Source organism: Dermacentor andersoni, chromosome 5 (genome assembly GCF_023375885.2).
Source record: "Dermacentor andersoni chromosome 5, qqDerAnde1_hic_scaffold, whole genome shotgun sequence".
In the NCBI taxonomy this organism is placed as follows: domain Eukaryota; kingdom Metazoa; phylum Arthropoda; class Arachnida; order Ixodida; family Ixodidae; genus Dermacentor; species Dermacentor andersoni.
Window position 1 is genome coordinate 158,552,721 of NC_092818.1, and position 71,447 is coordinate 158,624,167.

The window sequence follows — 71,447 nt, forward strand, 5'->3', positions numbered from 1 at the left end:
CCTAATTTAGCACACTCCTAACTGGCATGACACCCTTTGCAGTCAATTGCCAACTGGAAGTACTTGCTAGTACTGCTTGTCTCGAGTCCAAGCACGGCCCACTCCAGCACATTTTTTTTATTCTGCTTATGATGACCAAAGTTGGAGAGAGACATCTGAATTTTTACTAAAGAGCTAATCAGGAATTTTTTCTCCTGAGAAAATGTGCTTCAGCATTGAATTACTCATGCCCAACATGAAATTTATCTTGGTCCAAAGTAAAAGTGTGGCTAGTCCATATCCCATTTTTGAATATGGATAGTTAGCACTAAAACACAGGAACAGAGAAATGGAAGCAGAAAAGTGCTAGCTGTGATAACCATGCATGTAACAAGCATTAATGGGCAACTGTCAACACATTGAAATGGTCCTGGAAAACTAGAAATATGTTTTCAGAAGGAGCCAACCCAGTTTTTTAATTAGCACAGAAACAGGAAGTTACAGTGTGTTTAGATTTACAGCAACAAAGGCATGTATTCATTCATTCACATATTAATATGTTCCTAAAGCAACAATGCTTGCAGTTTTGCATGCAGGTTCTTCTTTCAGACCGCATTCATGCACTAGATTTGAATTCATATTAAAAAAAAAAAAGAAATGGCAGCAAACAAAGCTCAGCACAGAGATTATGCAAACAGTGTTATAAAAGGCAAGAAGAGAAGAATTTGGTTAGTGTCACAAAAAGTTTATTCATCCCAGAAGTTACATCAACAGGGCACACTGTGTCCATTCTTTGTGCAAAAAGAGAAAGACTTGGTGCTTGTACACAGTTCGTCAGAGGGTTCAACAGGGTTGGGAACATCTTTGCGGTTAAAATAGAATTGCTATCCATTGTATCACAGAAAAAGAAGTGCTTTACATGTTCTGTACGTACAGGTCTGTGGTAGTTGGTGGATAAGAGGCAAGAACAGCGTCTGCACTACTTCTACATTGAAATCTTACTATGCATCCATAGACACCAGAGTCAGACATGCCACAAATACCTCGAAAGACTACGGCAATCCATAGAGATGGAGTGACGGCTGGCAAGGTTTCCTGCTAGGTTTTCGCAGGAAAACAGCATTGGTTCCACAATGAGTGTGCTCCTTGCTCTATTAATATCAGCAGCCCTTTACAGCTGTACAGGTCATCTTGAAAAATTCTGCTTGAGCTTACCTCAAGCCTTAGATACCGCATAATGTGAAATAGAGCCCACAAATACCTAAATGCAAGCAATGCTGGAACGAGCATCTCCAAAAAGACAGCTGCCTAAATGCCTGCTTTTCTGAAGTGCACAAGGCAGATACCAACTCGCAAGAGCTTGGGAGGCTGAGTGGAATGGTAGGAGGTATTGACTCTGAAATAACACATTCGGGGTAAGTTAGCCTATAGATTGGCCAATCAGTACTCGGGCTGAGAAAGACTGCCTACATGATCTCAACATCAGATGAGTCAAACTGCAGAAGTTTCACTCCTGTACCCACAAAGCCAAATGTATGATTTTGATATTTTGGGGTGAGATTTAACTTGCGGGTACTTCAGACTAATTACTATTAATAAAGTTTGTACTTAAATGTTTTGTAGCTTTTTCTCTTTTTTTTTAATGAACGTACCCTCCATGGCCAGAAATAGTGGTAAACAACTTCTAGCTTTCCTTTATCTGGAATGGTACTTGGGTTTTCTAAGGTTAAAGTCCAACTGCAGTGAAATTTTAGATTGCACAAAAATCCTAGTTTCAGATAGTTTAGGTACAGAGCAGCCGTTGTGCAAGACTATCTTTAAAATACGAGTTGACATGTCACGAAAAGCTAGTGAAAAGCTAGCAGCCTTTGGTTTGCAGATGACATTGTCCTGTTCAGCAACACTGGGGACAAATTACAACAAATGATTGAGGTCCTTAACAGAGAAAGTGTAAGAGTGGGGTTGAAGACTAATATGCAGAAGACAAATATAATGTCCAATAGCCTGGCAAGGGAACAATAGTTCAAGATCGCCAGTCAGCCTCTAGAGTCCTTGAATAAATGTTTATTAATGTCAATTACTCACAGGGGTAAGAAGGAAAATTCATCACCATATAATTCATTAATTCTACCCGTACTAACATACCGGGCAGAAACTTGGAGGTTGACAAAGAAGCTCGAGAACATGTTGAGGACCGTGTAAAGAGCAGTGGAAGGAAAATGCTAGCATAACGCTAAAAGATGAGAAGAGAGCGGTGTGGATCAGAGAGCAAACGGCGATAGCCGATATGATGATGATTGAAGTTTATTGGTGCAAGGGCATCTAAGGCCAAAGAGCACCAGGACATGTGTTTTGATTTAGCGAAATTGTGAGTTTAGACTATGACCTAAAATAAAAGCTTTATAGTGGCTGATATTCGAATTCGATGTTTGAAGAGGAAAAAATGGAGCTGGGCAGGCCATGTAATGCGTAGGATGGATTACTAGTGGACCATTAGAGTTGCAGAATGGGTGCCAGGAGAAGGGAAGCGCACTCGAGGACGGCAGAAACCTAGGTGGGGTGATGAAATCGGGAAATTCACAGGCATAAGCTAGAATCAGTTGGCGCAGCACAGGGGTAATTGGAGATCGTAGGGAGAGGCCTTTGTCCTGCAGTGAACATAAAATAGGCTGATGATGATGAAATGCTAGTGAAAATTGACATCTTTAAAACCAAAACTAGAAAAGGAAAATGAAAACCTGCCATTACCAGAAATGATGCAGAACTGAAAACATTGAGAATCTGCAGTTCCTCTGCATGACCTCGGAGATTAGGTGGCACCCACAGTGTGCTGAAGGTCTAGGATCTGTGTCATATCCGCAAACAAAGTGTGTACGTCGTCTGTTTAAGTACTATTTAAAGGTTATTAAAAAAATTGGATAATTACCAGCTTTGCAACTCTGCCAAGATTGCTCCAACTCCTCTTTTATAACCAATTTAGCCAAAGTGAAATTTCATTGCAGTTAGCCTTTAAGTAACCTGCTTACTTCTCTTGAATGTGTCACTTCTGCAGCATGTGCCCTTTATTCTCAGCAGCTAGACAAAAACTGACATAACATGTAGCCTAACACAAGTAGCTCTTAATACCACTGGATTAACAGACATGCATCAGGTTAGTGCTGTCACTAGCACAGGTGAGGAATTAACACTATCACCTCACAAGTGCTGATCGCATTTAAGCATACTTTATAAGATAAACTGAAGCTTCAGCATACAAAAACTCATGGCAGCAGTATCTTACCAAGGAAAATGCTGAAGGAAGTTGACCATATAGTTTTTTTTTAACTGCACTAGTTAAAGGCCTTGTTTGCATACCCTGGTTGACCACTGCAGTTACTGCTGCTACACACATTTGTAAAACAAAATCTCTTGCTGCAGAGGTACGTACAAGACCACCTGGTGTCGTAATAAATTCCCCGATTTGTTCTATACCAAGACATCTATGGAAAAAAAAAAAAGTCTTTTGTATGTCTCAACTTTTTGACAGGTGGAAGGAACTAAGCCATGCACACCTCACATTGTAAGCATCTTTCATAAAACAAACACTGCTATTTGTGTTTATGCACAAAGCAGTATTGCTGTATGGAGTTTTTCCAGCTAGGAACCAATCAATACAGGTCAGGCATATAAGCGGTACAGTAAAAATTAATGAGTAAATTGTGCATAATGGATAGGTTACCTCAGCTTTGAGCAAACTGTTTAGGCCCCGCAGTTTGGCGAGGGAATAGTTTATACAGCAAGACTTCAAGCTTTCACTATTCAACTGTATGTAACAGATAGACTATTCTGCCATTGTGGTAATCCAGCCGAAGTTCGCTCCACTAGCACAGGTGTCCTAACAGAATATTGTCATGTGCAGCACGTTCTACGTTAGTTTTTCAGACATTTCCCAGAACATAGAAATTCAAATCAAGTGATTGCTAATGAATTTACCACATGCCTACCTTTACATCTGCTGTTTGGTATAACCTAACCTGTTTCTTCACACAAGCTATGCAACTTGTGGCAGGCTGAATCCCCATTTGCACGCACCAAACAATACTTACACCCATGGCACATATGCAATTTTAATGTCATTAAGTGTCCAGGACCTTAATTTCTTAACGCCATTACATCTAAAGTTGCTAATACGTGCACTTTTAACGAGATCAAAATAAGTGAATTATGGAGTTTTACGTGCCAAAACCACTTTCCGATTATGAGGCACGCCGTAGTGGAGGACTCCGGAAATTTGGACCACCTGGGGTTCTTTAAGGTGCACCTAAATCTAAGTACGCGGGTGTTTTCGCATTTCGCCCCCATCGAAATGCGGCCGCCGTGGCCGGGATTCGATCCCGCAACCTCGCGCTCAGCAGCCTAACACTATAGCCACTGAGCAACCACGGCGGGTAATCAAAATAAGTGATGACAATAGCAGTAGTGAATACAATAAAATTCTTTGACAATTCTAATATCTCACAAAAAATATGTAGTCTCGGGCATGAACTGCACCAGAGATTCACAGCGGCTTTCGTGACTGGGACCATTAGAGCAGTCATCAGAACAGAAAACAAGAAGGTTTGAAGGTTCGACATGCCGTGAGCACTTTCTTTGCTGCAGTAAACATAACCCCAGACATAAGAAGTCATACCATAAACTTGCAGGCCTGACTGACGACTAGGCCTCCCTTTACTCAGTGGGCCCGAAGTGGGATTTCAGATTAAATGAAGTTGTCTCTTTCAGTCTTGGGAGCGCCACCAAGGCTGGTGCGAGCTCCCACAAGGGCTCATTTCATGCAGTTTTGTGTGCTTCTGTCCACCCGCTAGGAAGTGCCATAAAAAAAAATCATTCAAAAAGTTACCAAACATTTGTTCACCTTTGGCGAACAAGCATGAAAAAGAAGTTGCATCACTAGTACTACTCTGGACACAGCACTCTTCACAACTACTGGAAAAGATTTCTTTGGTCTACCACAGTAGAATCTGTGAAATCAGTGACCATCTCACCAAAGAAAAAAAAACATTCACCTCAATGTTCAGCATAGTCGAAGGAATCTCCTGTTTCTGCTGTGTAGACACTAAATGTTGACTCACAATGGTTCAAATTGCCAACTTCAAGGTTATGGCTTGTTCATAGTGTTTTTAATGCACCTTAATATTATATCAGTAATTTAAATGGAGCTTCGAGTTTCTTTCCAAAGCAATACATCGACCAACATAACATTGCATCTTTTGTCCCCTCCCCGCACGCAAGACATAAAACCCTAGATAAATACTTTTTATTTTCCTCCGTAATATCGTAGTTAAATTTAAAAGTTATAATTCTGTACTTTTAAGTGCCAAAACCACGACCTGATTATGAGGAACTCTGTAGCAGGTGCTCCAGATTCATTTTGACCACCTGCAGTTGCTTAACATTAACCTAAATCTAAGTACACAAGCATTTTTGCATTTTGCCCTCACCGCTGCAGCTGAAATCAAACACACGACCTCAATCTCAGCAACACAACACCGCAGTTACTAAGCTACCACACAAAAGAAAAAAAAAAAAAAAGCCCGACCTATCTTGGGTAAGAAGATGGAGGGGAACCAAGAGTCCTTATCTTTTTTTAGTTGCAACCACATAAAGCCATCAGATAATAATGCCACGGAAAGCATAAAGGAAGTTCACTATTCATATTAATTCAGAAATGTAGAAATACTAAGAAAAAGAAAATTGAAAAGGGCGAAAAGACAGCCTGCTACAAACCTTAGATGAAAAATAAGTCACAGAGCCAAAGCCACATCTTCCACATCAAACATGCAGTGGCCCCATTATATTCTTGTGTGCTAACAAAGCCCTACAGAGAGCTAGCAGCCTGTGACTGCCCAATAACAATGATGTTTCAGACAATTTTTACTTGATTCACGAGTGTTTACAAAATATGTTAGTGGTTCTGGAGAACAAAACGCCGAATTGCACCTTTCCTGCATATGCATTCACACAATAGAAATTCTAACCTGTACCACGCTCTGTAGAACTCGAAATCATTAAAAAAAAAATACACAAATGTGAGAAGTCTGAATTAACACAAATCGTTTGCAGTTCGAGTTGACATCTGTTGCAGCATTGTCGTGACATGTAGTGAGGAGAAAGCAGATTCAGTGGCAGTAATAGTTTAAGACAGTGCGGCCTTCAACATGACCTTGAGACACCACAGCCTTGTTCACTTCAAGCTAGGCAGACCTGCATTTCAAATGACTGCTAAAATACAAGGGCCATATTCTGGTTCCTATCTCCATAGAAATTGTTCCTGAGGAGCACACTTTAGTCAACTGAAGCAGCAGATGCACGTGAGCCAGTTAAATTCAGTGACAAGGATAGGTGCAGAGGCCGACAGCAACAAATTTCCAAGCCAGCCTTTTAGATGGTGTATATGGGTGAGGCCTAGGGCCCAGACTTCAGTATGACATTCCCCAAGAATTCACCACAGCTGTGCAGGAGCTGTCTATATAAAGTGATAACAGAATAGTTCTGGTTGCTTGTGAGCCTTTCAAGGTTGTAAAACTATCATAAGATGCCTTATCCAGCACTGAAGTGTTTCACAGGCTTAATGCAAAGTGGCAACTTACACAACCACTCAGCTTGAAGATTATGCAGCCAAAACCCACAACATTATGCTGTGCACAAACATTCCATCATAATTGTATCAATCCTGCCATTCCCACTGTTTCAACTAATTAAGGCCTGCCGCTTGGTTGGGCATGGAACCAGACAGCAGCTCCAGCAACAGACAAGAGAACAACAGGGGAAAAAAAGCAGTATTCCTGTGGTTGTGCACTCACCCATTTGTACCTTCCTGACGTATCAAGATTGGTCATTGCAAATCATGCCGAACACTCTTGTACCTAGCTCTTGAAGTCCCCTAAGGGTACCCCATCACTAAACCACCACACACGAACACTCAACATCAGTGCAAAACATGCTAGTGGAAGACTATGATTTGCATACAGTTTCAGCTTCAGGCTCCTTTAGTCCTCTTTAGCTGTCACTCTATTTGTGGTAGCTGTCAAGCATAAACAGCTCCACACAACCCAAACAGGGGAGTTTATGACTTGCAGGCTATGCTTGTAATCCTTGTAAGGCTGCCAGTAATTCCAACACATGCACTGCGTACACTGAGAATGATGCAACACCCGCAAATGTCAAGTTAATCCCACAGCACCACTCAAACCTGTTGGTACAGCAACTGCAACTTGCAGCCACATTTACCATCATGCATGAATGTCTCTACGATACAGAGCACCGAGTACGTGCTGTGCCTAGCAAACATGAGCACTGCACATGTCCCAAACGAAGTGTACAGTGGAACCTGCATCATGAAATTACCAAACAAAAAAAAACATGAAATGGGCCTCCGCTTTGAGAGCCCAGCATCGAAGTCAGTGACACAGCCAGCAGACATAGATAAGTCAACAGCGTAATGCACATAAACAATCAACCACTCTCTATCTTAACATACACTGAAGTGTGCATAATTCAGCAGTCACTGAAGAGTATGAAAAACGGACCAGCATGAGGACAGTGTGGACTCTTCGTAAAACGCATGCAGGCCAGTGAACATGCAACTGGAGATCCTGTCAGGTTATTTGGTCAAGTTCACGTCGCACTATCATCACTTCAAAGCTTGAGAAGAAGAGAGCGAGTATTGTTGCAGAATTTGAGCACTGAGGCAAAGGCGCACTACACAGGCTGGACTAAGCAATGGTCACACGCAGCATGCCATACCCGCTTTTGATATAAAGGTCTACTACTACACCAGAATGAAACATGAACGTCTGATATTAAGCTATAGGATACATTAGCTTTTCTGCATTAGAGTAAATCACTGGCGCAATTCATTCACATAGGTGACAAGTTTTCAGCCTAGAGTGCACCAAGTGGCTGCTTACACCATGATCACAGATCCCAATCAAAATTAAGTGTAACAGTTGTTTTACAGACTTTTTTCCTATTCGTGTTTCACGCCAGCATGACAGTACATACATACTAATGTCTACAAGTCAGCTGGAACAGAAAGGATTGGAGGAGCCAGTTATCCCAATGCAATTGACAGGCGACCAATCCCAACAGAGTATGAACCACAGAAGTACACTGTATCCACCTACTTGCACCTGAGTGAAAGACGCAGAACTATAACTAGTTCTACTATTGAATGGACAGTAAAGAACCTCTGCTTCAAAAACCACAAGCAGAAGTTTGTATATACACCATGCCTCGGATTGGAAATAGGCAATCCTGCCATGGGTAGTCCAGCCTTTCACTTATTTCACCACAATCCATACGCAATCATACCAATTAGTACTCCTGGAGGGTGTTCTGTAAGCGCCCAACTAGTGAACTGTCCATTTTGGCCGCTGCTGATTGGCTGGAGCAGTACAAGCGAGAAGGAAGCAGGACGGGGGCAGCTGCCCCATTCTCGCTTGTACCCCAGCCTAGCAAATCAGCACTTCAGCAGCAGCTGAAATGGAAAGTCCACTAGGACAGAATACAATCCCACCCACCCCCTGTACTATGCACTAACTCGCTAGATCCTGAAATGTTATTTCAATACAATGTCACCATCAGCTAGGAACAATTAAGAAAACTAGATCAAATGGAATTACATCAGGATGTGTGTATTTGGGCAAGTCGGTTTGACATGTGGGAAGGCCAGGCTATCTCGTGTCACATGACATTCATCTTCCCTGCAAAGCACACTTGATGGTGGGACACAATGTTGTAGTTACACAACAAGAGATGGCACAATCGCTCCAATGCTAGCACCACCTGATGACAGATAGCTCAGTCGTGAGAGGAAGTCACTTCCTTCTCTTTTGCTGCAGGATGATGGGGCACGCGAACACACTATTTTGTGCAGCATCATCACTTTTCACCATATACCCCTCACAAAATGGCACTGAAAACGTAACATCTTGTTTCCTTCTCTTTTGCACATTTTTTTGTACTTTTCTCCTGTACAGTATGCAAGTCATATGCGAGTGTGAAATGAGCTGGAAGTCAATATATCTGAATGCGTTCATTTCTCATGCTGCTAGTCAGTCTTGAAAGTAATAACATTACAAGACTGCCTCAAAATATGTATGTAGCACAATTAAAGCCACCATGGCAAGCCATCATGCAGTGTAAACATGTGCTTTCCATGCAGGATGTTTCATAGACAGTCACTGAAGAAGGCTCTGTTTTTTTACATCAATAAACCATCTGCACACATGCTCTGCCCTTTTTAATGTTGCATTGCTCACCACATTATGCAATACTAGCCCACCAACCCGAATACATAGCCACTTGTTCAAACAAAATATTCCTTTATATGTTGGAGTTATGCAAACCAGATTATAAGCATCATCACCACATTGATATATCACCACAAGAATTGATGTTCGAAATTATGCAGTTTAGTGTCCCAAAGCAACACTGAGTTTGTAAGAGATGCCAAAGTGGGGAGTTCTGGATTAATTTGGTCACCTTGAGTTCTTCAATGTGCACCTAAAGCACAGTATGTGGTCGTTTCTGCATTCTACCTCCAATAAAATAGTGAGGAATCGAACCTGTGAGCGTGCATGCTTAGCAGCAGAACATAGCCAATGAGCCACCACTAAGGGCGAGAGCTGATATAGACACCAATTGTGTTACTAAGGAAGACAAGTATAAGTGCCATTTACAAATTTAGCGCAGATGTGGAATTTGGTAATGGGCTGTCGCTGCTGGGTGCAGTACCTGCCTGCTTCACATAGAATGACAGAAGCGTGCATCATCTGCAGCGATGCTGTGTCAACAAAAATGAAGAGTAGTGGATAAAAGCAGATTTTTGTTAGGGGAGAACCATGGCCCCTATCTGATGCCACAACGCCAAACCACTCTATGCTTTGCGGTCTTCCATTGTTTCTACATTGGCATGACGGATATGCATAGACACAATAACTGTCTTGCTCAAAGTGGACACCTGAACTGTTGTGTGGTAGGAGGGAGGCCATTGGCACTCAGGCTATCTCTCTCCCAAGCACTGTCTGTGCCCAAGGCTGCTGAGCTTCAGCCATCCACCTTTTTCATCTTCATGTGCTGACCTCTGCCGCACGCCGCTAGAAACGTTTTGGAAGGGTGATAGGGCTTTCACCAATTGATTTGTGTGCATGTGCCCACGTTGAGTATGCGTCAGTTGTGCATTTCGTGGATTGTGAATCATTATTAATGGCTTCTCTGGGACAGAACTAAGTTCCTGGATGCCATAAAGCACTCAGTGACTACTGGGTGAGCAGGCCTGAGTGTGCTGTTGTGCAAACAGTGCAGCCGATAAAGGCACGCCGAGTTCCCTTTGCCGACACGGCTGCCTTGGAGTTTGTTGTCGCTGAATTCTGCACTTGGAGCTCTTTTTTTTATATTCTTTTTAAAGATTATTTAGGCATTTCACATATTCAAGAAGTCTTCGAGTGCAGCCTTCCGCGCTGGATTTATCAAAGCTGTGCACTTGTTTACATGGATATATACAGACACAGATCTTTCTTAGCATCAAATATTGTGAAAAAGGTGCATAGCTGATATAAAATAATGTCGAAACGTAGCAAAACATACATATAAGCGCATACATGTATGTGTTGTTCCACACTGAGACGAGTCAACATGAGTGGCCGCACCACTTAAACGATGGCAACTGTGATCCAGACAACATATTACGGGCTGTTAATTTATTTCTGATTCTCGCTTTATTTAACTCTATCATACTTAGTTTGTGCTTGCCATAAAACATTATTAGAGAAAACTGTGCTTGAATAAATTAAGTGCTCTGTTCTTTCATGAAAATGCGGATGCCATCACTGATACCATTGGTATAACTGAGCAACACGCTTGTTTATGCTGCTTTATACCGAATGCACCGTCTTGTTTCCTGTTTGGCACAGAGGTAAGCAGTACATCTCTGAAATTGACAAATGTGTCAGCATAACAACACATACAGACCCACCGAATGCAACCAGCAGCCTACCGTACGGTACAGTGACGTACAGATGTTGGCACAGCGCTGTGTCGCCGCTTGCCGCTTATTGTGTGCTTGCCATGTGAAGTAAAGTGTAGTTGATTTCAAATTGCTAAGGACAGTACTGAACTATAAAAGAAGTTTCCTTCATCCTAACTGCTTACATTTCAGTTCAGGTCCGCCGATAGCGGGTGCACTAACATGACAGTGCCAGGCTTAACCTTTCCTGAACAGCATCGACATTGGCTGAAACTTCATGTGCACGGCTTGAGAGAGTTCAAGCTCGTGCACTTCAACTTCGTAGGCATGTTCTGACTTACTTTGAGCGCGCTTAATTATATGTACAAGCGAAGGCGCTGTCCCGTTGTCAGTTCGATGGCCTATAGCGCAGGGCACGGTTGAACGATGGTCGGCATACTGATTTTGTTGGTGCCGTCTACAAGAAAGCCTGTCGCAGTGTGACAACTCACGCTCGTCGGTTGCGCCATTGTTGGCCTGGTATGATAAAATGCTTTCAGCGGCGTATTGTACTGAATAGTCGGTCATACGTTGATGTGAGCGTCTTGTGAGTGTCGCATCGACCCAGTGTTACCGCACCTTAATACGTGAAGCCAGGCACGCGCTTCCACGACCAGCAAGTGAGGACCGACGCTGCAAAAATACTTCATCAGCAACGTTGAGCAAAACGTGAACAAGGTGAATGCAGGAGCCAACGTTTCGACAAGTGGACTTGTCTTCTTCAAGGCGACATATGCTTTCCTCGCCTATGTCGCCTTGAAGAAGACAAGTCCACTTGTCGAAACGTTGGCTCCTGCATTCACCTTGTTCACGTTTTGCTCATCGTCTTGAATTTCCATCTCCCGCATTCCCCGTCTTTTCTCTTCATCAGCAACGTGATGTTTTTAAGTGTCGTCCAAGTGTAACATTCAGGTTTTTGTTAAATTTGCTAGCCATCAATGAAAGGCGGCAACTACCTGGCTCACGACGCAGTCCGAACCACTGAAACGAAGCCCTGGCCACTTTCTGTTTTAAAGTTGAGTTGCAGTCTTACTCTACGCACGTTTTCGGTACCGTAACGATGTTGAGCTACCAGTGAAGTTTCAACGCGGTAGATGGCACAAGTGTTTGCAGCAACGCACTTTCGAGCGGGTTTTGGGGGGGGGGGCGACTTCCCAGCATGCAACGATGCACGCGGCCCTTCCAAAACGTTTCGCGACTAATCCGCTAGTGCAGGACGCATGCGCTGTCACGCTACGAGAACGGCGGATTTGACGAGAACCTGCGTAACCAGCCCATGGCGTCCAATAGCCTTTGCAGTGGGTATTTGATTCTCATGGAAACAGATGGCACCACCATATCGCCTATTCTAATAATATAGGTTTCTTGTTTCAGTCTGAGTTGCCTTTGTTACATCTATGCCAACAGAACAGGTCACCCGATGTTTAATACTATAAGTTACTTTCATAAGGCTACTTGTCTCACACTGCAGATGCTAGGTGACACACATCAAAATCTGTAACACTGTCTCAAAATGCTTCCACATCATGCACTTTACGAAAATAAATAAATAAATAGAAACTACAGCATAGTTATTCAGGCCATATCATTTTACATTAAAAAGGTGTGGTCAACATCTTTCTCACCACAGTGCCATGGCACACATGTGTTGTATACTATGTGTAAGACATGCATAATACGCTCCCTTTTATTGTTTACAGATATTTTTTTCCCCCGGACATTTTTGCCTCACTAATTGTACTACTTACAATGCTGTACTGTCAGGTGTAAGGTGCATGGGACCTGTTCTTTAACTAGCTATTCTTTAACTTCTAGTTCTGCCTGCTATTTCGAGAACAAGGAAAAAAAAAAAGCCCGACAAACAACTTTTGGACTAATAAGTGCCTAACCAGTGTGTATTCAGCCCCATTCCTCGGCCTCATCGTTCACTTTCACTGCTTTTCCTGCATGTTTATGTACCACACAATATCAGAGCCAGTGATGAAGTGCGCATATCTTCTGGCCCCGTCGCAGGCCAAGTGTCATGACATCAGATTGGTCACATTAGAAAAGTCTCAACAGCACCAAACAATGGTGTTGTCCGTTACTTTGAATGGGCTCTTGTACAGAGGACCTCTTAGACATCACAGCTTAAAAGCCAACCGCAACGAAATATCAGACCATGTAAGGAGCCTAGTTTGAGATAGCGTAGATATATAGCAGCCCCCATGCAAAGATTTGCATTTGGAATACTATTGGACACACTACGAAAAGTTTACAGGAACAGACATTTTTGGTACCAAAACTCACGAAAACACCACGATTACTGCTTACTGGAAGTGAGAGAATCTGGAGTGTTGAAAACCAGCGCAACACCCTGGTGTGACCTCCAAGACTTGGGTGGTGCCTGCGGCACACTGTAAATCTTGGAGGCCATTTACTGGAACCTGTCGAGTACTAAGCATTGGGTACTGGCATTGTCTGCACAGGTTATGCTGTTAACAAAATTAGACAATCACCAGCCCTGCAAATTTGCCAATATTGCATCAGTAGTACATACTACTTATATATAGCGATATTAGCCGAAATGAAATTTCATTGCAGTTCGCCCTCAAGGAATGACCACAAAAAGTTGCAGTGCCACACTAAATAAAACATAGCACACATATGGGGGACACTGCATGTTAAAAAGTATGAAACCACCTGTAGGCAAAAACAAAGAAAAACTACAGCACTACGTCACTGTTGCAACCACAACGCAGCTCTGCTGCCCTACAGATACAAAACTAGCTTGTTTTAACAAAATGACGTCACATGAATGGGGACAAAGTGGACAACGGAAAGAAGGCCCTGAGATACACTAACTCTGCCAGACTTTGATGCCTTCCTCACCAATTGGACAAATATCAATGCATCAGACTACAGCCTAAAAAACTATTTCCAAGAGCTACTCGCGGCACTGGCATTGGCAGTGTTAGGTAAACACTTTGTTGAAAGCAATGTGTACTGCACGCATACTACACACAACTTTCGCTAAGCTTCATCACCCATGAGACTGCCTGGTCACACCATAGTAAAACAAGACCTCACATAGTTAAATTAAGAAATGCAGATGGTGTTCCTTAACCACACTGCCTTAATTGTAGGCCTGTACCTTGTCTCTAATGGTCATTTCTTGGATCTTGTGCTGCCTGCATGAGACAAGATAGGCAGTGCAGACCTATTAAGGACCGAATTTTGCACTGCACACTTTCTTTTAACATTGAAAAATCTTGTATTCAGCATGGAAACAAAGAAGGCTAAGAAACATTGCATTCAGCATTTGTCTACAACAGCCCATTGAGCATCACAAAAAAAAAAAAATTTGCTTCCGAATTTTTTTTAAAAGCTAAATCTGCCTTCTGTTTTTTAAAGATATGCATCAATTGTTAAAGCCATACAATATTTGCAGTTGCCAGTGCCGAAACAGGTCTATCTTTGCACCACTACCTCTTCCGGTACCCGTGGAAGCATGAAAGGGCTCATTCCCACTGGTAGCTGCAGATGTGAAGCTCTGCTATAGAACCACAAAACCCACTCTTAACAGCAGACACAACACTGCTACCTTATTTTTTAAATTATTGTGCATGAAAACGACAATTGCACAGGAGAATGAGGATGTTGTTGGCTGCAGGCAGATCTACAGACTTGCAAGACATGCCAGCAATTGCTCTGCCCCGGCACCTTCTTTCAGGGAAGTTCATTCACGTTCAGAAGTGCAATGCAGAACGGGTCAACAAGACGAGGCAAACAGCGAGACGAAACAGGACACAAGCCTGAAGCCATCTTGTGCACGATGCTGCGCCAAGCTGCCCTCTCTTCTCGAATTAAGTCACTCTGAAGAATTTAAATATGCAATAAGAAAATGTGAACCAGAGAGGATGCTTTTTCGACAAGAACATGTGGCCCTCAAAGGATTAAAAACTTCAAGAGGAGGTGGACAACTTCATCACGATTGTCCAGTTTCCTCGTGGAAACAAAGATTGCGTTCGGTAATGAGCCAGGGACACTCCAACAAATGGTGTTCCACATCACTATTGCACAACTAATTGCACAAGTTTCCAAAAGGTTTCAGTGAAAGCACAGATGTTTCCTCTTGCCACATGCCAGCTTTACAATGATTGCTTTATTGACAATTCCATAGTTTAACTCTCACTTCTACTTTCAAATGACAATGACTCTCAACTTAGTATAGTGTGTTTCTCGGCCAGTTGGTAAGGGCCATATTATTGACGATATGACACCAGCACAAAAGAGACAAGGGAAAGGACAGCAGTGAAAGAATAGCTTTTGGAAGCATACCTTACTAAAAAATATGGCTCCAGACAATGTTTCAGTGTTCCACCTGTCATTCTTAGTGATAAAGAATACAAGTATCTAAAGCAACACCTGAACTTTTAAGTCAAATGCGGTTGCAGTGGTCTGATGCATGCATAAAGTGTTAGCTTGCGGCTTCCTTTGAATAAACGAACAGTTGCAAGCTCAGCACTTTTCCTGTCACTTTCTCAAAATAAATTGGGATTTAACGTCCCAAATATGCATTGCAGGTAAAGAAGGATGCCATAGTGGAGGGCTCCAGATTACTTTTGGTCATCTGGGGTTCTTTAACATGCACATACATCTAAACATATTAGCGATTTTCTTCTCCCTGTTTAATTTCACCCCCACGGGAACACAACCGCACGCAGCTGGGGACTGAACCCACGACCTTGTGCTCAGCAGCAGAACGCCATAGCCACTGAGCCAATGCGGCGTGTCCTGTCGCCATTTTTTTACTGCTGCCCTCATCTTTCTTATGCTGGTTTCGCAAGTTGAACAAGTGATTCTTGGCAGCACAGCAATTACTTCAATCACCCAACATCGATTAAGCAACACAATGTCTGCAGGTGCTCCACACATATCTGCAACTGCCACTGGAAGGTGGAAGTAGATACCTTAGAGAGAAGAGGAGGGCTTAACAGCATCGTCTAGCACACCCAAAGCCAGAGCTTCACCTTCCTCGTTTGGGCAACAGAAATATTAATACAGGGGCTGCAAGAATTGCCAAAGCTGGCCCCAGCGTCGCAACACTCCCAGCCTTACCTACAGTTTTCCAGAGGCACATTGTAAAACACAAAGATACAACGAGTGGCAACGGCGAGTGAAACTTGTCATTAGCCAGGGCTGCTGCTGATGACTGGAGGGTCACCTGATTCCAGAGTGGCGGCAACGTTCTTGTTGAAGTAAGTGTGCAGGGCCTCCCACTGGGCATAGTGCAGCAGTATGTGGGGCCGTTTCTGACGCAGAAGATCCACAGTCTTTTGTGGCGTCCACTGGTACCTCTGAGAGGACAAAAGTAATTTTACAAATAACATTTATGGCATAATACTACAACTTCTTCAACTTTCGTTTATCGTGATGGCACTGGAATTTTTGCAATAGCTCCCCTTCTCCCCACCCCCCACATTAGTGCACTAATGTCGAATGTACCAAAATGCAGAACATAAGCTTCTTAGCTTTCACTGGGTGAGCAGACAAATGACTGGAAACCATGCAAACATCACTCTCACTTTCCTTGTTTGTTTTACGTCCCAGATCTATAGATGGACTGCAAGGGATGTCATAATTGAGAGCACCAGATTGATTTTGATTCCTTGGAATTCATTAATGTACTTGAATAGATGGGCATTTTTCTATCCCACCCCTATTGTAATGTGCCTGCTGCAGTTTGGAATAAAATCTGCAACCTTATGCATAGCAGCAGAGCATCGTTACGCCTGGGCCACCAAGGCCAGTGTCACATGGAAAATAATGAAGACTGGTGTGTTTATGCAATATAAAACATCCATATCATATAGTCATATATGACTGATTAATAAGTAGAATGGCAATAAGGTGAATAGAACCTCTTTCTTTAATTGCCTCATTAGACACATAATGGGTCCCAATTTCCACTATGCCATGCACATTCCTGCATTCCATCCACTGCCTGTGGTGCCTGCAAATCACAGTATTAAAGTGAAATATTGAAACAAGAGCTCTATTGAAGGAAACAGCAAAATAGTGTGTTTAACAAGCAACAAGAAAAAAGGAAGAAACAAGTAGAAAGAGAGTTGCAAGGACAGCTGACAAGAATGACAGATGAGAAAGGCTGGGAATAGTGCGAGAAAATCACCAATGCTTGTTGGAGGAAAACAGCATGCATAATATGCACATTTCCTCATGGCTGTCAAGAAGGAAGTGACGAGTACCACGGCTGCTTTTCCTGAACACATAGTCGTACAGGGAACGGCAAAACTACTGACAACTAGCTCTTGCACATTCAGTGAAAAGGCATCTCTTCAGTAACAGCACAGCTTAAGGGGTCATAAACAATTAAATGCAAATCATTCTATACTGCAAACAAAAAAGGAAATCCAATGAACGCATCAGTATGTACGAGAGTACTACATTCGCATGGCATACAGAGCACGTCAGAAATCCAGCACAAAAAGTACACAACTTCTATGCAAAGGCAAGCTGTTACCCTTTCTACAGAATGTACGACCATAGTCTAGTAATTTGATTTAATGTTACACCATGCACTAGAAGCACTACTTTCTCATCATCAATTGAAGTCAGAGCAGCACACCAAACCCAGATGATCTGTTCACCCAATGAAGTTTTTCTTTCTCCCTTCCTTTTTCTTTTTTTCCAAATTACCTTCGCCACAGGAATTGTCTTATCAAAGCAAAGTTTCATGAAGAGTGTAATATCTGGTAACAATCATTTATATGATGTTTCTGTCATTAACCCTCTTCGTACAGCAGGAAATGAGAAAAGATATACCAAATTTCCCAGACGTTTCCAGAAACATGGCTTCATAATGACTATGCTTCTCATCAGCTATATTGGTACTAATTTATGTGCCAACTACACTCATCAATGGTAGGGAAAGGGTTAGATTGCACAGGCTAGGGCAAATACCACAGCAAGTGCAATCGGCTTGGGCGGCCAAGATTTCTTTATCAAGAACAAACCTAAGCATACATGCAATATGCACCAGCGACACGAAACTACAACAGCTTGAACTTAAGCTATCGGAATTAAGTCAACGAAACGTTTAATATATGGGCATCTTGCTTAGACAGGCTAAGCAAATAAAGGCATATTGTAAATGTGCTCCAGTTTTTGACACAAGTGATAGTAAGAGTCTCCCACAAAGAGATTCATTGATTTTTGGCCAAAGCACAACTATGTTGGTTATGCAACACTGGTTAACATGCACTGAGAACCTGAAAATCTTGCAATAAACCTGTACTTTAACAGCTATTTACTATCAAAATAGATTTCATGAATGCTGCAGAAAGCCGTACAGCCGCACTGCTTGTGACAAAATGTTAAATGTGTTTCCTACTATGTCTTAAAATAGGCTTATGAAGGATGTGTGGCCCAAGGTTATAATTAACGCAATAGGAGGAAATTTCTGTAATTTTAACCTTGCACCGCACATCTTTCTTAAATGATGCACCAACTAGCGCAACATAGTACTCTGTTAAAATAGGCAATTAGATACAGAGTAAATAGAATGGCCACTTGTATTTCAACAGAGTATGAAAGTTTTTTACAACCTGTATAGAGGTAGCTATATAGTGATGGTTAATCTGCAATACACATGTTGCACAACTTTCAGACCGACAGTTTCATGGAAATCAAATGAGGAAATTTTATAATTCTTTTTTCAGTGCTGGCATTGACAATGGACATAAGCTAGTTATTGCCCTGACACCAATGCACTGAGCACAGGTGTGTCATCAGAGAAACTGCACTCCATGTACTCGGCATGGTCTATCAAAGGGTGCGACTTGGTACTAGTTATTTCACCTTCCTGGTGGGCCAGGTGTGCAGCAGAAAAAAGTATTCACACAAGGTAGGACAGAACATACAGTTCAAAGCCTAATGAGTGCTGGAAGCAAATCATTTTGACAGAATTGCCTGCCTCATTGAACTAATGAACAATGTGCAACGTTAATGTCTCCAGGCAAAAATTAGAATTTATCAACCTGAGATTGCACATCTAAGCCAGCATTTTCCTTAGGATTTAAACAATGGATGGCAGCAGAATGCAGCCCATGTTTGTTTTCTGCAGTTTTCACTCCACACAGAGACTATAGTGGTGGGCAACCTTTCATTGATATGAAGGGAAACGTACAACGAAGGAACTTTTGGAGGCGAGTTACTGCGCCAAGTATTTCGGCAGCGTTTACAGCACTTTTGGTCCCTTGGAATGGATAATGAATCAGCGTAGCTTCCTGTTGCAATGATGTTGCATTTGCCTGAACATTGAAGAGCAAAATAGAAAATGAAGTCAAATTTTACACTTCGTGGTCTACTTTGTCTTATTTTGCTTTCATAAATAAAGTGAATGTTTTCCTTTCTCCAGCCTAAACTAACATGGATGAGGATGTGGGTCTTTTAGAGCCGCACCCTTACATGTGTGTGCTTTGCCTCCGTAGCTATCCCTTCATCGGCACAGAAAGTTGTCTGTGAGTATACCAGGTCATTCCACTCTATAAGCACTCTCAAGGTGAGTAAAATAAGTGCGCAACAAACCTGCATCAGGTAGCAGCCAACAAGTGTCGCACTGCGTGTCCTGCCAGCCTTGCAATGAACGTAGACGGAGTGGCCCGTGCCTTCAAAACTTTGGATGAACTGCACACCGCGTTGGAGCTTTTCTTGACAGGGTGTCTCAAAGATGTCCGTAGTGCTCAACTGGAGGAACTTGACGCCACATTTCTCCCACTCCTGAAGCAGCAGTTGGAAAGGTCGTACGTGCAATTCACTAAAGCGTCACGTCGCCTTGTATGTCATTTAATCGCTCCAAGGTATCATTCGGCAATACTGATTACATTCTAAGGTACAAAAGACTACGGTGTTTTCCTACACCTAAACTGTGGTCAGGTGTATTACCATAAACAGAACTTATGAGCTGGGAAACTCAGTCCATTAGAAAGAATTTTAAATGTTCTCAAAAACAAATTGAATCATTGCTTATTTCGATCACCAGTTTCATTTATGTAAGTTCCATGGCAGTATAATGAAAAAGGTTATGCATTCAACATTTGTGCTTTGAACTTAGAGTTGCCTCTAATCTAAACTGTTTTAAAATGCATCACCAGAGCATGTTCTACATCAGACACCATAGCTAAAAGCAACAACTTATGACACTACTAAGGTCAGACCTTGCACACATACACAAATACCCCAAAATGTAGATGGGAGAATGGCTGTACCCGTAGCTCGAGTAGTAGAGCATTCATGCCCATAGTGGAAGGTGTGGGTTCAGCTACCAGTGGTGGCAAGTTGTGTTTTCATCAACTTTCATTTCCATTTACCTTATCATTTCAATTAAAACAACATGTAATTTCCTCAGCGCTTTCGCTGGCTTAATTATCTGTTAGCTTCATGTGGTTGTGCCTAACAAATGATCGAGCCCCTCAGCTTCACTTCTAGTTCACCATAAGAGTGTTAGCTGACGCAAACACAGTCTTATGCACTCAAGATAAGCACAAATGGAGGTATTCAATGATGCAACATAATTCAAACTAAAGACAAAAGATGAAGAATAAAGGACAGGGCAAGCTTTCCCATATCAGGTTCATCTGATGCATAATAACATTAAGCTATATCAGAACAAATACATGCAAGTGCTAAATGAATGAAATAAGATATGCGAGTAAACAAATGGTACTTGGATCATTTATTGAGTAGTAGTAAATAAAGCATGCTTTAGTTTGGATATTTTCTCTTTGCTTTTCATCATCTATCTCCACTATTTGGGTATGGATCTCCTGCTTATATAAGGTGTTCCTGGTTGGCGGTATACTGTGTAGCAAATGTCGCACTACCTTATCCCAGTAAGACTAAACATGCTATCTATTTGGATGCTTATTTAGATGAAGCACGCACATCAAACATGGTAACAACTAACGCGATAAAGTATGCCAAATTCGTAGTTTGCACAATATGCAACGTGCAGACGTTTTCTTTTCCAGAACGGGTGACTGCTCTTGCCTATAGTTCCCATCTCTGCTTTCGCTCTCTCCCTCTCTGAACAATAAAAATAAGCGACATAAGTCGTTTAGAGCTGTCGCCACCACTCCCACTTCAGCGCTGCGCCTGAAGCGACCGCCAATAGAACGTCGCACTCACTTCCTTGCTCGTGACCCAATATCGTAGCTCGAAGTCTTCGTTCATTGACACGACCCCTCGCACGTTTTCTTCTTCGAGTAACTGTACGAGAAAGAAAGAACATACATGCCTAAGATTATGCTGAGTAATTAGACTGCCAACCATAGTAAAGTTTCGCGTTAGCAGGCAACACGACAGTATGGAATTGCCGGCCGAACCAGAACTTTGAACTTTCCGAAACAAGCGCACGCGGGCGCGCCAATTCACTCAGCTCTGCGGTATTAACTTAAGAAGTAATTAAATTAATCAAGTGGCTTTAATACGCAACAGTTGCGGAGAAAGTCTAGGTTTCGCAAAGCAGACACGATAAGGTGGGAATGACAACCCGTACCTTTGGCGTGATGCTCCGGAAAGGCAGTGCTCCGAGGATAACGGTATCGTCAATGCGGTCGTACCACCGCCTCGTTGACACACGCTCCATGACGACATTATATATTAACGAGGGATAAAAAGTAACCCTCGAAAACATTCCGTGAAATTTCATACAAGTACCAAACGGTGCACTGGCTAGTACCCAGCGCACAGAAGCAAAATCTTTCCGTGTAGTCTGCTTTAGGGCTTCGTCCGCGCGAAAGGAATGGTGGGAAACTCGCCACGTGACCACACTGCCGCGCCGATGCGGATTGCTTGTTTCTTTTAAGCATGCTTTTAAGATTCGCTTCTTCCACTAGCACTATTATTTGGCTTCGTGCCGTTCACTTTTACTCTCTACTTTTACTTAACTGAGCTGCGTACTTTGTGGAATTTTCACCAATGACACTGACTTCGAGTGATGAAGCAACGGATGAAGTGTTTACGGTTTGCGAAGTAGCCGCGTCGTTTACTGTTTATTTCATAAAGTGCTTTTATGCGAAATATTCATTAATAATGTTAATTACTTAATCAAAGTACCGATTTCATGTTAGGCTCTAACAAGGGTACACACGCGCACATTTCTTCATTTGTTGCACTGCTTATTTGATACTCTACAGCCCATGTCTACAGCCTTTCAAACTTTTATTTTTCCTTTTTTTTAACTGCTGAGGAAATATGCGTGCGTCTGTGTTTATTATTTTATTTTATTTTGGAGAAGGGGGTAGCGATATAAGCGGTCGAAACCATAGTTTCATACAATTATAACATCGAAACCGTCTTGCATATAATGGTATGCATTGAGAAATTTTAAACCGACAGAGGGCGCAACCTGCGCTTTCAGATTTTAGGCTGCTGCAAATCATGGCGCTCAGGGTGCTCGTCGGCTGCAAGCGTGTGATTGATTATGCGGTTAAAGTATGTATCCGTGTTTATGTATACACTGTTTCCGTTAGCATCCATGCGCTAAAGCTCCCGCTAGTGTTGAGTCGGCCACTGTTATTACTAGGCGTTCTTGTGCGTTATTCAGACTGTTTGTATAATGCCTGCGTTTTGCAAGCGCACGTAATGAAGTTTCAGAATGATTACTAATCATTCTAGACATGCTTGGCTAAGCGCCGATGAAATAAAACTTACTTACGCATGTACCTGTACTTACCACGTGTGCTTGCCTGTATAGATGTGGACCACACGGTCCTGACGATAAGACCCACGAAGCAGCCTATACGTACGGCATACATAATCGCCAACCGATATGCCTCGCGGCTTGTAGCTGTAATGTCCTTCAGATTTGACTTTTTCCGGTTGCAGATTTGACAGCGTCTTTATGGTAACATTGGCCCTAGCATAATAGTGACACCCGTTCCGCGATATAACGCATGTAGTGTCATTTGAATAGGTCCTGTTAATCTTTCTAAAACTCGAGAGCGACAGCAATGCAGCAGACAAAAAGAATATTTGCATCTTTGTGAACACAAATGCAGTTGTCATATTTGTAAAGGATACTTTCTGTTTTTCCGCGCCTAGACCTTAGCAAATTACAGCTGGCTACGAATAAAAAACGGAGATATTTGCCGACAAAAAAGAGCTTCATAAAGACCGTGTATAGGTAGCATATTAGAATTGGTAAACACGTACGTATACAGTATCCGCAGTACGCATGAAGGTTGTTCGGTATATCCACAATATCGATATATCTGAATACACGCGTGACAAATTTTTGTCAAGTATGAATCCAGAATTCATCTTACTCGGATTCGTCATAAAATAAAAGCAAACGAAAATGCCCCGTCGACTGCTGATGGCAGACATTGCTATTGCTGCAGTACGAATATTGTTTAAAGAAAGCTTAGATTCATCCTAGTGGTTTCACACCAAGCAACTATTAATGGCAAAAGGCGGGTGGTAACACTTGTGAATGTAATAAAGAAATCAAAGTTGAATGTTCCAGAAAAACACTTCTGTCAGAATGATGTTGAAACCCGGAAATATATTAAGAAATATTTTAAGTTGAGTGTTTTAGAAACTACCTTGTGTCAAAAACGATATAATGAAACAGCCCTCCACACTTTAATCGTGTTGTTAGACAACATGTTGTAGTTACAAATTACCTTTAAATGGACATGATCTTCCTTAAGTTGCAGTAATTGAAATCTGCCAAGTAGCTCACACAATTGCTGGTGAAGTTTTTTTTTTAAGGTTCTATAGAGGGCAATTATTTCCGTTCGCCAGTGTTAATTGCAGTGGGCATGCATTTCCTGTATTCCTTCAACTTTGATTTATGGCAGGTGTTTGGTCTAAAATTTCAACCCAATTAATAGAACCATTTAGAGCCAAGAAAAGTTTTTTGCATTTACTTAGGAAAAAACAGTGCTATTTGAACTAACATTTGCCTGTAATATCACGGCGGTGACACCTTGCTTGAGTGGGCATTCAAGCATGCTGAGCTCACTTGGGCACAATCATTAAGTTCAGCTACAGTGAGAGTATACACTTTACCAGAGAGAAAGAGAACAACTTTATTTAAAACAAACCCCAGTCCGGCTCCACCACCTGTCTTGCTAGCTTAAAGTGCAGCATGCATGGGTGACTTTTGACCTGACCCCTGAGACACACACGTTCCATATAAATTGGAACACACAGTCTGTGGTTCCATTCCTTGCTGTAGAGCAAGCGAAGTGGAGATGTCGGTGGTGACATTTCCCTGGTTTTGCTCATGTGACCTCAACAGAATAATTTTGATCAATAAAATTAATTGCAGTTAAAGCATTAAACAATCAATCACCCAGCCATAATTTAAAATGAAGCTAAGTACCATTCAGTGAGTGACACAACAAAACATCGTGGGCATATAAATAAGTGACTGGGACACCGCAGTGTGGATAGAAGAGCAGACATGGGTAGCTAACATTCCGGTTGAGATTTAAGAGGAAGAATTGGAGTTGGGGAGGTCATAAAATGAATGGAAGCGGTTACCAGTGTGGTCCATCAGAGTGGCAGAGGAAGGGAAATGCACTCGATTGTGGCAGATGATTGGATAAAGCAATATGATAGGACATTTGCAGGCATAGTGTGGAGTCAGCCGACGCAGAGTAGCAGCAATGGGCAATCTCTGGTAAAGGCCTTCTTTCGAAAGTAAGGTTAAATTGGCTGATAGCAGTGGTGACTCTTTTCTGCATCTTTGTACAGATACGTGTCAAGCCTGACAAAACAGGAGTTGTGACTGATGGTGTTAAGCACAGCCTAAACCCTTTCGATGAGATTGCTGTGGAGGAGGCAGTACGATTGAAGGAGAAGAAAGTAGCCAGCGAGATAATCGCTGTGTCATGTGGGCCTGCTGCATGTCAGGTATGTTTCCTCTTTTTCTTCCTTGTAATCTAGTTGGATTTGGTTCTGTAGCTACCATGACATAGAACTCCGTTCACATACTAATGCCACAATGTTCAAGTGACAGAGCAGAAATACAGTTAGCATGTTGTTTCATTCTTAGTTTTGTTGTGTTCTGTTACTCTCACACCAAAATTAAACGCAGGTGGCAAGGAACAAAATGGAACTCCTTTGAAGCTTAAGTACTTAAAATTGCTATGTGTGATAATGTTTTAAGGAGGCGCTAAATGTCCTCTGGCCTCCAAAACTAAGCATCTGTGAAATTAATTACACCGCTGCCCTACATGCTGGTGAATGCGAGAAGGTAGGTACATCTTGCAGATGGATTGTTTCCTTTTGTGTAGGCTTCATTTCAGCATAACAGATTTCCATATTTTTCTGTGCACTTGCCAAGCATCATGGATGTGCCACTAGTCTTCCTTTGTTCTATTTGGGCTGCATGTAACACATTGCACACTAATAGCCTGACACTACAAAAATAGGGTCTATTTAATAATCTGTTTATGGTACCTTTCATCCAAAGCAACCATGCTGGGTTTTTTTCTCGTAACCCCCCCCCCCCTTCCTGTTCTTCTTTTTTTCTTCCCCTTTCCAAGCATGTATCAGATCTTCCAAAGATGCAGTTTACTAATAGCCAGTTTTAGTTTAGCGTTATGTCTGTTTACGTAGATGCATGCAGAACAGCTACAGCCACAGTATGTGCACGTCCTCAATTAGACTTTTAGTAGAGTTCCACTCAGCTAATGAATGGCTAGTGCCAAATGCTGCAGCACCATTGGTATATAGAAATCGAAGCATGTTCATAGCACCAGCAGTGTATTTAGCTATGTCTGGCAGTATCAGGCCAGGTGGCTGATCTCAATAATTGCAGAACATCATGGATTGTAACGCGAAGTGACATGGACAGAGACTTTCTATCCTCTTGCAGAACATCACCAGTACTGTACTTGGTCCTTGAAAATAGCCAAGACTGATTTAAAAATTATTTCACGAATTGAAAAATTATTTCACCGTTCATGTTTTGCTGCTGCAATGAAGGGCAGCTAATAAGGCTCAATTTAGATCAAAGCAGGTGGCTTCAGAGCCACGTTGTTGTTATGCTAGTCATGCTAAGCCCACAGCACTAATCCAAAAGTTATTGTGCATAAGTAACCATCAAAGCTCTTCATAGCGTTCTGCGCACGTTCATTTTCGACCTTATTGTAGCGTACACAACAGTTTTGCATATGCTTGAAGGCACAGAAACGTAGATAGTTACTGACAGCCTTGATTAGATGGTACGTTCATCTCAGTCGTGACTACCAGAAAGTTTACATCTTTTATTTTTCTAAATTCTTCTTGTCCATCATTAAGAGTATGTCTTGTCGACATTGTTTGCCAGGAAACATTGAGGACAGCATTGGCCATGGGTGCAGACAAGGCCATCCATGTGGAAGTAGAAGGCAAAGAGTACGAGACACTGCAGCCTCTACACGTTTCCAAAATCTTGGCCAAGCTGGCTGCTGACAACAAGGTGGATGTCATTATTGTGGGGAAGCAGGTGAGCATTGCCATCCTTGGTGCTGCTGGCGCTGTCTGCTCCACGAACTTTTGCAGAGGGCCAGGTAATAGCAGCTATAGGGAGAAACGACTCTGCAAGGCCACTTCAAGTGTCCCTTGTAAAAAATCTTTCACAAGGCTACACAGCGAATTTTGGTTATATGTACGTGTCCACTGGGAAGTGTTCTATTGCAAGTTTTTCAAATTGGTTCATTAATAGCAGAGATAAAAATGTTTGAAGCGTTGCGAATCTGCGATTTTAGGAGGCGAACGTCACTGCCAACGTAGACACTCTCCACTCTATATATATATATATATATATATAATTTTTGTTTTCCCTCTTGCTTTCTTGCAGCGCGGCGCACTTCTGGCGATGGTTTCGTATGCAAGCTGTTTCGTTTCTCTCGCTTTACGCAGTGCACGGTTTTGTGCACCACAACGCCTGACTAGCTCTATAAGTCAGTGCCACGTGAGCACTGAGGAGGCTGACGCAAGGGGTTCAAAGAGCAGAACTACGCACTGAAAACCGATAGAAAATGTCAGATAATTTCATTCCCTGTGCGCACGACTGCACGACGTGGGAACAAGCAGATGACACGGAAGTACATCCCTTTTTCTAAGACATGGAGTAAAACAGACTTGCAGACATTCAGTTTGTAGGTTTTATTATTTCTCTAAATTTTAAATCGTCTAGCGGAGCAACAGATCAGACAAATAACTCCTGTAACCTTGGAATAGTTTTTGAAGTCATGTGTCATGGCGAGTGAAGTTTCAGCAATGTGAATTACGTAGGCACACTTATGCTTCTGATCTCAACTCTCTGGCTGGGAGCAAGGCTCTCTTGAGAAGAAGGGCACGTGGCATTTGGTTTGGAATTTCAGTTATTTTAGCAGCGCTCTGTGGTGTAATACTTTGCAGACACAATTGTCAGTGCGCATTGTGTACACTGTGCTTGTCGGCTTAAGATGGCCAATTCTGGTGAGGGGCGCTTTAATCAAGTGTCTCTTGTCTCAGCCAAAAGCACTGAACCAATGCCGAGAGGCACCAGTTCCAGAAGTAATGCATGAAGTCCTCCCTTGCCTTTTGCGCTTGTACATGCATACATGTGTGTATGTGCATCCTTATCTTTTCATCCTAAGGCTACATGCAGATTTGATCAACTTGATTTATTCAAAACAGTTTTCTTTTGTTGGGTGTAGACTATGTGGTCTTTCTGCGGAACTGACGTTTTTCTCTCTTATTCTATAAGGAAGTATTTTGCATATGATCCAACATTCAAAGCCAGTTTTCTCTGAACATACAAGATTAATCTTAGTTCGAAAGCTTTTCTGCTCAACTGCCACTGCTCTTTTTGTTTTAAGGCTTCATATTAAAACAGTTACAGCAATTACTGTGTCCCACTGTAGTGACTTGGCCGCAGATGTCTGTAATAGATAGTACTGCATGTACTCAGAGAGCTGTGGGATTAGAGAAGTGACAGTATGCAAGAGGCAGCAGATGAACTGGAGCCCAGCATATTGGTCAGCTTAATTAACATTAAGCAGTGACAGTTGAAGCTAGTGTAGTCGGACGCCAATTGGCCATTATGTCAAATTTTCAAGTTTCTTTGTCATTCTTACAGTTGAAATATGAACAGTTTTACAGTGTTTTCTTGAAAAAAGAACATTTAGTACATGTTGCTGTTTTTTTTTTTTTTTTTTTTTCGCAGGCTATTGATGATGACAGCAATCAGACAGCCCAGATGACAGCTGGAATTTTAGACTGGCCACAGGTGAGGTTGTTTGCCGCAAGGTAGACATGGTAAAGTAGTTAGGTGCAGAGGAAATGCAGCTTTTAAGGACAAATATCACAATCAGCAGTGGTTGCTTAGTGGCTATGGTGTTGGGTTGCCAAGCACAAGGTCGCAGAATCGAATCCCAGCCACAGCGACCGTATTTCGATTGGGGAGAAATGCAAAAACATCTGTGTACTTAGATATTGGTACATGTCAGAGGGACACTAAAGGCAAATATTAAGTCAAGCTAAAGTGATAGATTAGTGTGCGAGAATCTCTAAAGTGTCAATATTATCGCAAACAGAGCTTTAGTAACCGAGAAATTGAGGTAAATGCAGGACACGATTAGAGACTCCCCCGGGACATTCAAGTAGTTGCCAGACCACAGAGTCACTCCTCATTTATATTCTGTAATTAGTACTTGGCTACCAGCTATAAAAACATCATTGTATTGCATTATAGGGGAAAAGAAAATGCTAATTATCCAGTTCTCTTTCATTTTTAGAAAAAAGAACTGATTGACATTGCTCTTGACAACGATGCGGGCGGTCAAGAAGTTTCGTTTTCGCAGCCCGCACTTTCATGTTTCAGTAGTTTCATTATTATGTAGTGCCGCACTGGTTTTGCTGGCTCACGAAACTTGCGTAAACTGCAAGTAGCAGGGAAGTCCATTTCTGTGTGATGTCGCGGGATGCCCAAATAGTTCACGCCACTTGACCAAAAGCAGCTGCAGCAATGAATCCACCACTCTGCCGAGGCTCGGTTTCTTCATGTCCAAGCGTTGGCGTTTTGGGCAAAACATCGTACCACCGTCTGTCGGGTACCATTTTACTCACTGACAGTAGCAAAGGGTGGTAATGGCGTATGCAACGACCCCACTCACCGAGATTTTAATTGCGATAGAGATATTCGGACCCTTCAGATGCAATTTTCTCATAATCTAAGTATTGGCATGAAACAAGCGCTGTGATGTTTCTGAAATGGTATTTAAACAATCCACATCGAGTTAGTATTTACCTTTAGTGTCCCTTTAAAGAACCCCAGGTGGTCCAAATTATTCCGAAGCCCCCACCCACACCACCACCAACTACAGCATGCCTCATAATCGAATCATCGTTTTGGCACAAAAACCCTATGATTTTTAACAAATGTCACAATCTGTGATCTACTAGCATCCAGTGTTACCATTATCAAGAGGGCTGCATTGTTCACATTACATTTGACCAGACACTGTCTAGTTTCAGGCTAGTGCAATCACCAAACAGTATCCACTGATGCCACTGTTAATATGCTGAAATATGCTGCACATTTGAGACTGTGTGTGATGCGCTTTTCCGGTTAAAAAAGGGTGAATAGTGAATGTCATCTGGAAATCCACTCATCCAACGCTGTTAATAACGAGCTGCTTAATGGGCGACAGATTGGTACAGCACACAGTGTGCTATCATTGTGGCCATTACATGCATTTCAATAACATATAAAATTTCACACTGCAATGCCCTCTGCTAATTTTAGTTTTGCTTGACAGGGCTAGTTACATGACACATACTCAGCACTGCGAACTGCATTCACTTCATAGAAAAGCAAGTTTGTGTTTGTTTTGTTGCATAGAGGGTGTGAATTACAACTGCAACACACTCCGTCTTGTATGCCAAGAACTTTTATATAATTGATGTTTTATTTCGGTTAGGACTTTTCTATTCTTCATCTGACAACACAACAGGAGACTCTCTTTAAGGTAGAACTTTGTTAAGGCCAAATTCTCTGATGGGCTTAACAGGCTTCATCATTAACATAACAGACAATCATAACAGACAATCTTCATTTAGTCTTCCATAAATTTGTACTTCCGTGAAATCAAATTTACTAAACACACAAATTCCAAAAAGTCCCCTCAGGATTGTTTTGAAGGGGTATGCTGCGAGTAGACAGATGCAATGTGTCACGGTCTGTGGAGTGACATTTTCAGTAGTCCTGCTGCTAGCTTGTCACCACCGAATAAAGAAAAGTTGCCTATACGGCAGAACTTCGTCAATGCATTCCCAGTACGCAGTTTCCCTGCTCATACGCTCAGTGTATAGAACTTCAGTTCTAATTATACATTTTAATTAATACTAATGTTATTTTCTTGATTTTCTCATGAATATATCGACAAGGTCCTATTGTACGTGTGTGAGTTAAGGGCGATTGCTTTTTTACTTGTGGTGCTCTGTGTTGCTTCCTGACCTACATCACTTCTTCCCTCATGGGTGCATCTAGGCTACTTTCGCTTCAAAGATTGAGAAAGATGGAGACAGCCTGAAGGTGACGCGAGAGATTGACGGTGGCCTCGAGCACATCAAGGTGAAGCTGCCCGCGGTCATCAGCGCGGATCTCAGACTGAACGAGCCCCGATATGCCACCCTCCCCAACATCATGGTTAGTGTTACTGAGCATACCTTGCTTGCTAATTTTCCGTTTGCTGGGAGTGTGCTGGTGGCTGGCTTGAAACACAGTTTTAGCACAATGGAAATCCAGCTTGGGTCATTTAATTCCCTGTAGGTTGCTTGTATGTTATGGTGTTCATTACTGTGCTCTTGCTCGCAGTTGTAGAATGCAGAACAAATTAAAATTTCCTAATTGTCCAAGTTTGCAGCAAATAAAAGATTTCCGTTTCACTCTGCGACTTTTACTTCAGCCGGTTGTGTGCCATGTTAGCATTTTCAAATTTTCCTATTTTTCCAGGTCTTCCCCGACTGTATTTATGAAATTCCTTGGCCGTCTATGACACTAGCGGTTTGGGTGCAATAAAAAAAACGGTTGTTTATAGCTTGCCACATTACTGCAAGCCCATAATTTTGAACTATACTTCCAGTAAAGCCTCAGTCATTTGGAATGCACTATCAGATTCAACTGAACCATGTACCAGTATGCCCAGGCTCACACTCTCAAAACCAGCCAACGCTATAATTTGCAGATTCTGTAGGTTTAGTTGAAACCATAGCTTCACTCTGCAATACCACTATTTTCGTAATCATTACTGTAGGTACCAATTTCCCCCCATTCTAGGGAACTGAGGTGAAAATGCAATTTTTTCCCACGAATTGTTCGGAACTTGCCAATTCCCTGAAGATTCCAGGTTTTTCCTGATGGTAGACGCCCCGCGAATCAGTTTGCAAGACTACACAGCCACATAATGCAATGAGAGGCTTACGCAGTGTCACCATTTGTCAACACAAGCCTTAAAACATTTGTATTCATTTTTAAAAAAAATACGCATTTTTAAAAGGGCAGTGCAGACAAAATAGTGAAAGCAAGAAAAAAAACGCAGCCTATTGTCTCCTGCGATATATAATACACACATACAATCCCCCCCCCCCCTACATTTTGGTAGCAGCCCCCAAAATTAGAATCCTGGATAAACGCCTTGGTAGAGTGGAGGGTGTCAAAATATCCACTAGCTAAAGTAGTGCACCATCTTCTTCTATGCCAAGTTTCGATAGTTTCTGACTGACTGCTGCAGAAAGCCAAGAAGAAGCCTTTGGAGAAGAAGACACCCAAGGACCTGGGTGTGGACGTAGGTGCTCGTATTGATATTGTGAGCGTAGAGGACCCACCAACCAGGGAAGCCGGTACCAAGGTCGAGACTGTGGATGAGCTACTAGAGAAGCTGAAGGCCTTGGGGCGTATCTAGAGGTAGGCCTCTCTGTTAAGGTTGAACTAGTATACAGGCTCTCACTCAATTAGCCTTGCACTGATCTAGGCAAAACAATGCACAATGAAACGTTACATTGCACTGCTATGCACTTGGAATTAGGAGTGATAAACAGTTTCAAATGAATACTGTGGACGTTGGAGGTGCAATATGATGTCTTCAAAATGTTGCAGCTGTGAAATGCTTGTCCAAGTATTCAGTGTTTCATGAAGATCTGTAGTCTGTAGTATACTGCTGGCATAACCTTTTCATTCACACTTTTGTAATAAAAATGCAATGGTTGGTGCTATGCTCCTTTACAGATGTCTGGCTCAACTTTGCGCAGCTGCAGAAGTCCAAGATTTTGGTGGAAGCAAAGTAGTCAACAAATTGTACACCTGTCCTGAAGTAATGCTTAAAATAAAAGATATTTTTACATTCCCTGCTGCTGCGTTGGTGTTCCTGCAAAGATGCCTAGGCCGAAGTTTATATTTTGTTGCTATCTACAATGGTGAGTCCAGTAAGACTAGTAAATTGGTAACAAAAAGAGCGAAAGATGGCACCAGTAGCCTGTAAGTTGACAAACGTGTTCATAACAGTGTGCTGGATTTTCACTATGAGGTTTATAGGTTGCAGCATTTTGCATAGGCAGATAAGGTCCCTAGATGAGATTAAAAAGTTTTTTTTGTTGTTGTTTTTTTAGACCTTAGATGCAGACACATGAGAACAGTGTAGAGATGGCTGCCCCACTAAACAACTTGCACCAGGGAGGAATAGGGTTCTGCTATTCGGACTAGGCATAATGAAGGTGTGAAACCTTTCAGAATTCACCACAGAACGATGGTCCTGTATGGCAATGGATGTGTGTCACAGCAGCACGTCTACGGAGTCACAAGTTTGCAAATGGTGGGAGGTCAGTAGCAGATGCTCATCCAGGTCAGTCACTCTGCGTTGCGACTTTAGATGCGACTTTAGAAAAAATTGCAGCTGTTAAATATGTTGAGACGGACAAGCAACGCTGGATGACATCGCAACTGTAAACATGGGTCGTGCTTTAGCATACCACATTGTGCATGGTATGCTTGCATTTCAATGTCCACAAGATAGGTGCCCTGGCAGCTGAAGAGATACCCTGTGCATTGCACAAGTAGTTACGCACGCTCCCAAATGAATTTTTAATGGGAATTCAGGCACTTTGTAAGCGTTGGCAAACTTGCATTGAGCGCGTGGGAGATATATATTGAAAAGTAATGCAGTTTTCTGCCATATATGCACAAAGAGTAATTTTTTTTTAAATCAAATTTTCATTTGACTCACCCTCGTACATCAAATTCTGTTCCGATTTGTTGCACAGATATCACTACTGTAAGAACTGCATATAATTATTTTTCAATTATTAGCATAGTTTTTAAAGCACCATAGGAAATGTGGATTCAAATCAAAATTTCAGCCAGCTCGAAGTTTTGGTTTCCTTATTGCTGCATGACTAACTTCATCTTCATTGCCCTCTAGCTAATATACAAGAGGTGCCATCTAGAGACAGCATGAGCTAGCAAGTGAGTGTAGTGCTTTCAAGAAGTGCAGCACAGATGGCTATCTCTGGAAAAAGTTATCAAAGAACTGTCCAAAGACAGCGCAACCCAGCACGATGATGACTGTAGCGCAAAGTCTAACGTAAATGTTTTCGCTGAGTTGGCCACACTCTTATCATTCTCAATGAAACTTTTTTCTGCTATTCACTATACCCATATCTCTTCTCTTATTATATGCAAGGTTTTATGGTACTGTTGAGTCAATGCACAACAGTAAAAACCTTTCTTGAAAGTTGCGACAGGTATGTTGACATCACTACTAACAATTTTGCCTGTTAAGGTTGCAAAATTCCTTATAACAAAATATGTGCACACTGCAGCTATAATATTCTCCTTGACAATACTTTAACATTAACTGCAGCGAAATTTCTCTTTGAATAAATTTCTTAATAGATTAGTAGCATATACGACCGAAGCAATTTTCGCAAAGCCACAGGGCTGGCAATTAATTGCAAAGCTTTCTCGTTAGCAGCCTTTAAAAAGCACCTACGCAGACGACATGTGTCACTGCTGGTTGTTGCTATGACAAGTCCCAGCAAAGCGCCTCCGGACTCTGCCTTATCTCCGAGCTCATGCCAAGCCAGCCACTCTAGGTCATGCATCACTTTTGGCAAACATTAATGGCGCCATTTGTTTTCAGTTTTGGCATCAAGGACTGCTACTCTTGCTAGTTGCAAGTTTTGCATGGTCTACACCATCTACCTACACTATGTTAAACTAGGCTTTCTGCATGGTCCAAAATTTCGTTGCAGTTGGCCTTTAATAATACATAGCACCACAAGCTTCGGAGACCACATTCATTGCAAGCATTGCTTTGGTTAAGTACTAGTTATATACACCAATAGCCTGAGCATTATATTTGCATAATTATTGCCCTAATCTTTATTTACATATGTTCAGTCACACCTTGGTCAGCGGCTGTTGCCCGAACACGTGAAATTAGCACTTTCCGTGTTAAGATGGAGAAACCTCAGTTTTAGTAAGTTTTCATTGATGCAACTTTGTTTTTAACGTTCGACTGCACAAAAGGCAACTTGAGACTGATTTAAGTGGCACTAAGTCAGGTTTCCTGTTTGGCAATGTTCAAGGGAAAGAAGTAGGTTCAATAGTATAGGCACTGGTTCCTTTTTTCTTATTTGTGTGCGATACATCATGTGCAGCAGTTCTGTTGAGTCAATATAAATGTGCACTGAGGGACCGTACAATGACAGGTACACATCCATGAGAACAAAGTTTGGAAACGCCTGGTTATGTGTGTGGCTAACGTGCATGTTTAATCTAGCAAAGCACTGCATGTAAATTAAATGACCTAATATCACTGCCACTTAAGTACAGTAGAACCTCATTGATACGATTGATCCTATTTCATGACTTCCTAGCACCGACATTCGCAAAAGAAAACAAAAACTGCCCAATACAGTTGCACTTCCTTTTTTACCAGTTTATGCATTCTCAGAAAATGCAATCTTTCAACTCTGACATTCAGTGTATCGCCAAACCAATCGCATTATACATTTTCCGACTGCTTGATCTCATGTGAACAAGATAGGGCGCGAGGCACACACTTCAGAGTTGTAAGCACCCGTCATGGCAGCTCCCCGCAGTACTCGCTCAACCGTGTTACATGAAATTCCTCTTCTGGTACGAGGAAAGCTCTCAGCTCGTCACATGTCGCCATTCACAGCCATCGTCGCCAGCGCTATTGTGATAACCATCTTCAACTATTTGTTCCAGAGTATGTGCATTTGGCATGGTGCTGTTGGAAGCATACTGCACATTAATAGGTGGCCCAAATGCGGCCCAAATGCGCCGCTGGTCCCTGCTGCTGAAGTGTGAAGTGGGCATCGTGTTTCGCTCTGGCAGCACCATATCTTGCCCACCAGCTCAGTTTTGTTTCAGTTTCCCATTGCAGCCTTAAACATTATGCAATAAGATAAGCATGTCTCGGGCCACTCGAGCCTTAGCAGCGTGGCATGTGTAGGCATTTCGTGCTGCAACGATTCAAGCAAGGGCTCACATTATGTAGATGCCAGCTACAGCTCAGTATGCCAAATTTTTCAGTACCTTTGGATTGTAAGTTTGCGCAGTTAGTACTTTTCTTTTTTTTTCAAGGTTCCAATGCACAATTTTTGCAGTGCAGCTACTGCAATGTGACAGTCAGTGCTTTTAAACTCAATCTATTTCATTAGAAGAAAGGTGGTGCAAGACAGGGCCAAATAAAAGGCATTCTGCATAAACTTGCAATTATACAAAATGACAGTTTCTTGTACCTAAATGCAAAACTACATGAACTCACAGCATCACAACTGTGGGTCAAACTTCTTTAAGTATAGTAGATTTCTGTTAATTCGGCTCCAGTGAATTCTACCCAAAGAATGTGCCAGCCGGCACCCAATACATCTCTATGGGCCCAAACTTTTGTTATTTCGACCAAGAATTAAAAGGCGCCACTGTGGTGGAGCATAGTACGCGGTCATCAATTATACCGTAGCCGCTGCGTTGGCTACGGCTGCCAGCGGATCTGCTTGCGAGAGCGCCAGTTCGAGGCGGCGAGGTAATCAAAATGGCGGCAGTGGTGGCTTTGATAAATGTTTCAGACCTACGATCACGGCAAAAGTCCGGAAAATCGGGCGGCAAAGGGTTCTTGCGTTCAAAATTTCATACGTTCTGATGCAATGACTCGATCAGGTACGTGGTGTTGACGAGAAGCCGTCCGAATTATCGGGCACCCGGAAAATTGGTCGTTGACTGTGCACAGGCAACGCCTCCAGCCGACGATACGGTGTCAAAGACGATTCATTACGATTCCTCTGTTACTCCAGCCGGCATTACCGCGACTTTCGTTCCCTTTCAATAAAATTACAGCTAATTTTCCCTGATAGAAGCACAAATTCAGAGTTTTTCGTATTTCAAGGCTATCCAAAATCCCTGAGAATTCCCGGTTGGTAGACACTCTGGTACTGTGACTAGAGATGGCGCAGGTGCATTTGTAAATTAAGCACATGCTAATATCCCTAACAATGAAATGTACCCTGCCCCGTGCTTGGTATGCTTCACTGCATAACATAGTTGTATTGCAGCGATTGATTGATTGATTGAACACTTTATTATTCCACCGAGCTGGAGTGCCCACCTCTTAATCTACACTTGGGTATGGGGGGAGGACGAAGCAGTCCCCGCACGTTGAGGACGGCGAGTCTTCACGGCCTCAACGGCCAGGCGGATTGCTCGACACTGGCAGTCTTCAGCCTCGCTCTGGAGCAAGGCCTCCCAGGCTTCTCTACTGTCAATGTTTTCCTTGGCCCCTGGGGAGCCAGCACACTCCCATATTATATGGTCTAGCGTACCTTTTTGCTTACAAATTTTGCAGAGGGCATCGTTATAGTCCCTTGTCTGTGTTAAGTAGATCCAATGTGGTGATGCATAATTGTTTCCCTGGAGGCGTCGCCAAATGCAAGCGTCCTCCAGAGAGGGAGACCGATGTGGAGGCGGAAAGATTCTTCTTTCGGCTTTGTAATGATCGACAATTTCCCTGTACGTGATCATGCTATCTTTTATCCCTGGAACTGGCTGCTCTAGAGTTGCCCGGTGGTAGAGTGCTCGGGCGAGCTCGTGAGCGGCTTCGTTGCCTGGGACTTCTTCATGGGCCGGCATCCAAATAAAAGTTATGTCCCTCCTGGGAGGGTTTTGAGTAGAATGTGGAGGGCTTCTTCCGAGATTCTCCCTTTGTTAAAATTTCGGATAGCTAATTTGTTATCGCATAATATTACTCCCGCTTTTGTACCCGCACAAGCAAGCGCTACTGCAACCTCCTCGGCTGTACAGGCGTCCCTCGTGCACGTGGAGCACGCTATCTTAACGCACCCGTCGCCATCAACCACCGTCGATACCGCAGCCCCGTCTCTGCCGCAAGCAGCGTCCACGTACGCTACGTTATGCGCCGGTGTGTTTTTAAGTTTATTTACTAGAGCCTTAGCCCTGCGAGCTCTCCTCTCTTTGTTGTAGATAGGATGCATATTTTTAGGTAGGGGGGCAATTCGGAAGCGTTTGCGCACGTGCAATGTAATGTCTTTCTTGTCAGTCGGGGCATCCCTGTTGCATTGAATTCCTACCCATTCCATGATTTTTCTCCCTGTTTTAGACTGGCCTAATCTTTCCAACTGAGACACTCGTACTGCCTCAGTGAGTTCAACTAGCGGGTTGTGAACCCCCATTTTGAGGAGGAGGTCTGTCGAGGTCGAGTCTGGGAGCCCTAGGGCTCTCTTAACGCTCTTCCTAATGATCGCATCTATTTTCTCCTTTTCTTCTCGTTTAAACACAAGACACGGTGTGGCATACGCTATACGGCTGGTAATGAAGGCTTGCATGAGTCTGAGGAGGCTGTGGAGGCTGAGGAGGCTTGCATGAGTCTGAGGAGGAGGCCCCTGCCTTTGAGTGAAATTCTCCTAAAGATCCCTGTGACCTGCGCCGTATATCCTTCTAGCTTTTTGATTGTTGTGAGGTTGCATCCATTTCTCTGGATGTACATGCCCAGATTTCTTATTTCCTCCACCTTGGGAACCTCATTTACGTTTACCAAAACATTGATGGGTCTGCTGCTCCCAGCGTGTCGCCTTTGATGTTTTGGCTCAATGATTAACAGCTCCGATTTCTGTGGCGAGCACGCCAAGCCTCTGCTGGCCGCATACTCTTCCACCATATTCGCCGCTATCTGTAGTTTAAGTTCGATGGCTGCGTCACTCACACTGTTAACCCAGATGTTGATATCATCCGCGTACATGCTAAATTTAATCGATTTAATCTTATTGAGTTCCGCCGGGAGACCACTCATCGCTATGTTGAATAGGAAGGGTGATAGAAATTTTATATTCGCCTCCCTCTGTGACAGACTTTCTGTCACAGAGGGAGGCGAATATAACATTTCTGGATGTAAAATCCCCTCCCACCACACTTGGGAGCAAGGGAATCCCTCAAGGGTCGGTGGTATTGCAGTGAAGCTAACTTGCGACTAAATGGCATGTTCTGTAGGTTTTTCTTTTTTTTTTAATTCAACCTGCTGCATAACTCAACCAATTTCGTCAGCTTGGTCAGGATCGCATAAACAGGGCTAGACTGTACGATACAAAATCATGGATAGTCTGCACATGACTTAGCAAAGCAAATTTGGAGCAGTCTGCTAGTGATAAAAAGGCACTTTTATTGTCTGTAGCATGCCTAACTTCTAGTGACATGTCAAAGCCAAGGCTCATTAGCATAGCACTATAAAAGGCTCCTTAACATAGCGCTATTTACACTACAAATGTACACACTATCAGGTAAGAACGTAGGAATTGTTGGGCAGGCATGATTGGCACACGAGATTCTGTTGGTCAGTATCATGAACATGGCTTTAGACTAAGACTTAGGTCAAGGAATGCTGTTAGTGGCCACTGCTATAGGCCAGCTGACAGGGCCCTTGGCAATGTGTTCGGACAGGTGGTTCCTGATGATCACGAAGTGCTTCTTGAACTCCAAGCCGTCACCCTGAAAGACATGCATGCACCTTTGTTAATTCAGTGCACTAGATATGCTGCTGCATGTATAGTTCCACGCATTGAATGTGATAAAGCTTGATACGAGTTTCAAAGAAATACCATTGCTGCTCGATACAGGCAACCAATCAAGATGTCCATGTTAAATATAAACATGCTCAACTGTCTACTTTTCGGCATACTGCCGTCAAAAGAACATTTTGAAGGCATCTGATTCAATTCATATATCAACTGCCGGACCAGTTTATAAAGATCAAGATATTAATTAGGTAAAAATTATTCTAACAGCAAGAAAACACATGCTTACCTTCCTAATCATATAGCTTACCTTCGAAAAACTTAACAGCATGGAAGAACATGGGAGCAAGAACCCCACAGCTAGCAGTGCAAATTTTAGCACAATCAAGTAAAAAAATTCGCCAATCACATGTACAAGTGGAAGTGCAGAATTATTAAAAACGTACTGAAATTATGGACAGTCGAAAACAGTTTACACCAAGAGGCGACACATTTTCACTGTCTTGTAGTGAATTACATTTTCTCTTTCAGTGTACACAAAATCGAAGGAACGAAATAACTTAGGATGGAAGTATTAAAGTTGTGAACAGCGTAAGGTTTCTGTACTCTTAACAGCTATTATACACACCCTATGCACACAAAGATGAGAGGTCAGCAACAGAGAAAGGGAAGTCTCAACATATGACAGTGCCTTCAAACAGCGCACACTGCTGTACTTACACGAGACAGCCTGAAGTCCACAAGGATCTTTGCACTCATCTCAATCAGGCTTGCTTTAAACACTAGCTGTGCTTTGCGTTTATCTAGCGTTGTAACAGTGATCTGAAACACAAAAGAACAAAAAGCATCAAATCTTGCCACAGGCAATCTCACAGCTAGATAGCTACAGTGGCACTTTAATTACACATCCCCCCGGTCATGTGACAATCCGCATTCTAAAATGAATTTGTTTGGTTCCAGCAAAAACTCCCTAGGAAATGTATTAAAAACCTATTATACGACACAATTTTACGCCGACCCCACCTTGTATGACGACTCTCTGGTACCGTCTGACAAAAAGTAACAGTCACTTTAGCATGCGCCAAGTGTGAAGGCCTACGCACGCAAGAGACCATTAAATTACTTGACATTCTCACACTAAAGGGCGTGGGTTCGAGTGAGTTAATTAAAGCTACCTTAATTAACTGTGCCTTTTTATTGGCACTGTTAGCGGCATCAATGTGGCAGCAATGTGGAAGAAGACGACAAAGAATGCGCGAGCAATGGCACGAGCACTCCGATTAACTGTGCCTTTCTTTTCTGGCATGATTAGTGGTAGCGATGTGGAAGAAGACGACGACGAAAGCGTGAGCACTGCAACAAGTACCGATTTTCTGCCCCGCACCACGCGACCTTGAAACATAAGGTCCAAGGCTTTCACCTTGAAAAAAAATTGCAGTATCATCGTTAAGGCAAAGCGTCACTGCGATAACAAATTATTAGACAGCTATATGAAGTAAGGATAATAGTTTTATCATCCGTATAAACTTGTAAACATTCGCTTACTAAATTAACGAACATGGTGTCACACAGGTACAATCAAACTTGTACACATCTCACTAGATGACTGCGAAAATTCACTGCCAAATGCTGAAGGGAGGAATCACAGCAGCAGCTGCGAGAAAATTGACCTTGTGCTGCCTCTCATTTCAATGCAAACTAGGCAGCAAAAACACAGCGCACAGTGGACTGTGTCCCGATTACAGATTGCTTTCAAGATAGGACCCGTGCAGCCACGCCATACGCAGCAGACAGTTGGCAGAGTAGAACGACAACAAACGGCAGTTTCCTTATGCACGCGGCGACTTGCTGCCAGATGTTGCAGCTCTGGAGAGGAAGCTGATGCGTCGCAGCTGGGCAAACGTCCAGAATACGATCACCAATTTTTTTAGAGGCGAGAATAGATTCACTCACGAGTCTTAATTAAATGCTTGGTTGTCATTCTGTTTTTAAAAATTAATCTACCTTCCTCGGAACAGTGCAGGTTCATGCCGCATGCTTATTCAGGCAGTCTGTACCCATTCTTTAGGGTAAGACTGAGCGTCACTGCCTATATTCTTAGTTTTTCAATTATACTACGCCCAGATTATGTCCCCTCAAAGTAGTATAATAGAGGTTCCACTTTAAGTTTCAGCAGAAATCATGAGCTGCAGCATGAACTATGCCATTGTTGTGCACAATACTTACACCACTTGAATTGTACTAAAAAATGGGGCTAACATGATGGCTAGCATGACATTCGAACATGCCATTAAACAGCCAGTCACTGTAAAAGAAAAACTGTGCTCACCTGTCCTGGAGAGTTTGTCTTCCATGAATAACCCAGACGCTCAAAGAGGGATTTTAGCTCCTCAACAGTCTGCTGGGCATCAGTGGTGACAAAGAACCTTGTCATTCGCTTCACTAACCTCTGAAGAGGTGTCTGAAAGAAGAAGAAAAAAATTAACTGCACTAGTCTGAACAGTTACCAGTCCTGCAGATTCGCCAGGAATGTTCGAATAGTATATGCTGCCTAATCTATAGCCAACACAGCCAAAGTGAAAAGTTCCACTGGAGCTGGCCAGAATTAGTTTCAAAGAGAAAATTTTTAATGCTGCCTTAACTAAGGGACACTAAAGGGGAAAAAAATAAATAAAATAAGAAACCACTCTTACTGTGAAAAGAAACTTGATAAGCCACAAAAGACTCAAAAACAAAAGATGGGTGATGATCGCGCGTTGAAGTTCCTGCATTAGCTTGCCATGTGAACAAATTTCGATGCCATTTTCTTGGGAATAATAAATTATTTTTTTAATTGATAGAGATTGGTTGCATTGTACTCTAAAAGAGCGAAGGACTGAGTTTAGCAAGTGTCGAGAACATTTACTGCACCAAGGTGGACCAAATATGGGGGCAACAAAATAGTTGGAAATCTGCCACGTCAGACAAATGTGCTGGCACTGGAATTTCAGTGCGAAATTCAAATGTTGACCCTGGACTTTCATTTTCCCTTATAATTAATTGAGGTATTTAATGTGAAATTGTCAAACAGGTTCAAATAAATAATTTACCAGTGTAAACTGTTTTAGTGTTTCTCATTAGTGCCCTATACCATATTGAGGCGCACATTTATTGTCCAGCTCACCTGTGAAGAGCTCTGTGTACCCTGCGTCTGTGTGCTCAGCAGCATGTCATCAAGGTGTGCTGGCTGCGAAAAGCTAACATGCTGCACTACAACATCCATATCAGAGGCCAACTCCAGACTTGGCTCAACACCCCTGCGCAATGGATCTGGCTGTGAACTTGAGAGCCTGGTGATGGTGTCGTCGTCCCTGGCAGGAACCACAAAAAGGGCAAAAATGAGCAAGGCACCGGACATAGATAAGTACTGAAAACAGAAAATTTGTATGAGCATTACACCAGCAGCATATGTTCACAAGCAATCTCTTCAGTGTAATACTGTAGAATTCCTTAATTCGATCTCGACCGAAGGTGCCTGCTGACGCACCTAGGGGCCCAAACTTGTTTCGACCCCCCCCCCTAAAAGTGGCCTCTGCTGGATAATTCAAACTTGACCAGTCAGCATGCACATGCCTGACCCCTATGGTGACTCCAACAGCAACCCGTTTAGTGGAAACATCTATTTCAGTGAAGCTTAGGGGACAGTCAATGCAGGAACACACGTAAATTTCCCGTCAAAAACTGCTACTTTCAGTCTGCTTTAAGAATATTTTCAAGTAAGAACAATAGTTCACAATGTCCGATAATGGTATTTACCCAATTTTAACACATGCCATAACTTTTTAAAGAAAATTGAGCAAAAATTGCCAGCACAATGCAATCAAATTGAAAACCAAGATCACCTTTGCGGCGCTTCTATGCTTTACCGCCTAACATAGAAGTACTGCAGCGAAGCTCACGTTACGAACCCGACAGCCATTGTGTTAACACATTAAAACTGTGCCCGTTTTTCGTGCTAAAGAAAACGAGTGTTCGATTTTTTTTTTTTTTTTTTCCCGGAGCCTTCGTGCGATTTCTATGTTAGTTTTCTACTCTGGAGACACAGAAATTGGGTTTGTTCAATTTGCCCACACCACTGTGAACCAGTTTGCGAGAAGTTCATAAATTGTGCAGTTCGATTTCTGCAGTGCAGGCACAGCTAGACACTCGAAACAAATACGACGGTACAGACGCAGTGCAGGCATTGTGTTTTGTCCGACCAATGTGCACAAATTGCACAAGTTTGAGAGGTCCTGAACTGCTGGTCCAATCGGCTTTTGAGGAGTAATTACATCCGCACTTGCATAGACAGCAAGTGCATATAAACATGGTTTTAACGGTGCTTGCGCATGTGTGCTGTGTCGTCTGCTGCAGTGCTGCAGACGACAACTTGGTACATCTGTACCAAGTTGGCACAAACAGTACAGAGGGTGCAGCAAAATCGCGAACCAGCCCTGCACCCTTCCTGAACCTTTTGAAACGAATGGCGTGGTCATAGGGTGCCACTGCTGCACCACTGAAACAAATGGCAGAATTTAATTGAATTCTGAGCTTTCAGGTGCCAAAACCATGATTTGGACGGCACACTGTAGTGAGGGACTCCAGATTAATTTTGACCACCAGGGGATGCTTAACGTACTCCCAATTCACAGGACATGGACGTTTTTGCATTTCGCCCCCACCGAAATGTAGCCGCGGGGGCCAGGATTTGATCCCACGACTTCGTGCTTTAGTAGCACAACACTATAGCCACCAAGCCACTGCAGTGAGTAACAAATGGCAGAGTGCATCATCTCATGAACTAGTTCAGGTGGCACAGGCAAATCAAATGTACCTAAAATGAACTCCATAACTAGAAAAGCGATGCAGAGAATAAAATCTGCAAAGATATGAGCCAAAGTAGAGTATAACCTCGGCCATACTTTGGGGAAAAACGTACTAACTGGAAAAACATACGATGCGAATTAACCCCAAAATTGACAGACTCAACTATAGTTGATATCTATGTAATGCTAAGCATCACATGGATCGTTCTGGCAGTCGAGCTGGTGGTGCTCTGGCGGCCCGAGACCAGTTTTGTTGCGCTCCTATCGCGTGTTCCTTTGAGGGTCAACGACGTAAATATATGGCGCTGCGAACAAGTCCAAAATGGTCGATGCCGTATATTTACGGAGCCCTCTACGTTTAAAATGCGCACCAATTTCCCAAATTTTTCTTTTCTGGCATGTGCTACCACTATGTGGGAATACAGGGAATTTTTTTCTCACGCCTCCCTCTCAGTTTTCGTTGCATGGTTTGTTTTAGAGCTGGTTTGCTTCGGCGCATCTATATAGTACTACCACTCGCGCATTGGCGCACGGGCGGGCGGCGGTTTGGGTTTTGTTCCACGGCCGATTTTGGCTTCTTGCGCTCGCAAAACTGATAGCTATCTCATTACTAATCACTCAAAGGGCGACCACCTGTTTCTCGCTTGTTTAGTGCTCACAGGGGATGCATAGGAAGGATGCCACCACGCATGCGTTTCCTTTTTCTTTTCTTTTCTAGGAGACTCGCGAAAACTAATTGCCTCTGGTTGGCGATAAGATGAAGATTAGCGGAAGTTTGTCTCACATTTTGCTTTTTTGATGAGCACACAACTACAGTTTTCTTGAGTGCGCACACCTGTACACAGTTCGATTACGCTACGGACGTAAATATTGTATGAGCAAGAACATTTGACACTTGCGAAATATTCTTATGTGCGCATTTTCTAAGATGTGTATAACAATGCATCAAATTTTTAATTCTTGTAAGTTTATTTCTTTTTCTTATTGTTGTTATTCATGAATAAACAGTACATATATACGAATGCAAAATATTTTTTTCTCACTTTACGGTCACCCTAGAAAAATTACGGTAAATCTTTTTTTCGGAATAGGTCCCTCAGAAGAATTAGAATCTGCAATTAAAAAAAAAAATCGACTCTGGGCAGTCGCACATGGCAAAAGAAGCCGACCCTCAAAGGGTTAAGAGTGACTGGAAACAAATGAAATATAGCTGGTGGGCGACGCCGGATTCCGCCGAAGCTAAATGTCATGGCCACATCGCGTCGCCTGCAGCAGGGAACAGTGGCACACGTGGATTATCCCCTACTAAAGACATGCTGTACGCTATCAATGGCACTATGCACCATGCACTGTAAAACAGATAAGTGAGGATGCTTATCGCAATAGGTTCGGTGCCGATTGTTATGAATGCGGATATTTTCTGGTACCGGAATAAGAAAGTGTGCAAGCCGTCGCTTTCACATTAGGCTGGCGGCTATATACTGTTCTAAATTACATGCGCCTTGTGCCTTTTCTTGTTCACATGGGATCTAGCAGCCGGAAAACATACGATAGCACTCTGCAGCAGGGAATGGTGGCGTGTTTCGATTATCGCCTTTAAAAGCGTGCGCTACGCTCTTGACGGAACCACGTGCTGTGAACACAATAAGATTGGTGGTAATAGCAGTGAATGCTGCGTGCGACGACCCCGCAGATGATTTGCTGGTACCAAACTGAGAAACAGAGTGCGCACGGGCATTTTCACATGAGACGGGTGGGCAAGTATTGCGGTAAAGCTATGTACTGCTCTCAATCGCGCGCATCTCACGTTTTCTTGTTTATATGGGATCTAGTGGCCGGAAAATGTATCATACGACCCCAGTTTGGCAACATACTGAACATTGGTGCCGAAAACTCGTGTTTTCTGGGAACACACGAACCGGTAAAAAATGAGCGTAACTCTATTCGGTCATATCTTGTGTTCTTGATTGCAAACGTTGGCACCGGAAGAACTTTCGCAATGGGAACATCTCAACGAGGTTCTACTGTATTGTGTTCTCGACTGTTAGTATGTTTGCACCTAATGCCACCCGAGTAATAATGTGCAATAACAGATGTGTTTCATTATAGGCAAGCCCACTAGGAGATACCTGTTAAGCTGGCAGTAGACAGCTTTTGCCACAACTTGGCAGCAGATGTTGCAAGTCAGTGTTTTACGTATTGAAGGCCACAAGGATATTACAAAGTTTAGACATAATACTATGTGCAAGACTGACCACCACGTTCACGAACACACTTCCAACTTGCAGCCCTTCTCCCACTTGACTGAGTGGAAAGGAGGGCCATTTCTCAACCTAACTATTCAATGTACAGGCTCATGCACTTTTACAGAATACACACCTTCTACGCTTAAATTTCTCACGTAATCCAGCAGACTAATCTCATATCTGCATTAGGCATGGCATAAGGCACATTTACTCCATGAAACCAAAGAAGTGCTGCGAGTAGACTAGCTTAAATACAATAAGGTGCACAGTACAACGGATGACCCTGTATTTCAAGAGTGCTGCTCAGCAGTTCTTGCACTAAGGAGTTTCTTGAGAAACACCCCTCTACTTCAAAGACTTATAAATGCTCAAGATGCCTGGCTATGAAATCATCAGTAGTGGTCGAACAAGGGGTCTCACTAAAGCTAACATTTCAGCAAGTGGACTTGTGTCTTCGTGCCATTGTCCTCCTGGCAAGGACAAGACCACTTGTCGAAAGGTTGGTTCCAGCAACATCCTTTCTTCAACCACTGTATATAGTCTCCATCTTCCAGTGATCATTTGTCTTGTTCAGCGATGAAATTATAACACAGATGTCACTGAATTTCTTCACTGCCAACGTGCAGACGGAGCTGGTGATGGCGGGAAAATGAAGACGAGAGACTGCTCTTTCAAACGATATACGGGTCTGTGCGACCGCATGACTGCGGGGGGCCGTCACACACGGTGGAAAAACCGCTTTTTTATGGAAAATTTGGCGTATATTTAGCCCACACTGGTGCCAAAAATTTATATTACGGCTAAAATATCGATTGAGAATGCGCAGAATTTGGCGAAATGGTAGAATAATAGTTGGAAATTCCGAAAATACCATTTTCGAGATTGATTTTTTCGAGATTTTTTGGTCTCTAAAGCCTGTGCCACCCTAAACAGACTGCAACGACTACTTTGTTTGACAAGTGACACTGCTATTTGCTCATTGGAGCGCAAAAAAGGCCTCAAGTCAAGGCATGTCTGAACAAGACATTAAGTATCTGAGCTATGAGCAGTGCTATCACAACTTAGGTAGCTGAAAAGTCATGCTTCTACCAGGGAAAGAGTGTTGCTTTATGGGATGGGTGCAAAACCCACCAAGTTGAAGTTATAAAATTGAAAATGCCTCAAGAACAAAACCAGCACAAAGTAAAGGATATAAAATGGCAATTACCTGCTTGCATCAGCTGCCTGACCAATGTCAAAGCAGCTATTCTTGCGTGTGAACGAATCCACATTGCTGCCCAGCCACTTGGTATTGGCATCTGAAAGGCACAAAATGATGTTATTCAGAAACATGTTAAGCATGGCAAAAGTTGCTTACAAGAATACTCACTTTTCGATTTGAGAAGTTTCTTCATCCACTGATGGTTTTTGATTTGCTCTATTGTGTACCTTTTCGCTGGGTTTGGCATCAGTATTTTTCGAAGTAGTGCTGCAAAATATTGCGACCAGGGCAAAGCACATATTGTTACCCAAGAATGCTAGAAAACTCAACAATACTTTCAAACAATTTGTGCACACTACAAAGTGGGAACATGCTGCAAGAAATTAAAGGTTTTGTGTTCTGATGCCGCACAAGAAATTGAGAGCAATACCTCTTGTAAGTTATTGCAGCTCCCCTTATTAATCCAGAACATCACAGGTTCATATGCATCAGCGCCTTGTGCTGCAACGATTCTCGCGACGCCTCCGATTACGTAGATTCTTTTTATTCATATTGTATGTTTTCCCAGTTCGCATGTTTTATCTTGCATTGGTTTACAACATGTGGACAAGGTTCAAATGTTATGAAATGAAGGACATATGATTATCATCATAAGAAGGGTGGCATTTGTAGACACCAGAATCTATTCGTGGCAGCCATCCCATACACATGAGTGTTCCTTGTATCTAGGGAATGTCAGTGTCCGAGACACCGTCAGCATTCATCGAGTAACAATCGTCAAGCTGTATTCACCAGCCAATACACCAACGTTGCACTCTGTGAGGCAGCAAATCAGGCAATTGATGGACTATGAAAACTCAATTCCTCTGATAATATAAGGAAACAGCTACCTTCTTTGGAGAATTTAACAAATGACATGCCACCTTTAATTTCTAAATAAAGGTTCCAAGCTTGTGTACTCACTAACGCTATACAGAAGTAATACATCTTTCAAACCTTTTATCCTCATGCAACCCATCATACATTATAATGCACACTGCCTTCAATCTTTTTAAAAATTAACTCGGAAGATATTACGCAAAATATTTATCTTATATAAAGTTGGATGCACATGGAATTGTATACAAGTGGCTTAACCCTTTGCAGTCCGTTATCAGGAGCCACCCAGCGTCAGGGAATGGCTGTACCAGGAGGTGCCCACCAAAGCATTTCAACACTTTCCTGTTGGTGCCTATCCCCATTGATAGCTCGTTATAGATGGTTTCAACTTGAAATTTTGCCGTGCCCGGGCCGCTTTCGGACAGCTAGCGTCATCCAAAGAGAAACTATTTTTTTAGTTTTGCTTTCGCGTTTTGTTTTTTCACTGCGAAGGGATTTTCTTGTACCTTCCAACGATGTCGAAGTCGCATGGAGATGCCCTTCGGAAACGGCAAATTTTGGCAGATTCCGATAAGTCTGCGACAAAATCGTTTGATGGTGGTAGCAGCACAGACTCGCAAGATGATTTTGATTCATCAGACCTCACCATGGACAGCAAAAGCGTGTCAAATAGCCCCGGAACGTCAACACGTATCAGCCGGCAGGTTTCAATTTCTACTCCAAACCGTTTCGTCGCTGCTACGCTCAGATCCAAAGATATCCTGTGGGTTCTAAAGGCCACAGCTTTTGTCTGCAGGGTGCGGCAATTCGCAAGAGCTGCTGCACAATATTCAATAGGGCTAACATTTTTCTTTGTATATAATGAACTTCTACAGATAGAAAGTTTACAATTGAAGGAATGTTGTACTGCATAGCCTTTTTGTCCAAAATGTATATTTTGAAATTTCTTTATGTTCTCTTGTTGCAAAGCAGCATTGATGTTTTTACAGTGTTTTCTCGTTTTTGTAACAAAATTTTTTATGAAATAATTTTTTTCAAAGAATTGTTAATAGATGTTCGCTTGAAAATAATACCATTAGAAAGCACATTCCTTCTTCCACAAATTGATACCATAAATTCTAATATCAAGCATTTGCTGCAGCAGTGAAAACAATTGTTTACTAGACTCTCTAAAAACTGCCTATTTGCCCACAGATAGGAAAGTGAGACTGCATGCATTATTTTTCTCGGATATATGTGGTGGAATCTTAAAAAGTTGCACAAGTATGCACAACATTTATTTTACCATGTCTCTAGAGGTGTCAGCCCTATACACAGCGAACGAAAGCTGAAAAAGTGTCATTCGCTTGTGCAGTTTTTCTTATGCTGGAGCATGGTGGCATTCTTTACAAGCATATTTTATGGGAATGCTTCTCTTGGTTTTATCGAAAGCAACAATTTCAGCAAAGAGGGAAATTGGGATGCTCCTCCATCCAATAAAGAAAGCTCGGAGGATGAGTGTACTGATGACAGCAATCGGGAAGACAACACAGACGTGGGTGCTGCCGGCAGAACTGACCAGTACAGTGCAAGCTATGCACTTTCATGAAAATCGGTGAAATGGTGGTGAAAGCATCTTTTTCTGGCTTGAATTTTCCGTACTACACAGCTTTCTGTTTATGCAAATTAGCTGATGAAACGGACTCAAGGCACAACACCTGATATGCCAATGGAACCTCATCGAGCACCACCTGGGTGATGTAGGGGCTCAACCCATAATAAAGAAGTATATCCACAAGTGTAGTGTGTGAGCAAGCAAAGGATGCATGGTACCATACTGCTTCGATGTACCACTAAAGGACCTCGGAACACTGTATTAAGTTCCACAGACAACAGAAAAATGTTGTACAATGAGTTTGAACATGCGGCTTCTTCTCTGCGCTTAAACCTAGTGAAATAGCTCCCGACCAACATCATCATCATCAGTCTATTTTATGTCCACTGCAGGACGAAGGCCTCTCCCTGCGACGTACATTTACCTCTGTCCTGCGGCAACCGATTCTAACTTGCGCCTGCGAATTTCCTAATTTCATCACCCCACCTAGTCTTCTGTCATCCTCTGCTGTACTTCCCTTCTTTTGGCACCCATTCAGTAACCCTAATGGTCCACCGGTTATTTAACCTACACATTACATGGCCTGCCCAGCTCCATTTTTTTTTTCTCTTAATGTCAGTTAGTATATCAGCTATCCCTGTTTGCTCTGATCCACCCCGCTCTCATCCTATCTCTTAACGTTACGCCTAACATTCATTCCACCGTTGTTATACCGAAGTCAGACAGGCAAATTTAGTGACGCTTGGAGCGAGTGCACTTTGCTTCACTGAGTCATTTCGGCGGCATGGTGATAGATGAGCTCTTTGGGATTGATGACAATGACAGTTTATAATTGTAGAGCTTGATACGATTCTTAGCATATTCCGAGTTTTAGGAACGGTTACTCATTTATTACAAAACAAACATCTTATTTAGAAGAAGTCCTGCAATAAAAAAATTTAAGATCATCTTATTAACACATCTATTGGCATTGAGTGAACACAAGCACGGAACATAACCAAAATCCAGAGTCAAAATGACGTTCCACAGAAAATGAGCATTTCAAACTTATTTTGGCTTCACCGATGTCGTGAAGGCGCTCTTAACATCTCAAATCAAGAAAGAGTTATCTTAGAATTAGTGCCGACTGTGCTGCGAGCATTTATATATTCTTGAAGCACTGCTATCGAGGTTACGTACTTAAGCACAGCGAGGAGAGTTCGTGGAACACACTCGCTAGCAAGTGCTTTTCACAGCAAGTGTCACTAGACCTTTGTGTCTGACAGCCTGCAAGTGACACTAAAGGCGAAGTGAATTCGCTCGAAGTGTCACTAAATTTGCCCATCTGACTGGGGTGTTATATGTTCGCATCTCTTCTTGAGCGACAAAAAGGAGTGGTTTTTACGCAGGGAGAAACATGAGACTTTCTCCAGGTATGTGGACTTGTCTTCTGCACACAACCGTGGTATTGAAACAATAAATGGGTTTCTCATATTCGTAACATACCATTGGCATTGATAAAGTAATAACATGCAATAGACCTGTAACACTTTAATGGAGCTGGAAGCCATTAGCTGCCAATAGCAAAGGCAGTCATGTTGACTTGTTATACAAATCACTCACAAAGAACTGCATTGTCCAGTTTTGACCATGGTGGCACAGTAATCTTGCAGTCCTTCCAATCTTTATACTCTGGGCAACATGCAGAAGGCTTGTCCCAAGGCAGTTCTATAATAAGAACATGATAAAGCATCAAACAGTCTTAGTGAGTAGGTGACAAGCAAGAGTGTTCGCTCCACAGAAAATCAATGTCAATAAATGTTTGGAACACTAAGCACAGACCATGATGTCGTAAAACATTGGTAAGCAATAAATGCAGTCAAGTTACTAGAACTCTGTTCATCCTAGTAGTATAGTAAATCAGTGACCAGTACAGATACAGCACGGCCGCTGAAGTGCAAATCAGTAACATTCGGATGATAAAATGAAAAACGACCTGGGTAGGCACTGTTTATAATTTCATTCACCACCAAAAATGAATTGCATGTCATTTCTGCATGACAAAAAATTCAATTTGCCAATTTCGTTTAAATTTCACACAGTATTTATTGTCCTACTTTTCACACCGCTTTTTAAATGCTCTCTCTGCAAGTGTGGCACCCTATTTGTGGGCCTTGACCCAAAGCAATCCATCACCTCGAGAAATTACTGGCATGAACATTTACAGATACTTTTTTTTAGTTTCCAAACTCCTCGTCTCACATACGGGCAACAGGTGGCCCGCTGCCATTCTCACCGCTGCAGCGCTGCCATCCACCTTTGTGCCAAGCTTGCAAGTGTCGTCTGCTATATCCCTGAGCAGTTATGGTTGCTTGTAGCGGAATGCCCAGGGCTCACCGACTAAAGGAGCCATCTTGTTCCACAACATTTGGTTCTCTTATATTCGAAGAACCTAACCGGGAGAATAGGTACACGAGCTGTGTCTCATTTAAGCCTGACTAAAAGCAGCGAGCCTAGTAAGACCCCTTCTTTTAACTAAAATGAAAGCAGTTTCCTGGAGGGATCTTCCGACGCTCCATGCATGAACCATGTGATGCGGATGAACACATCTTGCCCTGACATAAGGCAGTTGAAATCGGGCCTTTGTAGTCATGAGGTTACATACAACTATAATCAATTGGCGCATAATCGGCCGTGCACCAGAAGCGGTACATCATCGCTATCCATGGGCAGAACAGCTTGAGTGCAGTTCGAAAGATTCAAGATCGCATATTTTTTCACGAACTTCTGTTTACAAATTTCCTTGACAAATGCAGCATTTTGGCAGCTTACATGCACACTTATAAGCAGCCATTTTCTGTTCAAAATGCGACACTCAGTTAAAAGGAAAAATTGCCACTCGCAACACAGTATTGCCCATTTCAGACGTCAGCTAGCTATATCCAAGCACTGGCATTCTGCTTTTTATTGTTGAAATTCAAAGGCTGGTACATGTGCCAAATCTCCTTGGTGCACTCAACTATCATAAAATACCGTAAAACCTAACCCCGTGATCCAAATGTGCTGCAAATTTTTTATGTGTCCTGTAAATACCCTTTTTAATCTACCTACATGCCTATAGCTAGCTAATAGATCAACAGTATTCCAAAGTTCACTGAAAAAAAATGCATTCCACCTTTACCATCTGCATACAAGTTAAAGAGTACTTAGAATGGAAACTGTCACCTTTATAAAAAACAAAGCACTCGTCATAAGCACACAACAATCAGTGGTCCTCCCCAAGTATATCATTAAAGTTTGGCCTTTTCGCACTCCCGCTGTGCTTTAATTGCGCAGCCATTTTATTGGAATTTCATTCATGTGAAAAGTGCATGCAAGTTAAAAAATGGAAAAGATTCGAATTCGCAGACTTTGAATTTCAGGGAAGCCAGAGTGCGGCACTGAGCTTGACCTGGTTTTCCTTTTTCTTGTTTTTTAAGCTGAAGGCATACATCAGAAGGAAGAGGAGACTTCAATATTTTCCAGACAGGCTGCAATGTTCTTGCTTTGCTTCTTGCTTTGCACCAGCTCCCTTTACCTCGACGACCTTGGATTTGTTCGGTGGAAACAAAAGCAGACTGGAACCATTGAAAGTAAGGAACCGCGCACTTTCTGAATGCCCATGCACCGTGCTCACTTTCGACAACCTCGCTGCTTATGGCATGTGACTTCATCATGTGACTTTCCTGGCACAATACATCAAAAACCTTGCTCGATTTCCCCCAAAACATTTTTCCACTAGGAAATGGCTCTTTGCCACTTCTAAAGTGACTATGTGGAACGGCGGGGGGGAATTATGTGCCATTTGTAGGACCTTTCGTGTACTTGCTGGAGGAAGCAGACACGACAGATGTCTGCATGTTGTCGTGAAGTTCTACCACATGACACAGAATATGGCACCAGGAGCAAGGTTTATCTCAGGAGGCGAAAAAAAAGCGAGCCCAGAGACCCAAGCGTGCACAGAATAGCAACACTCGTTGACCCGCACATTGCAGGTACTTATCTTCATGAGCGCAGAACTTGTACCGGATGCAGAAGACCTCGGCAGCCAGCCACGTGCACGGGGACAGCGATGAGGCACAGAGCGAGAAAATAAAACTGGCGACCAGCGCAAGACACAGTGCAAATAGCCGCAACCAGCATGCACATGTCAGCAGAGCAGTGCCGCTCACTTGGCGCAAAGCTCGACTGCAGTGCCCTCACTCCATAAAAACAGGTCGCGCCCAGCTCGAGAGGGGAGTTGTGAAACTAAAGAAGTATCTGTAAACGTTGACTGGGACAGCTATGCAAAAAATATGACTTTTTGCTGGAAATTGAAATTGCCCGCCACGGTGGTGCCGCCTTCTGTCATAATTTTTCTCAGCAACTAAGTTATCTCTAGGTGTATGACAGCATATGATAAATATTTCAGATCTTCTGTAAGTGGGTACTACAACATCCTAGATTGATTCAATGCATGCCTTTGGGTCCTTTTATCAGCGCTCTTGGCGCAGAGTTGACGAGCATAAAGCGGGGCGAGGCACTCACCCCCACCAAGCAGTGCGACTAGGATGACCCCACAGCTCCATATGTCGGCAGGCTCTGCACGGTACTGCTTGACAAGCACTTCAGGTGCAATGTACGGCAGCGTACCGCACCTCTTCACAAGTAATCTTTCTTCTCCCCGAAACCTAAACACTGTGGCCATGCCAAAGTCTGAGATCTTGATGTTGTCTGCGAGAAATGGGGTAATTTTCCAGATTAGTTGTCTCCAGTACATTCAGAGACCAAAAGTTTCCAGTAGGGAAGTGATGGTGCACTAACAGCATAACTTTGCTTTTAAGCTGAACCTGCACCACTGTAAAACATGGAGGCCATGAGCATACCTGAGCACAACAGCACTGATAACAGTGAATCTAAAGTAACCTTTTTTTTTACTATATTGAGAAGTAAAAATGAATGGTGCCTAGCCCTTATGAACAGTGAAATGTCTGTACATCCAGTGTTCGAAGTTTAACAAGCAATGTTTTGAATTACCTACATATTCAACCAAGTGATCACTGAAGTACCCTCTTCCTCCCCCCTTATTATTCTAGCAAGTTTGCTGAATGTGCATGACAACAGCTTTAACATTATCCTTTTGTAACCTTCACACAAATGTTGAACAAAGATTAAATATTTTAGCACAATGCGGAAAGAAATATGCCAACACTGAAAATGCATTGCAGAGTTTCATACCCGAATTTAATGAATTAATGAAACCACAATGAAATTAATAAACATTAATGAAGCCACTCACTCTCTCACTTCATTTTATCATGTGCATAAAACTGACACCTTTTCATCACAGTTTTCAACGCAACCTTTGGGTGCGGTGGTTGCATAATCCTCAAGTTATCCTTTATCACTCTACAAACTGTACATCAATTTTGACTTTCTACTAAATTTGTTAATATTTTTCAGAAGCAAGGGCAAACAATAAGAATATTCACCATTGGCATCTAATAGGATGTTCTCAGGCTTCAAATCCCTATGTGCAACGCCTTTTGAATGCAGGTACTCCTGAAAACAAGCAATGTTGTCAATATCTTGACACAAGGTTTAAGCTTTTCCACAAGGCTACATCTAATGCTTTATGGATAGAGTTGGATCTTAAAGGCGCACTAAAGGCTAATACTAAGTCTATGTGGACTGTTTAAATACCATTCCAGGAACCTCGCAAAGCTTATTTTGTGCCAAGAAAATAGTTTACAAGAAAATTGCATCTGAAGGGTTCGAATACTTTTACCACAATTCAAATCATCCGCCACCCAACCAGGCAGTGGTGTTGCATACGCCATCCGCATCCTTTGCTGGCGTTAGTGAGTAAAACGGGGCCCAACAGACGGCACAAAACGCAAATGCGCGGCCATTGAGAATCTGAGCCAAGACAAGTGGTGGATTTGGCGCTGCAGCTGCCTATGGTCAAGTTGCATGGACCATTCAGGCATCCCGCGACATCACATCACATGAAAGTGGAATTCTTTCTTACTTGTAGGTTGTGCGTGTGTTGTGAGGCAGCAAAACCAAGGCAGCACTACTTGATAACGAAACTATCAAAACGCGAAAGTGCGGGCGGCGCAGAGTCGAGAGAAAACGGAACGTTTTGACCGTCTGCGTCGTCGTCAAGGGTAAAGCCAATGAGTTCTTTCCAAGAATGAAATAAAACAGGACAAGTAGCATTTTCTTTAGCCTTATAATGCAATACAATGATATTTCTAAAACGAGTGCCTTCGTCATAGGGCAAGTACTTGAATGCTCCGGGGGTCTCTAATCATGTCCTGCATTTACCTCCATTTTTCAATTGCTAATGCTAAGGTTCTGTTCATAATATTGACGGCTTTGAGAATCTCGAGCACTAGTCTATCACTCTAGCTTCACTTAATATTTGCCTTTAGTGTCCCCTTTAAGGTTTTACGAATGTAGCACACAATCATACAACTGCATTTTAGTGTGCCAAGCCATTTTTATTTTTTGCTGTACTGACTTTCAGCACTGAATGTAAGGCTGACCTATTTAGAATGTACTCAGCCAACATAGAAGCAGCAGCTACAAGACATGCCATGTCCATTATGATGCCAACTTTTTATTAGAGAGTTTTAGATTAGGGAGACAAGCGTTGATGCGATTGCTTTTGAATTTCATCATGCTCAAACGATGCGTAAAAACAAATAATCAAGCCTACTGGCCACCACAAAGAAAGCAAGCAAACGTGCTACCACCGCCCGCGGGCGACTGCAGTTACTCCGATACTCTTTCAATACAGTTTGCCAGTGGCCCTGGGTTGGCTCAACAGTCTACAGAACTTGCAAATAGATTTCATGATATTTTGCAGTGTTTGGGCCTTTTTAATGCAGAAGTGTTTAAAAAAAGGTGATGTTGAACCTTTGGATGCCTTCAAATGAAATCCTTTTTGAATGGCAAGGTTCAAGTTAGCACTGAGCAGATGCTACCAATATATATGATATTATGGGTTGCTGGTACAAACTTGGCACCTTTTCTGGCTGGCCAAGCATGCTCATGAAAAGTTTATTCAAAATTCCGTAAGTGTGACCTATCGATCAAGGACAAATTAATACTTCTAACTGAAGCACTTAAATCAAATTGCATAGAAATTGGCACTTGTGGGGGGCACAGCTATGTGGTACTAGCATTTCAAAGAGAAGCAAAGCGTAATTGTGTGCATCCTTTAGTGTCCCTTTTAAAAAAGAAGGGGGGGGGGGGGGGGGGGGGGCTCATGCCAGGTTCAACGGCAGGGTACTATATGCGGTACTCTCTTGCATGGTATTGGAATTAGATTTAACCTTTGTTTGTGAGCATAGAAAAGTACCTATCTCAACATGTTCTCCCAGCTGCAATACTGGAACAAGCTCCAAAATCTGTAGAGTCCCTCCTTTCAGAATGAGAACATCTGTAAGTAGCCAAGCTTCGGGCCGGGGGACATCGCTTACCCATGAGAAAAACTGGCGAGTTCCCAGTGGTACCCGGATTCGAACAGAGTGTCTCCCACATTAAGTACATAAAAATCTAAATGTACCCGCCGTGGTTGCTCAGTGGCTATGGTGTTGGGCTGCTGAGCACGAGGTCGTGGGATCGAATCCCAGCCACAGAGGCCGCATTTCGATGGGGGCGAAATGCGAAAACACCCGTGTACTTAGATTTAGGTGCACGTTACTGAACCCCAGGTGGTCGAAATTTCCCGAGTCCTCCACTACGGCGTGCCTCATAATCAGAAAGTAGTTTTGGCACGTAAAACCCCATAATTTACTTTTTCTTTAGCGAAATGCAATGCACCAAGTCAAAGCGCACACAACAGCTGCCTAACCATTGGGCTTTATCCACCTCTACACTGCCCATTCAAGTGTTACAGTATAAAAGATGTTTAGGATAATACTAGCAAGACATCTTACCACTCCAGACATTATTTGCTTGAAATATCTTTGAGCAACTCCTTGGTCCATGCCACAATCCGGCTCTGCACACAACAAAATAGTCAGCAATTGTCATTGATAAGGAGCTACAAGGGACTCAACTAAAGAATTTTGGAAGTAATGTTTGTGTGCACGTAGCACATGTAAGCAAACTGATGTCTTAAGAAGTTCGTTCCGATTTCAATGCACTCACCTATTCTATCGAACAGCTCACCGCCAGATGCATACTCAAGAAAAATATATTGCTGATTCCCATCCTTCCTGTGACCATAATATTTAATAATGTTATCATGGTTAAGCATTCGATGAACACATATCTGCAAACAAAATACAAGTTTACAACAAGAGTTGAAAGCTTACAAACCCTACTAGCCCCACCCCCAGTGGCCCTCTTACCTCTTTTCTAAAGTTCTCAGCTGCTTCAGCGTGGTCACTGTTATTCAACACTTTGACTGCGACTGCTTCTTGTGTTGCCCTGTTAACCAGAAGCTTGACTCTGAAACCAGACGCAAACAGCTGTTATAGTACTTGCACAATGTATACTATTGGATGGGAAGAAAGTGCATATACTGTTGACACTTACTCCCCATACGCTCCTTCACCCAGCACTTGCGTCAAATCCCAGCCTTCCACAAACTCGTGCTTCATGGTGCTGAAATTGAGTCGCAATGTCGTCAATGCGCGTCATTGGCCATAAAGACAATCGCCAGAAAACGACCCCAACGGTATTACGCTGCCATACGCGCTGGTACTGGCTTACTCTTCGCATAATGGACGAAACTACCGTTCGGAAGTACAAAACGCACTCCAGTGAAAGCAAATAAGTACGGAGAACGTTACTCCTCGCCAAAGCCTCTGAATGCATGCCACAAAACTTGCCTGTGACAACCGATGACACAGGAACAAGTAACGGGAGCGGGGAAAAAGTACAAGAACATGAAAAACAGAAGTTTCAACGAGTAAACATTAACGCTAAGTAAAAGCAGTGCTATAAAAACGAAAGTGTAAGCCCACCTTGAGGCAGTGGACGCAGGACATGATGCCATGGACCGCGTACCGGGAGTAAGGCCCCTGTCAAGACCAGTGCAAGGCTATGTTTGCTCGGAAATAGGCCTTAAAACTTGTCTGGACGTGATTTGCCACAGTGAGCCCAAATGAGCCGCTAACATTAAAAAAAAACTGACAAGCATCACCCCAATCCCTAAATGTGTAAAGCTATTGGCTCAAGAAAAGCAACGCGGAAAAGGTAAAAAATGGGCCAATGAACCTCACAACGCTGCCGACCAGCGAGCACTAGCCATCGACATTTCGAGACAACGGCAACGGGCGCGAGCGTAGCTCGATATCGGCGCGCAGTCACAGTTAGGCACAACAGAAAATCTTATCTTTACGATCAAGCTTTAAAAAAGAGCGACTTACATGGTTCCTTGTCTCGGGTCATGTAATCTGCCCTGCGACTGCAATTCAAATCTTTCGTTTCATTGGAAAATCATGAGAGATATTGCGGCACATGGACCAAGAAAAGCGCGCGAAATGTGTCGATGCAAATGCGACTTACTGTTCGAATGTAGTGTCTGTTCTCGATTTCTACACAATAAGCTATCAAAACGTTTAGCTATGAATATATACAATTTTATGGCGGAATTTGTTTGGGTTTACATAGATTTAGCAATAATTAACTCGTAGTATAATATACTCGTTTTGGTTTTGTTTTCGACCAGCGCTTGTTTCAACCGAAGTGTTGAAAGTACTCACTTTCAGCGCCTTTCCTTTATATAAGCGTTATTTCCAGTATATAGCTCGAAATTCCAACGTGCTGGGAATCCCGCGCCTGCGACAATACGAAAAAAAAAACGGTTTAATCATAGAGAAAGAAATTTCATATGGTTCAATTGTGTGCATGCCCGCCGCGACTTCGATCAGGCTGCGTTTACTGCCAAACCTGTCAATCAGGTTTTAGCGATTTTAACTTTACTTTCCGAGTCACCACATAGCAAGCGTAATAAACAAAACCAAAGACACAATGACCTATTTTTGGTTTTCCGTTAAATTACCTTACTGACATATTGAAATAATTGGCCAAGGAAAGTCTGCTAACTTATTTTTCTGCTAACTATACTGCCAAAAATTCTGCAAGGACTCTCTCGGCAGACTGTATATGTAGCTTGTATATAGTTATTTGAGAATGCGTTTAGCGTATGTGAATAGTTATTGATTGACTGACTCCCTTTTATTGCGATGAAGATTGCTCGGAGGTCAAGTTATTCGAAAGAAGGCGAGGAGGGGGTGAAAAAGAATCACATTCGGAGGTCGACGCCGGTGGTGCGCGCGAAAAACCATAGAGATGGCGCAGGGTGGCCTTGGCGCGGGCGAATTTGCGAGGTACTGCCGAATTTCTCAAGCATTCGACCTTAGGGGTGAGAAAAGCTGCAGAGTTGATGGCAGCGCCGACGCACTCCCACAATAGGGGATGAACCGTCGGACTGGTGCTGCAGCTGGAACATATCGGTGAAAAAGACTCATCATCGTCCTCGGTGCAGCTTTGGTCGTGCGTTGCTCTATACATCTGATGTTCATCCTCCATTTTGCTAATTTCCCGAATGAGCAACTCTGGGTAGCCCCGCATGTAGGAGTGCGCATTCAAAGCCTGGATGTACCCATGCAGTCGGCGTATTGTCTGCCTGGCGGCAAGCCAGAGAGTTTCTGGCCTGATGACGCGAGAGGAATGTCCGCGGGTCGGAGCGGATGGCATTCTGTCTTCTGCACGAAAACTTAAAGGGTCTAGCTCCTCTATCCTCGAAGATCTTTCACCAATTACTCGAGAAGCAAGAAGGCATTTGATTCCATTTGCTAAGGGAAAAGCAAAGTCTTTTAGCTTTATTATTGAGCGAACGAGCATTGAGGATGCAAATTACGTTTTTGACAACACCAGTAAAGCTGTAGTTCTTTGTAGCAGATATATCTACAAACCACATCGCGCAATTCGAAATGCCAAAGGTCTGAGTCACCTACAATTACGCCATCATTATCACTATCATTCACAAATATTAGAAGCCTGCTACCCAAGCGCAACCATGTTGCCTCGTTTCTTGACGATTGCAATTCTATCATTGTTGTTCTCATTGAAACGTGGCTACATCCAGGAATAACCTATAAGGAAATCTTCACCCGCGATAATTCTTTTAACCTATACAGGTGTGACCGCGTCGGAAAAAGAGGTGGTGGCGTATTCTTGGGCGTCAAAAGAACAATTATATCCCATGTTATTAACACCAATTCGTGTATTGAGATCTTATTGGTAGAATGCTAAACCTGTAACCACAAAGTGTTAATTGGAGGCTGCCGTCGCCCTCCCGATTCGAATCGGTACTTTGCTGCTTTGTGGCTCTGAAAGGTCGCTCGAGAACAAACCGCCTGCCGCCGCTGTGCGCTTGCAAGCTGCGAGGCAAGACGGCTGTAATGCACCGTGAAGTCCTGGCAGCAACCCCCCCATCCGCCTTTGTGACGGCAGTTGCAGAACAGGAAGGCAATACCGCAGAGAAGTACTCCCTCGGACAGGTGGAGACAATGGAGCGACCCTCTGCGCCGGGTCTATGACTTACATCCGCACGGGCGCCTACCATTGGCAGAAAATGATGCCACCTGAGCGGGCTCGCCGATTGGCCGAACGTGACGTGACTTCGAGACACCGAAGGGGTTAAAAGCCAGAGACCGGGAGCAGCAAGGGAGCATTCCTTCATTCATCTCTTTCGAGCTTCTTGCCACGGGCCGCAGCGTCCGAGTTGCTGCCGGCCCGTAATGACTTTATGACTGTTAATTTGTTTGTACTCTCACTGTAAATAATGTAAATAAACCTCCAGTTTTTCATCTCAAAGTCCTCCTCAACCTCGGCCAACTCCCGCACCCAACGGCAAGGTCCAAAATCTGGGGGACAGCAATTGGGATTGTCCTCCAGATCCAACAGCAGTCAAGCAAAATTCAAATCAAAGTTGACCTTTCGTTCCATTCACCAAGTAGTCGTCGTGACGCAGCATTGCTGTCCTTGCTACATAAATATGTTCACCAAATGAAGTCATCGTCCTTGCTGCTGGAACGTGCAAGTTGCATATCACGACTGAATAATGAGTTTCAATCGAATCTACGAAAACAAGGATGCATTTATTCTGTCCGCTTTGCCACACGTCATCCGTTTGCAGAATTCCCTTCCTGAGAGCACTGTCATGCAAACGAATAGAGATAAATCTAGGCAACTCCTGAACATGCAGTTTCTGTCCTAAAAACGTGTAATACTGTATGCCATGTTCTGTATACCTATGTAACGTCACGCAGATTCCCCCCCCCCCCCCTCTTTGATACTTTAAACTACACTTTTTTATTATGTGCGCGAGTAATGTGCGTAATAAAATTTATCAGATGTTTTGTGATGATATGTGGTTTTAAATGGCGCAAGGGCCAGTTATGTATCAGATGTTTTGTAGGCTATCCCGAAGCGTAAATTCTGTTTATCTGAGCATCGTTAGTGCTGTTCTTTTCTCCTGTTCATCGTTTAAATTACTTTTTTTACATGGTGTTTGATTATGTGCGCAGGTTAGGCGCGGGATAAAATTTATCCGATGTTTGCTTGCTACCGCATCTCTCCATTTGTAACCCTGTTTTGCAGCGATTATTTCTACTCATCCTTGCGGTACAACTTTCTTGCACTGATGACCACCCCCCCCCCCTTACTCAATGCTCCTCATGGGGCCTGTAAGGTATCTTGAAATAAATACATAAATTGAATGAATGGTGTGTGAGGGACACCGATGATGTACGGCATTGGAGATCAGCTGATTATGTTATTCCCATCATCATTCCTCTTGTCGCGTTACCCTTCACTATAGTGTACTAGTATACATACCTTTACCCCTGCAAGGAGTATAGTGAGCCATACGCGCGCTGCCCCTGCCAACTACTCCGCATTTCTCCTTCCGTTAGACTTACTTCTCTCTGTGTAGCACGCGATCTTCTTCGTCCTCTTTGTTATAATGGTTTCATAGGCTGCTTGCCGTCGTCTTTCTTCTGGCTACCCGTCGTGGTGGCATGCTACGTTTGCCACTATAAAAAAATCGATTCCGACCTTCTAACCTGCCCATATTTAACCAAATGTACCACCAAGCGCAATACTTCTGCAGCTATACTAACATGTAATGCGGAAGCAAAATCAGTTTAAACTCCAAGACGTGTTAGCATATGGAAGGCAGTGGCGCAGTCCCAGCGATATTGCTATACGGCTGCGTGTCAGGAGTTTATTTGGGTGCGACCATTAGGTCATGCCGTTATCGGCAAACTTTTTATGTGTGTGCAGGGACTGCCGATGTTGGGTTGAAAAACGCTTGCTGTCTGGACGCGTCGCACCTGCACATCGTCGAGTCTCGGTAGTTACTCAGCTGCATAACGATGGAGCTTAGAGTGAGATGCTTCTGTCGCGCTCTCAAAGGTGAGAAAGCCGTTCTGTGGCACGCTCGCGTTACATGTGTTTCTTGTGGAGTTAGCTGGATCGCTAACGGCCAGTAGACGCGAATAATGAATCTTGCAGATCTTCAAGGTGAACTCGTCTACATCCTTGTGGGCTATTGTCCAAAGGTCAACATCCTTTCTTAGAAAGTGCACACGAGCAAGCCACCATCACCCGAAGGAGCAACGGTGTGCAGAGGGGGTGGAAGAGGTGTCCGAAAAACACTTTTACATAAACAGGGCACGGCCTACTCTGAAACTCGGAGTTGTATACCTTTAATATCGTATGTCTCTGCTTGGCCGCGGGGCCAATTAAACCTTTATAAAGCTGTTGGCCCAGGGCTTTAAGGGTACTTGGTGCACTTTTGAAAGCCTTGTATACGGTGTATACCTTAGAGTACAGCAATATTGTATGTTTGCCAGTAATCATAACAGTACACTAAAATTGTATGCCGGTCGCCACAGTAAAAACGTAAAACGGCCGATGCCATATGCCCTTCGAACTGATTTGTGATTATTTAAAGCGTGCAAACGAATTTTGGTTAGGTGCTGTCCAAGCACTAACGGAGCGCACGTATGCGGTATGATGTGTATGATGAGGAGTATGGTGAATAATAGCATAGATTTTGCGTTTGTTAGAGGGTAAAGCTGTTTAATTGCTGGTTATCTTGGACTTGAACGAATCATAACTATGTGCAACTGATAAATAACATTTCAGGGTACATGAACGTTGTTTCTTTTCAATATTGTCTGAATTAGTGCTTTGAGAAACAAGAACTGCGTCATGTACTTATAGCACCGAAATGCGCGTTCGACATTCGTTTTGCAGTGCTCGCGATAAACTCATTCCTACTGCTTGGCATCGTGGGAATTGTCCTACTGACGGCCGATGGCAAAAAGCGACGCAATGAGCAGCCCTTCCACGCAGAAGGCAATGGAAGCCTGGTCGTTCTGACGACCGCAGGCCCCGTCCAGGGTGTCGAGATCACAGCGCATGGCAGGACTCTGCACGCCTTTTACGGCGTACCATACGCCGACCCTCCCGTAGGAGAGCGCCGGTTTCTGCACCCTGTGCGAAGGACCCCTTCCAAGACTGTCACCATGGCGACCGAGTTGAGGCCTGCCTGCCCGCAGGATTCCTACTGGTTCAACACGGAGTACGTCAACTCCTCGAGTTTCGACGAAGACTGCCTCCACCTGAACCTATGGACGCCGAGCGTCCGCGCCAACGACGTGCTGCGTCCGGTCGTTGTGTACCTCCACGGCGGGGGTTTCCAGAACGGCGGCAACAATCTGCACATCTACGACGGCAGACACTTCTCCGCGCTGGGCAACGTCGTGGTCGTGGTGCCCAACTACAGGGTGAACGTGTTCGGCTTCTTGTACGTCGGCACGCCCGACGCCCCTGGAAACCAAGGCCTGTGGGACCAACGGCTCGCGCTGCTCTGGGTACGGGACAATGTGCGCGCCTTCGGCGGGGACCCAGAGCGCGTGACGTTGATGGGCCAGAGCGCCGGATCGATCTCTGTCGGTTATCACGTCCTATCTCCGCTCACGCGTCACCTCTTTCGGCAGGCCATCATGCAGAGCGGTACGCCTTTCTACAAGGTGGAAGAAAACCAGATTACTGGACCAGAGAAAGCGCGGCGGATGGCAGCTAGGCTCTGCGGGCCGCACCTCCTGCGGAGGCCCATGGCACACGTGGTTGACTGCCTGCGGAACCAGACGACTCAGAAGCTCCTGGGCGCCGTCAAGATGGTGCTGGGACTCAAGGCGTCATCCTTTATACCTATATCCGGGGACGACCTTCTGCCCAAAGACCCGCTGGTCACCATGGCCAACGGCAGTGCGCCTCCGGTGGACCTGCTGATAGGCGTGAACGAGAACGAGGGCACTTATTTCCTGCACAAGTTGTACCAAACCATGGGCATCACCAATCCGTTCGCCATGAGCAACAGGCAGCACGTGACCATCGTGAAGTTACTTGTCAACTATGCTCTCTGGGAGGCCCCGGAGGACCTCATCGAGGGGCTACTGACCAATGTTAAAGTAGGTAGAATAGTATACATGAAGTGGGCATGTTCCTTCACTATTTACACTTCAACTGGCCGTTTTGGTATATATATAGAATTGCCGAGCTTGAAAATTATTGAATAGGGCTATAGTGTATAGACATAAAATCACTCATATAAAGACCAAACAGGCGAAGAACGGCGCTGACTATGACTTCAGGGATCGGTATATATGCTTCAGCGAGAATGCTGATAGTAACGTGGAAGCTTTTGTTAAGCTATAAGCTGCGAACATTCAGCATTTGCCAGCCATCAAAATCAGTGCGTTATCCGAACTTTCTCACCAGTGCCAAGATGCTGATACGCACCGCTGAATGCGACAAAATTTTCGTGATGTTGCGTTGATATTACAGCGATATAGTCATGCGCTAAGGGTGCATGTCGTTTATTGCTGTTAAATGTGGATGTACGTCCACGCCCCACGAGCAACAGTCATGCATCGCACTCTATACCACGAGAAGACTTCTCGAACCTGAAAGGGCATGTGCCAGGTGGCAGGGAAGGAACCATGGGGCTTGGTCCATTCGCCGTTAAGATATCGTCGACGCTTCATGAACAGTAGTTTTCATGCCGTAAGATCATCATCATCATCATCATCATCATCATCATCATCATCATCAACAACAACAACAACCGATTCAAGTTCAATGCCGAACAGAGGTCTCTTCGAAGCTACCCACAGCCAAATCCTATACGCTCTCAATTTACGCTATTTGCTGCTTACTTGTCCCGGGCAAACGATATTCATCAATATTGCGCACACTTCCTGCTTCCCTGTCAGAAACGCACTGTCTCCTGAAAATACGGGAAACGAAGCTGTAAAGAATATAAATGCACGCAATATAGATGACGATTATTTGTGTACAAGGTAATCTACAGCGGGTGCAAATTTTTCTTATAGAGTGAATATATATGCCGGCAAATTTTCTAACCCGCTTCGCTGCGATTCTCCAATAAATTTCTCGCCTTAATGCTCTGCCACCCTCGACTACGTTCCTTTTGGCGCCTCTTCTGCTACTCTAAAAGGCCATTTGTTATCTGTTCTGTACGCATTACGCAACATATTCCAACAACAATTATTTTTAATTCAACTAAAATATCTGCGTTAGCTCTCTTATCTGTACGACCCTATTTATATCCCGCAATAGCTATATGCATATCATTTATGCTATCCGTCACGTTTCGGCTACAATGGCTAGCGCCTGGCATAATTCAGTGACGATTCTGCCATTACTGACCCTATGGTGCAGGAACTTGGTGCCATAGATACGTCTCGGCCTCCTAGAAAATTTGTCTGACTACGCCGCCAGTTTCGCCTTGGGCAAGGCCATGCACACGTATGCGATTTCGTACCGATATTATCCAGTCGCCAATGATGGTGCAGCCGAAGGATTCTAGTTAACATCAAGTTTGTGTTTCATTTATCCATAACAGTAGTACACTTCACGATCCTCTGGATTTTTGGAGCTACTGCACTTCCCGCGTTAATATATGTGACTCCTTTAGGACTCCCATGCCTTTAACAAAATGTCGCTTATAACGAGCTCCATGTTCTCTTTTGATGACTTTGTTACAGCAAGGTTTTGTACTGTATGCAAATGCATGCTATACACATAGCGCCGTTGCGCAGTTTGGTGCAACTGAAGCGTGCACTCGTCGAGCAATCTCGGCTCTTATACCCCATATAGCAAGTCGTTTTCATAGTAAACATCTGTCACTGAACTGAATTGAATTTAATTATGTGGTTTTACGCGCCAAAACCATGATTTGATTATGATGCACGCCGTAGTGGGGGACTACGGATTAATTTTGACCACCAGGAGATCGTTAAGGTGCCCCATTGCACAGGACACGGGCGTTTTTTGCACTTGACCCCCATTGAAATGCGGCCGCCGCGGCCGGGATTTGATCCCGTGGCCTCGTGCTTAGCAGCGCAACACCATATCCGCTAAGCCACCGTAGCGGGTGCACATCCCTCGATGACAATACTTTACAACCAAAGAGGCAGCCTGCTTTATCTCGATGACTCCTGTGGACTCATCTCCATCGTGGTGTAGGAAGGGACGTCAACGCCAGACCTGGTTCGGCACTTGGCCCAGGGGATCGGGGACGTGGCAATGCGCTGCCCGACGCAGTACTTCTCGGACTTCGTGCTGCGCCAGCGGGGATCGCAGCTCTACCACTACGAATACGGTTACCGGCCGCTCAAGGGCAGCTTCTGGCCACCCTGGATGGGCGTCACGCACTTCGACGAGTTCCCCTTCGTGTGGGGATACGTTTTCGACCGGCCCGAGATGGCCACACCGCGCGACACAGAGTTCAGCCAGCTGCTGATCGGCCTCTGGAGCTCGTTCATCCACAATCGGTGAGGATTGCGCGATCATGCAAGGTGGTTGTTATTACTGGAAACGTCCATCTCCAGGTGATAGTGCACTACATCGACACCACCACGGTGGGTGCAGAAAGCACATTACGTCATGTGTAAAGGCAGAGATCCACGCTAGAGTTCCCTGCAGAGCCACTACACGCTGCTGCTACAGGCATCGTTTCTCCTCATACACTTTTTTAGTCTTGTAGCGCAGCTCAGAACGAGCTCGTTCTTTTTTCCTTTATTTTGCTTGTTCTGAGCTGCGCTGCAAGCTTAAAAAGATCATGACATCCCAACTCGCCACCTTCCTTTTTTCTCGTTCTGAGCTGCGCTACAAGCCTAAAAAAGTCATAACATACGAACTCGCCCAAACTGCTACGCTTTTGCTCCTCATGCACACACTGCTATAGGAGCAATTAATTGCAACGTAATTGTATTTCAGCCAAATTCGCAAGGGGCATTGAGGGATCGATGTCACAATCTACTGAAAAAAAGACTATTTACGCTTGCGTCATCTGCTCGATTGCAGGTCGGTCCCATCGTTTACTGCGTGACATCTGCAGGTCTGACAAGATCAAGTGCACAATACTGGAATGCTCTATATAGTTACCGTTTCAGCGTCCAGTTGTAAAAGCTGAAAATTGGACTATTTCGTGTGGCATACTTGCTTGTGTAAAGCGCATTGAATCACATAACACAAAAGAACAGAATTTATTTAAACACATACAGAGAGAGAGATAAAGAGAGAGAGAGAGATAACGCTACTTGCAACTGATGATTTATTCCCATGCAAGTTGTGACACATACACATCATAAGAGCGCAGCATAGAAGAACTAAGCAACCAGCGCATTTAACGGTTGTGATGTTCTCCTTACGTGCGCCGAACATGAGGGGGAAATGCCTCACTGGGCAATGCCATCGCCTCTTAATAAGTACGAGGCCGCTGCACCTCGATCCATGACGTCACGCTACCTTGCCCGACTGCCATAGAAACTAATGACGATGCTCCCGCGTATGCCGCGGTAGTTTCTAGTCACCGCTTTCGTCACGCCGGGCTTGGCAATGGAAATTTTAATCAAAGTAGCACGACATTATAAATTAGAGTGCACAAGTCTGCTACCTAGGAGGCGTTGGCAATGCGCCAGCTTGCAGACAAGCTCAGGCTGTTTAAAGGGCCCATTCAGCAGTTTTGGGCGTTACAAACAAGCAAACCCGGCAAGCACGCCACTTCACGCGCGATGACTACAGTGCGCGCAAATTTTTGCACTTTTGTACACCATGAAAATGGCTGAAAAGTATAGTAAAAGCCCAAAGACGCTCGTTCTCTGCGTAGCCAGTCTCCTCGCCAGAAAAGACAGCGTCACAGGCCTTTTGTAACGTTGGAGATGAGGTATATTGCGTCAATCTATTTTACTTTCCTTCTCAGTCAATGGCTCGCGGCACCACGAAGCCGCCGTTGTCGGCGGGATTGGCCGTCAAGAAGAATGGAAAGTGAATAAGTTATCAGAAAAAATACAGCCTCAGGGAATCATTAGAGTCGTATTTTGTAACCCGCCTCCGACTTCGGGAGTTGGCTTCACCTGAGATTAACGCACCCCTTCCACTTGACTGCTCCGAGTTATATCATCCAAGAGGTCACTGAAAGAAAAAAAATTCCCCCTCTTGGGTATTTTCACAAAAGAAAATTCACTAGCGTCAACACTGCATGGTTGCAGTCGCCCTGCCTCGCCACTTGCTCAGTATACCCCTTTCGCATCTCGGACGCAGCACCATGCATATTGAGAAGACATTATGGCCGCCGAATGAACGGCAACTGACCGTGACCATGCGGCTCGTGGAGCAACCCCGGGTGCAGAGTGCCGAGTCGACCGAAACGTGCATCGTGTTGCGCAAGTACATCGTGCCCTACAGGCTGAACAACACGGCGCACACCTAAGCCTCCATCTAGCCACGCACCGGGAGAGCTCCGGTGCAGCAACTCACCGACAGGGGGACACAGGGCGTCACTAGTGGAGAGACCGTGCACGGAGACGACGCTTCAAAATAAAGGCATGCTAGACGCTGGAAGGCACTAATCAAAAAAATTGTCTGTAACGCGGTGGCAAACTACAACCCAGCAGCTCGAGTTCCTGTCAAATCTACACGAGAGAGAGTGAGAGAGAGAGAGAGAGAAGCGTTGCTTAAAGGGACATTAAACAGAAAAAGTATTTTCCTTCTACGGTACCAAAAAAGCCACTCTACTATGACAAAGGGCTTGTTTAGCCAGAAAAGACGCAAACACAAAATACGAGTGGCAACGTCGCCTTTAAGTTCCCGCACCAGGTCGCCGTGACGTCATAGATTTTGACGGCACCTGCTTGAGACTAGCTAATCGTTCATTGCATTTTAAATAAGGCAGAGATTGAACAAAGTTTTGGGAACTTTCACAGAGACAACACGGCGCAAATATGAAACTATACTTTGAAATCTGTGACGTCACACTGACGTACGATGGCTGGGATTTCAGTGCGGAAATTAAAAAAAAGGAAACTTTCACCTTCATTAAAAAAAAAATATTCTGTTTACGTGCCAAAACCATTTTTTTTTATTATGAGGCACACCGTTGTAGGGGACTCCGGTAATTTAGACCACCTGGGGTTCTTTAACGTGCACTTAAATCTAAGTACACGGGTGTTTTCGCATTTCACCCGCATCGAAATGCGGGCACCGTGGCCGAGATTCGATTCCGCGACCTCGTGTTTAGTGGCCCAACACCATAGCCACTAAGCAACCACGGCGGGTTGAATGAATTTGCATTTAGTATTTGTGTTCACCGTAGAAATTAAATCTGCGCATCCTCAAAGAGTCGTCCGCGGCGACGGCAGAGCTAAATAATAGTATTGAAAGGCATAGAGAATTTTTTTTTCCCGGTTGGTAGCGGCAATAGAGTTGCAAGCGTATTAAGATCTAGCTCGAAGAGAAAACACGAGTGCAGCGTCTGTAAATAGTGCTAAACAATGCTCCTCTCCAGAATGACATGCGCGAGCGAAACTTTGCAAAGTGCAAATTATCGCGGCTTAGCCGAGAAATTCTTGCTACTTCGGGCATTAGTTATGTCCCCTACACTGTAAAATAATTTACACCCTAAAAAGTGAAAAAGGGTGTAAATGTGTCTATAACTCACACCCTTAAGGTGTCCGTTATATACATAAGACCCTAAGGGTGTGAGTTAGACACATTTACATCCTTTCTCACTTTTTAGGGTGCAAATTATTTTACAGTGTATAACCGAAAGGAAGGTCCTTGATCGTGTCTTTGCTTCAGTTTTGTTTGATGCACAGTCGACGATGTGAAGTATACGAAAATTATTTGAATTCGCAAATAGCGAACTAATCGAGACCGAATCGAATAGAAGCAATATTGTTATATCCTGTACATCCATGTCTTCTATATAAGTTTTTCCCCATTCTACAAGCGCATCTGCTGGCCGCCGTTCAGGTATCAGCATCTGAACTAGACTGTTAACACTTAATACACCATGTATACCTCACAAAGCACACGGTAATCGAAGGGACCTTACTTTTGCCAATTTTTGCCCGAAGGTAGCGGTTCTCACGCAATAGTTATTCATAGAAGAGACACAGTATTCGATGTATGCATTCAACAACGCTCACCAAACTTGGCA

At 43.5% G+C, this 71,447-nt stretch overlaps 4 protein-coding genes across 8 annotated transcripts; 2 read left to right on the plus strand and 2 right to left on the minus strand.

Annotated features, from left to right (window-relative positions):
• Positions 1–703: 703 nt before the first annotated feature.
• On the minus strand, positions 704–21,847 carry PTPMT1 (protein tyrosine phosphatase, mitochondrial 1). 4 transcript variants are annotated; one of them, XM_055071192.2, is made up of 6 exons: positions 21,585–21,846; positions 21,215–21,295; positions 19,616–19,807; positions 16,233–16,365; positions 14,160–14,196; positions 704–4,819 (listed from the first exon to the last, which is right to left on the minus strand). In XM_055071192.2, exons 1-5 carry the CDS (start codon positions 21,735–21,737, stop codon positions 14,174–14,176), a joined length of 582 nt encoding a protein of 193 aa, XP_054927167.1. In that variant the 5' UTR covers positions 21,738–21,846; the 3' UTR covers positions 704–4,819; positions 14,160–14,173. The 4 variants fall into 4 exon arrangements, with proteins under 4 accessions (XP_054927167.1, XP_050034952.1, XP_050034951.2 ...); XM_050178995.3 differs by having other exon boundaries at positions 704–14,196; XM_050178994.3 differs by having other exon boundaries at positions 704–16,365.
• A 566-nt stretch (positions 21,848–22,413) lies between these two features.
• Etfb (Electron transfer flavoprotein beta subunit) lies at positions 22,414–32,418 on the plus strand. Its single transcript, XM_050178991.3, has 7 exons — positions 22,414–22,522; positions 24,794–24,952; positions 26,373–26,531; positions 28,239–28,301; positions 30,564–30,722; positions 31,807–31,979; positions 32,301–32,418. Exons 1-6 carry the CDS (start codon positions 22,469–22,471, stop codon positions 31,975–31,977), a joined length of 765 nt encoding a protein of 254 aa, XP_050034948.1. The 5' UTR covers positions 22,414–22,468; the 3' UTR covers positions 31,978–31,979; positions 32,301–32,418.
• A 6,328-nt stretch (positions 32,419–38,746) lies between these two features.
• grp (serine/threonine-protein kinase grp) lies at positions 38,747–59,377 on the minus strand. 2 transcript variants are annotated; one of them, XM_050179003.3, is made up of 15 exons: positions 59,269–59,377; positions 58,864–58,920; positions 58,433–58,501; positions 58,246–58,345; positions 58,043–58,166; positions 57,829–57,893; positions 55,372–55,441; positions 54,428–54,613; positions 51,485–51,589; positions 47,578–47,676; positions 47,416–47,506; positions 42,282–42,468; positions 41,448–41,579; positions 39,839–39,940; positions 38,747–39,092 (listed from the first exon to the last, which is right to left on the minus strand). In XM_050179003.3, coding segments are annotated over exons 1-15 (1,506 nt in total). In that variant the 5' UTR covers positions 59,271–59,377; the 3' UTR covers positions 38,747–38,975. The 2 variants fall into 2 exon arrangements, with proteins under 2 accessions (XP_050034960.1, XP_050034961.1); XM_050179004.3 differs by lacking the exon at positions 58,864–58,920 and having other exon boundaries at positions 59,269–59,373.
• A 3,758-nt stretch (positions 59,378–63,135) lies between these two features.
• LOC126531477 (acetylcholinesterase-like) lies at positions 63,136–70,866 on the plus strand. The gene is made up of 4 exons (XM_050179009.3): positions 63,136–63,325; positions 64,172–65,391; positions 67,472–67,779; positions 69,551–70,866. The coding sequence occupies exons 1-4, from the start codon at positions 63,286–63,288 to the stop codon at positions 69,717–69,719; spliced, it is 1,737 nt and encodes a 578-aa protein (XP_050034966.2). The 5' UTR covers positions 63,136–63,285; the 3' UTR covers positions 69,720–70,866.
• Positions 70,867–71,447: the final 581 nt, after the last annotated feature.

Excerpts from the sequence above, each read along its gene's own strand:
- PTPMT1 (XM_050178994.3), bottom strand. The coding sequence starts at position 21,737 with ATGAAATTTCACGGAATGTTTTCGAGGGTTACTTTTTATCCCTCGTTA. Across the intron at positions 19,808-21,214 it reads ATTGGGTCACGAGCAAGGAA|GAGTGGGAGAAATGTGGCGT; the intron begins GTGAGTGCGACG and ends CTGCTGCTTCAG. Across the intron at positions 16,366-19,615 it reads TTGGCTGCTACCTGATGCAG|AGGTACCAGTGGACGCCACA; the intron begins GTTTGTTGCGCA and ends TTGTCCTCTCAG.
- Etfb (XM_050178991.3), top strand. The coding sequence starts at position 22,469 with ATGGCGCTCAGGGTGCTCGTCGGCTGCAAGCGTGTGATTGATTATGCG. Across the intron at positions 24,953-26,372 it reads GTGGGCCTGCTGCATGTCAG|GAAACATTGAGGACAGCATT; the intron begins GTATGTTTCCTC and ends ATTGTTTGCCAG. Across the intron at positions 30,723-31,806 it reads CCACCCTCCCCAACATCATG|AAAGCCAAGAAGAAGCCTTT; the intron begins GTTAGTGTTACT and ends TGACTGCTGCAG.
- grp (XM_050179003.3), bottom strand. Across the intron at positions 58,502-58,863 it reads CCTGCGTCCACTGCCTCAAG|CACCATGAAGCACGAGTTTG; the intron begins GTGGGCTTACAC and ends ACTCAATTTCAG. Across the intron at positions 39,941-41,447 it reads AGACAAACTCTCCAGGACAG|ATCACTGTTACAACGCTAGA; the intron begins GTGAGCACAGTT and ends TTTGTGTTTCAG.
- LOC126531477 (XM_050179009.3), top strand. The coding sequence starts at position 63,286 with ATGGAGCTTAGAGTGAGATGCTTCTGTCGCGCTCTCAAAG. Across the intron at positions 63,326-64,171 it reads CTTCTGTCGCGCTCTCAAAG|TGCTCGCGATAAACTCATTC; the intron begins GTGAGAAAGCCG and ends TTCGTTTTGCAG. Across the intron at positions 65,392-67,471 it reads GGCTACTGACCAATGTTAAA|GAAGGGACGTCAACGCCAGA; the intron begins GTAGGTAGAATA and ends ATCGTGGTGTAG.